General features: G+C 45.3%; 2 protein-coding genes and 1 non-coding gene across 3 annotated transcripts in view; 2 read left to right on the top strand and 1 right to left on the bottom strand.

The window, feature by feature from the left end:
* Positions 1-3,655, bottom strand: part of LOC121046732 — a 16,873-nt gene extending 13,218 nt beyond the window's left edge. Inside the window, exons 1-2 of the mRNA XM_040501287.1 lie at positions 3,463-3,655; positions 2,337-2,597 (exon numbers count right to left, since the gene is read on the bottom strand). Of these exons, the coding sequence (XP_040357221.1) occupies positions 2,337-2,597; positions 3,463-3,655 (454 nt within the window). The remainder of the gene's footprint in view (positions 1-2,336; positions 2,598-3,462) is intronic.
* A 12,016-nt stretch (positions 3,656-15,671) lies between these two features.
* Positions 15,672-15,740, top strand: Trnaa-ugc. The gene has a single exon. It is a non-coding gene; the product is annotated as a tRNA-Ala (tRNA).
* Positions 15,741-35,868: 20,128 nt separating this feature from the next.
* Positions 35,869-51,656, top strand: LOC121834746. Its single transcript, XM_042288502.1, has 3 exons — positions 35,869-36,035; positions 36,131-36,445; positions 51,593-51,656. The coding sequence occupies exons 1-3, from the start codon at positions 35,869-35,871 to the stop codon at positions 51,654-51,656; spliced, it is 546 nt and encodes a 181-aa protein (XP_042144436.1).
* The last annotated feature ends 20,433 nt before the right edge of the window (positions 51,657-72,089 follow it).

Here is a 72,089-nt window from a genome sequence, read left to right as displayed (position 1 = left end):
GTTGCCGCAGACTGTCGCCGCGAAGCGGCGTAAAGCGCAGCGCGACGGATGGGTTAACGCGCGCCCCCGTTATTCGCTAAAACGACCATTCGCTCAAATGTCGCCGTTCGCTAAAATATCATTCGCTCTTGTGATATGGACCCCTCAGCACATGCACTACCCTAATGCTTGCTCCTAACGAGCAGAGCACGAGCTACCCCTGTGGCGCACAATTGACCCAAGCATTTGACATCTACAAACAGCTTGTGCCATAGCTCAGTTGGGTAAGGTGGCGGATTGCAACCGTGCCAACCCAAGTTTCATTCCCGTTGGGTGCCAACTTCTTTTTCCTTAAACAAGCCTTGAAAAGCAACAGATATGCCCAAACTTAATTTTTTAATTTGTTTTTAACGACAAAGTATAGGCGTCGCGGCAAAATATTCAGTCTGTATTTTAAAAGCCATGTTTAGAAATCATGTTCCTTCAGGTGCCTGGAACGACCATACGACACTGTTGGCCAGCCTGAGCAACAAAATGTCACAAACATATCTGTGCAAGGTTGAAGGTATACTATATTTTCTGTTTAAATAATAGAATGGAAGTGATAGAAATCGTTAGTTATGTGTTGGTGCCCTTGAACCAGTTCCACGATTCTATGTCACATGATAGCGATAACGTTGAGGTCATTGCTATTCCGAACACATCCAGGTTTCGTTTATGCGTTCAGATTGCAGGCGTTCCACAAAATCCGGCGGCGCCCGGGTATAGTGGACACGCCCCCCGTCACAAACCCGGCCGCGCCTGAATATAGTAGAGTTTCCTTTTTCTAATTGTGCGGGAAGCGAGCCAGGTGGGGACATCTGCGTCCACCTCCAATAAGCAAGTCGTAGCTGCACCAGCTGTTCGTGGACGCTTGGGATGACTTTCAACATCACTGAAATGCACTTTTTTTTGTCGCAGCTGCGATATGTGACCCGCACAAACTGGAAGACGCCTCTGGGCTTCGGGCCGTGATTTGTGTTCTGCGAGGAAGCGGGCAGCGCGAGCGAAAACTTGGACGATAGAGGATGCTGAAAATTCATTGTCCAGCAAGGAAAGAGTGACGGTAGCAAGCCAGGTAAAGGCAAGGGAAGCCTTAGGAAGAAGTGTGTTCGTGAGTGTATGGTCCACCTCATCGGGCTGCCCACTAGAATACCGTGGTATCCACCGGAACCACCCTTCATCCCCTTCAGACAATGCATCACAGGAGGTTGTCATCTCCTGGGACTCGCTTGTTCCTTAGCATAGTAATTAGATTGAATTTAATTTAGTCTTTCGAGAGCTCAATCTGAATTGTTTAGTAACTGTTTTTCTCCATGGATTAAGAGTGTGAGTTCTTTTGCCGCCCGCACACCGGCCAGGTGAAGAGCTAAGGTTTGTCAGTTTCACGTTTTCAGGGCCTCGGTCTGACTAATTTCACATTTTAGAATCATTAATTTTATTAAACGCCCATTGTTCTCCACAAGCAGTTCTTCAACAAGGCGTGGACCTCACATGTGGTCAGCCGTCATAGCCTTTGTTTTGTATTTTTGTCAACCACCAACCTTTGTAAGTCACGATAACGAACCTCTTTATGTGACAAAACTGATATCTGCGACTGGACTGTGTTTTATCCGAACACGTGACAAGGCGGCACATCAGTAACCTACGAAAACGTAAAGAACTTGTAAGTACTACCTTGCAATGCCCTCATTCTGTCATTTTAGTTATTTTCTTGCTAAGCAATAGTGGTGAAAAGCAGCTTATTAACAGAAACAACGAAAACTTAGCGGGCAGCATTGAACAAGTTCAGCTCGTCGCGGCAAAACGAACTCAACTACCCCACCTAACCCTCACGTATTTTTTTCTGCGTTTTCATTCCTGTGTGTTTTGTGCGTGCGTTGCTGGTTTGCCATTCTCTCCACTCCCGCCTTTACGCCTCTGTGTTGTGGGGTATGTCTCCCATGCTGGTTCGCGCGCGCTGCGCGCGTGTTCAGCACGTGCCATGCCGACGGTATTTTCTTTTTCTGCAACAGGGAATTACGAAGTACGACGTGCTCTTTCGGGAGAGTTGTCCACGTGCAATATGAAGCTGAAAAAGTCTACTAATACTGCGCTTGAGCAAACGACGCTGAAACTCGGGGAGGTCAGATCTGGGGAAAGTATCAGACGTCGAATATTTCTAATTAACTTGTACCCTTGACGTCAGCATGGAGCCTGTGTTGTCCGAGGTACGCCGGACGGATATTTTCATTAAAAAATTAAAACTTCTAAATTGTAGTCATTGTCCTTTAAAGTCATATATGATAACTGCAATGATATCACATGTCTGTCCTAACCTGCACGGTCAATGGAGGATGAAGTCAGCTCCTCTCTCAGGAGAAGGTGCACACCTTCCACAAGCTTTGCGAGGTGGCTCCAGTACCGCGGATGAAGGATCCCAAGTGTGCATGGGAGGCAGTAAAAAAGTAGCCAGTGCCTCCACTCGGATGCTTTCCAGTTGCCACGAGTACCCAGGGACCTTGGCAGCCTTGTGAAAGAATGGGGAGGCTTGATGGCAAGCAGACGCTTGTCCACTGCAGCAGCTAGGCAGGGGCTGCCTGCAATATTAAAAGCAAAAAAAGGTTCTACTATTTCACTTTTAACATGTTGGAAGGTGGGTCATGGTGACGGTACTCTGTTGAATTTTGACAGGCACCAGATCATGCCTGTACATTTTCTGAACTCAAGGTGCATGATCTGTTAGATGACTTATTTTGTGCTTTCGTCATGTGCATTGCCACTGCGACATGAGTCTAGGATATAATCTAGCGTGGCAATTAGAGAACCGTATCATAAGCTGGGATTCCATAATGGACTGAACGGGCCTCCTCCAGCTGATTGTCCCTACCTTTGTTTTTTTCCGGTACTGATGGCCACGCAGACATTAACTAGATAGTGTTCGTTTGTTGGATTGTGTTCTTGGAAGAGAGGGTTAGCGAATTCCAAAGAAGTAGTATCCCTGAGCCTCCTTACCTCCTCAAATATTTTCTAGCCCAATATTTCTGCTCAGTTTGGCAGGCTGCATAGTCTCCTTACAGTCAAGTCAATATCACTCTTCTCCGTATGGGCACCACAATGCGCTTTAGAAGTTTGATAACTATGTAATATATTAATATTTCTTACAGCTCAGTGCAATAAAAAGTTATAGGTAGATATTTGAAGATATCATAACAATAATTTGTTGCATCCGTCACACCAAAAGTGTTTTACAAACATTTTAAAATTTAGCATTTCAAAATACCCAAATCCAGCCACCTTGTAGGCACTAGGTTTCCAAAAACTCTAACGGTGAATGCGTATAACTTATATACAAGCAATCATTTCCGACACCGCTATGCGTTCATGGATACCGGTGACAGTGAAATTATTCACAATCTTCATACAAAAAGCTTACTAAAGCTTAAATTGTGCCCCTAATCCTACCTATGTAGTACCGCTCGCTGGAGTTTGCAGACGACAGTAACAGCTCCGTGATCTGGCGAGTCACGCCCAGGAGTACGGCGTGCATATACTCCACCGTGAACCCCCACACCAGGTCAAAGTGTGGGAGGTTCACGGCTGGTGAGGGACCCTTGTAGCCGTTGATGACCATGGACATCTCCAGGGCCAGCTTCATGTCCCGCAGGACACCTGCAGACGTTCTCTCAGGTGCGTCGTCGAAGGAGAGGAATCTGAGGCTCCCTGAAAAATAAGGTTGAGGAGACTATAAAAATTTGTAGTAGCGCATGTATGCATTTAAAGATCGCAGGTAGGTACATACCATCTATGTAATCTCCCTTGATTAGGCACCATGGGCACCCATAGTACCCATTGAACAACACAATGTTTTGCACCGAGGAGCGTGCAGGGGCATCGACGCAGCAGCAGAGGACATAAGCCCTAGATGAATGCCGTGTGCCTTCATGCTGCCAGAGAACAGGCTCCATGGTGGTCACCCCTTCAACGAACTTTCCGAGGAATAGGGTCATGTTGGGGTACCCCCTCCCAAACCAAAGTCCAGCGAGGGCAGAAACCTTGAACCGTTGAGGCACTGGCAACTCGTTGACGGTGAACTGGATGGGCCACACAGATGCGCCGGATGATGTGAACACAGGGCTCCCATCAGTGTTCACCGTCAACGTGAGGTCGCTGCCCTGCAGGGTCCCTGATGACTGGAGCTTGACATAGGCTTCGGCTTCTGTGATGTCACTAATGACACTGGCGTCACCCTGCCGGTCTCTGGCAACTCCACTCAGCTTCTCATGAAGTGCTGGCTTGTTCATCTGGATAATGTGATTCAGCTGCTTGCCGATGTCCAGAACAACAAAAAAATCACCGTCCTTCTTCACATTCTTCAGCTTGTTTGATGTCTCACAGGTGGGACAGATGCCGTCATCTTCTGCAACTTCCAAAAGGTCGTTGCATGAGCGGCAATAGAAATGGTATGCAGCTGCAGACTCTGTTTCGGCTGCCCAGAGCTTTCGAAAAAGATATTTGCTCTGTGGGAGCACAGCTGGCTCTGGATGGAAAAACGCATTCACCATTAAAAGCAGGTTGTCCAGGCCCTTCCAGCTTAGGCCTTCACTGGCTACCAACGCCATTATCATGGCAACAGCTGCTGCCTTGGTAGTGGTCGAATGCGGCAGTGTTTCAGTCCCGAAAGCTCGTAAGCCGGCTGCGAGCGCGTCCTCCTCACTCACAGGCGGGGGTCGCTCGGTGGTCTCTTCACTGGCAGGTGGAGATTCTGCTGTCGACTGGGGGGCTGTCTCCTCTCCGTCACTCCCCGAAGAGTCTGCGTCCTCTGCACTAATCGTGGACTGTGTGTCACTGCTCTGGAGATCAAGGTTGCAGTCGATCTCGTCACTATCACTAGGGACATCATATCCGGGGGAAGCGTCTGTTGCTGGATGGTTCCCACTTGTCGCAGACTTCTTCTTGCACCTAGTCCTGGTAGACTTTGGCAACTTGAAGGGTGTCCCCTTCTCCATGTAGATAAGACGTCGACGCCGAGTAGGTTGGTTACTAGCCATGATGAGACGTCACTCACAGAGTCGACGAAGATATCAAGCATTGAGTTGCAGCTGAGCTTGAGAATGATCACGTGTTCCAGCCAACAAAGCAATAAAATAAGAGTATAATGAGAGAGAAACGAAGGTGAACGCCTAGAAGCACGATGACGCGAACGACGACGTCAGAGACGAATATTAAAAGTTCAGACGAAGTACACTAAAGCAAAGAAGGAAGGCAGCAAGGAGCGCAAAACAAACCAGTCCGAGCCTCGACCGATGACGAGACATACAAACAACGACGGCGAAATCTACGCACACAGCGCAAAAATGGTCCACGTAAATAGCGAGGGTTATCTAATAAAAAAGTAAACGGCAAAAACACGAAAGTACCAACCAACAGGAACAAAGGTGAGCCGCCGACGGCGAAGCACAAAACACCGGGAAAGCCCACGTAAATAGCAAATGTTAGGTAATAAAAAAACTAAAAAAAAAAAAAAAAAAAAAAAAAAAAAACGCGAAAGCACCAACCAGGGTACAAACTTCTGCCGCCGAGAGTCGAAGCGGTCGCCGAGCCGAATAAAAAAGAAACACGAAACAGCGAGAAACTAGCTAACCAGAGCGATCAGAGACGAAGACCACAGGAGGGATCGGACCCCTTCAAATCCCAGCGTCCCAGCGTGGTCCAGCAGTTCAAGAATTTCGAAGGACTCTTTTTACGTAAGATAGCGCACCGCAATGTTCCAGTTCTTTTTTCGCGACAAGAACCTCAGCCGTTTAAGTTCTACCCAGTCGAATCCACAGGTCGAATCCACTCCGCTCCACTCCTCCTCTCTTTTTCTCCCATTCCCGCCTTCCGCTTGGTCTCGCCCGCTTCTCCCGAGTCTTCACCATCTTCACTTCGCCTAAAGCGGGCTTTGCTTTCCGTATCCAGTTTTGTTTAATTCCGAGGTTCCAAGTCGCGATGTACTACACGTACGTCCGCTTTACTGCCGATAAGGAGGCAGCAGTCTTGCCAGTGTCTCTGGTAAAAGACTACAACCCAAAATCTGACACCGACATCCCGAGGGGGACAGTACAGGCATACTGGCGGTCTACAGCCGGTGAAGAAGAAGGTTATTACGAAGCAAAGGTGGTCCTTCTGGCAAGTAAGTAGATGATGGCCTTTGCTGTTTTTTCCCCGAGTTCGCTTTGCGCTATTCTTTTGTTTCATCGGCAGGTTGTGTGTCTTACCTTAGCACGGGCTAACCGCAGAGGCTGTGCTTAGCGCGAGACTGTAGCCTTGACTGGCGCTATACTCCATTTCACCTAGAGTGCCTCAAAGGCTTTCTGTTTAGGGTGATGCCATCGTTTGTAGTACCCGATGTCGACAGCACGCGCTCACTGGGAAAATTAAAAGAAATAGCCAGAAACAAAATGTCGTCGTAACAGTCAGCGCCACGAGCGCGTGCAGGGACACGCTCCTTCACGTGTTTCAGAAGAAAATAAAAATAAAAATAAGCGTTCGAAACAAAATGGCCAGATGTCATCACCCCAAGTAAAGCGCGCATGAAGGCACCCTAGTTTCACCTTATGTTGTACCGCAGCGAAGGCTAGAAACGCGAGCTCATAACGTTAGCAGCTGCCTTTGATGCACGAGAGCTTGTGCCGCCGAGATGTGCTTTACAGCAAGGAACTCGCGCCCGTATCCTTTCTTGCGGTACATCATAAGGTGAAATGGAGAATTGCGCTGTGCGAGTGCTCGTGCAGCCGCCAAGGCGCCATCCAGAGCGATTAGCTCCCGCTTTCGGTACGTGCAGCCAACAAATAGTCCATGATAACGTGAGACGAAGTACCGCGTACGGGTTCAAGGGCTGGGGAAGGGGGGAGGAAGAAAAGAAGCGCCCTTTCTCGTTGACAGCAGAATATTCGAAACGCCAAATCCTTGAAACGATCTTGGCAACGGTGTGTGTGTGGTCTGTTATTCAGTATTTCCTTAAAACAGTCCGAGTAAACTTGCATCAGCAGTGCACACTAGGTTTTAACGTAGAATGTGTTGTACGGCAGGCTCTTAGCTCTTCCCGTAACACACTTGGGCGTAATGGAGGTGCATCCCACGAAAACCAGAGTAAAAAGTGGTGGAGAAAATGTAGGTGCTCCAGTGCTTCCGATTCACAACCCTTCGTTTCTAAATCGGGATTTTTAGACGCTGACCTTGATGTTTATAGCACAGCGAGTTTGAAATCGTGGTAAAGCGTGAAGGAGGCAATCGGAAAGAGGTCAAGCGCATGGCTTCGGAGTAAGTGAGTGGGTGCCAGGCAGAACGCTCAAAGCTATGGAATGGTGTACTTCTGGCCTACTCGGGCAGCAGCGTTTTGTTACTTTATATTATGAACTGGAGCCACATTAATATTCATTCTTTGCGTGTGACTGTGTGTGACAGAGGTGCTGTGCACATTGCAACTGATTATCGTATTTATTCGACTTTAAGTGGACCTTTTCTTTTTCGGAAATGTAAAAAATTAAAGAATTTCGACCTACATTCGCGACCAAATTTTGCGACCCTACCGAGGGCCTGGAGCTATCGAATCACCGAGCCGGCGTTGCCGTAGAACCGCGCCGCTTCTTGTTTCAAAAAGCTTTTGTTGCACGAAAACAACCTAAACCGTAGCAGCCCGCAGCCGCCCTCGCGCACATCCCTCGGGCGTCAAGTTTCGCAATCGCGCCTGTAGCGGTCCCCTCGCTGGGCAAGGGGGAAGGGGAGGGGGAGGGACACGATGCGCGATGCACCTTGCTCTCCATCCCTCTCCCTTGCAAAAACGCACAAAAAAATATTAAAAGAAAAAAAAAAATACGGAGGTTACTCTTTGTTGCTTGCGGTCGTTTGGTTCGCGTGTTTGCTCACGGCGTTGCTCCCGTTTTTTGTATTTGTTCTTTCGTCGCTTCGCCAGTCTCCACCTTCTTTCGTTTTTTTACAACGGTGTCAGTGAGGTATTGTTGCGAATTCGCGAGGATGTCTACCAAGCTGACGAAGCTTCGGACGTCGATGACATCTCCGGAAGTTTTGACGATGATTAAGTTTTTTTGGCATCGCCCTGTTATTTAGCTGAGAGTGCTGTAAAAAAATATTTCTTTCTTTTTATTTTTTGCCTTAACTTTCCCCTGTTCCTAATAATAATAATAAAAGAAATCCACCTATATTCCAATATTTTTGTTATTCTCGGGGGGTTCAAAATAAGGGTCGTCCTATTTTCGTGGTCGACCTATTTTCGGGTAAATTCGAATTGAAATGACTTCAGGGAAACTAAACTCGGACTGCATGTGACATTCTGTGCAGTACTAGCTTGATGATATAAAATTACCATGGCAAGGGCTACGCTTGTGGCTGGTATGCCATCAGTATGCCTGACCAGATTGCATCCGTGCAACCCATCTAGTGTGTTACTGAAGAAACACCTTTTGATCTTTTTCTCGTCAGAATCAAAGGCGGCATTCCTCGAGGACATGACACAGAGGAAACGAATGATTATTCCTCAGATTTTTGACGAACCACTCAAAGTAAGTGAATCTGTTACAGGTGATGAGAAAAAAGCGCAACAAGACAGCGGACACAGAAGGAGACACCGACACAGCGCTGTGTCTCCTATGTCCGTGGTCTTGTTGCGCTTTTTAATCATTATGAATCACCAACTTGCCCAACTTTCTACCCTCGTCTGTTAAAGGTCTTCTTACATATATTTAGCTTTTACTCGCAAGACGGAGAGTGAAGTAGGTTTGGGAGTTGTCTACCCCTGTAACCGCTCGAGGCATAGGCCACATTCAGGCTATCCAGGCCATGTCTCAAGCGATGAGCAATCAGTGATGATGCTACTCACTTTTCGTGGTTCAGGAGGCTTGGAAAACAGTCTATATCACAATATATTAGTCGGAGCTTGCAGGCGGTGCCACCTACGCAATATCTAGTTTACAGAAATAATTATGTTTCCGTTCTAACCAAAACTGCAACATCTCAAATTAGAAGGTTCATGTCTTCTGTACCATTACTGTTAGAGCGATAAACAGCGCGGAATTAAAAACGCTATATTTAGGGGATGTTCCAGGTTTTTCTCAACCCACCGTTCGTGTCAGGTTTTGTTGCTCCCATTATAAAAAGTGAATGGTGGCAGCATGACGTTTGTTTTTGTCGGCGTGATTGTGTCCAGGATCTTTACTTTGGGTTTATTCCGGAGGTCATTCAACAATTTTAGTCAAGAAAAACGGTTGAAAGTACAGGCAACAGTGCTACGCAAGACCTACGGACGAGCAAGATGCGATCTGCTACAAAATCTGCCAGTATTAGGGATGTGCGAATACTGCTTCTAATCTTATAGCGCAGTGCCATTTTTAGTCTCAGCAGAGCAAAGAGGCACGGTTATCTCAGTTTTCCTTTGCATTGGGAAGGCTTTGAATGGTGCTGTACTATTCGATTCGAACCTCCATTTACATAGCCCTAGTAGTACGCGATAGGCATGCCACTTCGCCCAAAACGCCAAAATTGATAGAAACAGTTTTTGGGCACTAAGGGGATATCGGCGGAAATCGCCGCAGTAATGACGTTAAAGTGCTTTAAAAGTGTTCCGCATGACGACAAAAAGCTGCATGAGTGTGTCGGTTATAAATTATAGCCGAATCAACCGCCGTCTTTCCCCGTCTATCGTGAGTTATGCCATCCGAGTAATAAAAACCTAAATGTTGATATTGCCTAAACAAGTGTGCCTCCTATACTTTTGCTCCTATTATGGAGCTCTCGTGAACAGAGCACCAACGCATGTCGGCGGGCCGTGGCAATGTTCCGTGCGATCTGTGTACCAGATGACGTGACCGTTGTGTCACGTGGATGTGTGCACGCTACTGATGTCGAGGGCACAATGTTGCTTGTTTTTGCCGAAGTTTTAGTTTTGTGAATATGGTTATCCCAAGATTACACGAAAATTAAGTTACCGTTTTGGGAAAAGATTATGCAGGGTCGTCTATGTGTGCTTTACAAAGTAAAATCATCCATTAATCCGAAATTTGGGAAATTTAGCAGAGTTGCCCTTAAAGGTGCACTAAAGAGGTTTCTGAGATCGGCTGTTCTTGGTGATAACCATACATGGGTAAATTACTTCCAAAATGTAATTTAATTACAATTACAATTACTTTGCTTCAAAAGTAGTTGAACTACAATTACTTCTACGTGAAAAGTAATTAGTTACAATTACAAGTTACTTTTCAAAAGTAATGCAATAACTTTACAACTACTTCTTTCTGAGAGTGACCCGACTTGAGCCATATAACTGTAAACGAGCTGTGTAGAATGCAATGTATTTGCTTATTCCTTACTCCTATGTTCACGTATTGTACTTTCTTTTATGAATTTTGTCAAATTTATGATAGAACTTGACAGATGGGGCAATGAAGTGCTCGGTTCTTATATTTTTAATAAATAATAATACGTTAGTTTATATGCTGTAAGATGTCAGATCGCCAAAGAAAAACTTTGGTTGACAGACTTGTTAGCCATGCAAATTAAATTGTGGCAATTACTCATATAGGAATATTTTACAAGTGTTAATATAAAGGTAAAATCCACACGCGCTAATCCGGCCCCATTCACATAAAACATCATGGTATTGTGAATTATTTACATTGAGTTGAAATTCTAATAGCTCAGAAATATATAAGTACCAAATCGGGGCTCCCGAATCATAGGTGACAATATTCACAGGTGCGAGGTCAGTCACCAAAGTGCTTAGGCAAATAATATCCGTAGTAAAACCTTCAGGCAATACATTTGAAAATAACACAGATATAGTGGAAGAGGGGCGTAAGAAAGAAGTGGCAAAAAAGAAAGAAAAGTAACATCATAGACAAATAAGTTCCCAACCTCGGCTGAAAGCTCAAGCTCAATTTTTTTCTTTGAATATTTTGGCATGTTTACGCTTTTGTTTTCTTCGTGCACTGCAGACGGCGCTACACAGTGCCGCTGAGGTAGGCTCCAAAGAGGATTATCTCTCTGCCCGCAGTGTAAACAAAACAATGTTGTCCGTGTGTGTGTGAGTATTCTCTCCGTGTGTGTGAGTTTGTGTGAGTGAGCGTTTCACCAAGAGTTAGGCTGCTTTGCGAGCGCTGAGGCTTTCAGAGAGGTTCCGTTGGCGCCGCAAAGTTTTGCAAAAGTAATTGTAATTGTGCCTGAAATTTTGTAATTACTGACGCTAGAAAGTAATTACACTACACTTACAATTCCTTTTAGCCAAAAGTAATTAAGTACAATTACAAATTACCAAGAAAAGTAGTTAAATTACAGTAAATCAATTACAGTAACTGAATTACTACCCAAGTATGGTGATAGCTCCTTTTACAGGCTCTTAAGCATCCCAAGAATCCAAAAATTACGCTCATGCGACGTATCTTTTACTACTAAAAGTGTGCGTCGTCTGCTACTGCTTACGGTTGGGTAACGAGCCCGCCGGCATCTGGGCTCCGCTCGGGAAAGGGTGTGTTCGGATCGTAAATCACATTTTTAGTAGGGAAATAAGCGTCGCATGAGCATAATTTTTTAACTTCTAAGATGCTTACAGCTTGTAGAAGGAGTTATCACCAAGAACAGACGATCTCAGAAACCTCTTTAGTGCTCCTTTAAGCAGTAGTCCTCGGGTCCACCGAATTGCTCGATGTAGCTAGCCTGCACCCTCACTCTTGCTTCAATTTCTTCCATAGGTCAACTATCCCATTTATGTGCTCGTTCTGGTCGAGCTGGCATGAGTTGAAAGAAATAAGGCTCAACAGTGTTGTGCCCACCTACAATTTTTGCTGGTTTAGCTGGCATGAATTAGAAGAATTAAGGCTCAACAGAGCTGTGCCCACCTACCATTTTTGCTGGTTGAGCTTGCATGAATTGGAAGAAATAAAGATGAACAGTGCTGTGCTCTACCTATCATTTTTGGTACAGAATGCCAAGAGTCTATTCTTCCCTTCGCTCTAAATTATGGCTAAGTGAACATATGTGCTGATTTCTGTAACCAACTTATTTCAGTGCACATGCAAATAATAAATACTACCTTATATGTCCAAGGCATCTACGTCGGCTCCTGCTTCGTCGAGTAAGGATCGCAAGCGTTGCAGGGATGTTGCAAAGAGGAAGCAGCTCAAAGAAATCATAAGTAAGAAAAGGCCTGCGGCGTCTGGCGATGACGATGACCCTGCAGTTGTCCCCAAGGCCGACCTTGACAAGGCCCAAGACGTTATACACTCCCTTCGTAAAAGACTCCGTAAGGCGGAGGAACCAAAGAGATGTGCAACATGTGCTGACGAAGCCATCACGAAGGCGGAGCTGGAACAAGCTCGATCAACGATTGAGCACCTGCGTGGAAGACTTGGAGAAGTCGAACATACCAACTTCCGGCTGACGGAGGCCCTCCTGAATAAGATTGGCAAGTTATCCTGCCATCTTTACTTCTTGCATGTTTCACAGTTATGCTTTGGGATTATGCACGTTGCTTGCTAACGATGACAGCGGTCCTATCTAGAGATGCCGCGAAATTTTCTCGAACCTAAGGTTTCGAAGTTCGAGCCAGGGGTTCGAAAGGTTCGAGAAGTTTCGCTTTGACAAACTTTTTGCGTCTATAAATTGTATTATTTTGAATTTCCAAACTTCATATGTTTGAAAATTCGATTATTTCGAACTTAATGCATTAAGAAATTCGCTATAAACAAACCTTCGAACTTACTGAATGAAAAAATTCGACGATTTTCGAACTTTCGAACTTGTTTCTTGCATAGTTTGAAAAGTATCATAGTTCCGAACCTGCCACCTTGAAGGTTCGACGAACTGCGAATCTCATCTGGATTCAAAAATTTGCGCCAAAGCTTTTATTTGTTGTTCTTAGGCGGAGCCACCACACGACTTCTTGCCTATTTTGCCCGTTGTTGGCGAGCCTCAACTGAAGTCGACTGCCCCGGCCCCTGCTTCGTCGTTTTTAGCTTCGGAAAGTGAGCAGAGCGTGCGAAGCAACCGCTGAGAGAAGCTTCGCCTTCAGCGCCAGCTCCCTGCCTTCCGCGGTGCTTTGGTTGCGTGTGCACGCTCGTGTCTGCAAGGGCAGAAGAATCGAGGCGGAGTGGTGACTGGAGTTTGTTTGGGGCGCCCTTCTCCCGAATGAACGGTGTGCGAGCCAGAAAGTGGAGAAGGTTTCGACTCTCGAGTCTAGTCCGCTGTCCATCACCACTCCATCGGAGGAAAACGCGCCGACAGCAGTACAGACCGCTCGAGTCAACGTTTTGAGATTAGGAGTTTTTTAGAATCTAAAAACGTTGGCTCGAGGTTAGAACCAAACTTCGTAACCAGTGTTTGGGTATGTGCATTTAGGTCCACCGTACGCTGTCCAGTGTACATACAACGCCTTGTTTATGTTTGCAGCAGTAGCTTAAAGATAAACAAGGTCTGGATGCTTTCGGGGAGCCTGTTAAACCGCATTCTGGGAGGCCTCGAGTTTCGTCGTTGAGTGCTGCTTGTGCTCTCGCTGCGTCAGGTTCTGTGGTGATTCTATTCCTGCTTGTGGCGCTGTATTTTCTCCTTCCCGCAATTCATGGACCTCCAGAGATATAGCCTGCCTTAAAATTTGAGACGTCGTCATGTTTCTTCCACCCAGTCTCAGGTGGTCTAAAAAATGGTAAACTTACACCAGCTCGCCTGCGCCCTAACTGTTTTTCATTAAAATGAGTGTTGTCTTTCCCACCAGCCAGAAGTTGTGGCCAGTATCGAGTAGTACCGAAGTAGCGAACACTAAATGAACTTTACGGCACGTGTAAGATTCGTAGTAAAATATCCGGAGCTCAGCTCGCGATATTTACAGGAACCGTGATCTTCATGAGGTTCGAACACTTCGAACTTCGCGAACTTAGGCTCCCCAAAAATTTGATCTTTTCGAGGTATCCGATCCTGAAGCTCCAAGAAATTAGAAGTTATTGAATATTGCGAACCTGAATCCTACAGGAATTGAAACCGTCAAATTTTGCGAACCTCAATAAAAAAAAAAAAAAGAAAAAAGTCGCAACCGTCGATTTTGAATTTTTAAAAACCTTGATGACTTCGACCTTTACGAATTCGAATCCGGGCAGCTTCGGAAGTTGCGAATCGAACCCCTAGGATGTTCATAAAGTTCAAAAACCGTTGAATTCGAACTTCGGGTGGTTCGCGACTTCCCCATTCCTATCCCCTGCTCTGCCCCTGCTCTGCTCGGTGGTCAATTTTGATTGACACATGGTCTATGTCCTTTCTCCAGAGAATTACAGTGAGGGCAATCACCAGGACACTTCACCACCCCAAGGAAGGGTATCTGTGATGCCTATCCCTGCCTCAGTGCCTGTTCTTGTGCCGGCGCCTGCCCCTGTCTCAGTGCCCGTCCCCCCGTCGGTGCCTCACCATGTGGTGACGCCTGCCCCTGTGTCGGTGCCTGCCCCAGTCTCCGTGCTTGCACCTGTCTTGGTACCTGCCCCTCTCCTGGTGCCTGCCCCTGTCTCGGTGCCTGCCCCTCAGTCAGCGCCTGCCCCTCTGTCAGTGCCTGATCATCTGGTGATGCCCCAGAGCATGGAAACTGGCATTCCAGAGTCCAGATGTAAGGCAAAACAGTTGATTTTGATTGTCAGTAATTATCCCCAAGTTTCTTGGTGTTACATGAAGATTGTAGAAATAGTCTCAAAAGTTTGCGGTTTTTAAAAATAACTAGAAAAAAGGTACAAGGTTTCAAATTCGCATAGAGAACTAGAATGTTTCTTATGTGCTACGCATGTCAGAATCATAAAGTGAACACAGTTTTGTTTTAATTTTTAAATGTTGAGTTTTTACAAATTTGCCAGATGTGTCAAATAATGGTGCCACGATTTTCCCAAATTTGCAGATTAATAAGGCCAGAAATGCTTGTCGTTAGTGCAACACACCTTGTAGTCCCGAATATATAGGGAAGGCCTGGGCATCTCTTTTGTACTGTAGAAAAGGACCGCTCATTTCTATTGCATCCTGGCCGTAAATATTGCTCTAACTAAATTATTTTTTCGTGAAAAATGCATCTTTGGGCCTGTGCTATCTACCACTGCTGGTTTTGAAAAGCTGTTTTGGCTGGAGTGGTTCTTTAAAGCCATTAAAAATACAATGTTCTCAACAGCACACTTTTCCCACACAGAAGAAGCATGACGTCGTCATTGTGACGGGTGCGCCTGCATTGTCTTTGCGATTACAGCAAACCTCTGTGAAATTTTAGAATATTCTGCCTAGTCGCACATCGAAACTTGAAAGTTTTTTAGTGTTCATTCTTGCCAACGCTGAAAATGCAGGTTTGCTCAGGTTGTAATTATAATGCAATTAAATGCAAAGGTGCAAGCGAGCTGGACAAGAATGATGAAAATAATCCCTGGAGAAGGGGAACAAGAGGGACAAAGGAGAAACATAAATCTCCAAACACAGCTAGGGGACTGGTGAGTGTCCCTCTTGTTCACCTTCTCCAGAGATTATTTTCATCATTCTTGTCCAGCTCGCTTGCACCTTTGCATTTAATTGCATTATAATTACAACCTTAACTTGCAAGCTTCACCCTTGTTGGTGTTAGACTGGTGGCAAGTGATGAAACCCGTTTGCTCTACTGACGTCTAACCCCTGGTTAGCTCAGTTGGTAGAGCGCTCTACCTGCAATGGAGAGGTCCCGGGTTCGATACCCGGAAAAGGCGGATTTTTTCGGTCGCTCACCAGTCCCCTAGCTGTGTTTGGAGATTTATGTTTGTCCTTTGTCCCTCTTGTTTCCCTTCTCCAGGGATTATTTTCATCTTTCATCATTGCTCAGGTCACGTTGGCACTGAGAGTAGGATAACTTCGACAGCTTTGTATGAGAAGTGCTACTCGCACCACACCTTTATTGAAAAAGCTTGCAATCAATCTACAGCCAGCCCCGATTTTCGTTGTGTCATCTCCTGATCCACAATTACTTCCCAAATACCATACACACCTCAGGAAAAATAATTAAATTAGATGGCTAGGAACCTCATTTACACTTACTTTTCTTTTTTTCATTGTGGAGTGTTAGAAACACTGTCCCAGCTTCTGAACCTTTCATGCCTTTCCTGATAGGCGTGCCATGTGGTATGTTGAGGAAGTCGAAGTTGGTAGTAAAACATTTGAAGCAGTGTAAGCGCACCACCCACGCCTTGTCGGATCCCCGAGACTCCGCGACCCCCAGACGTTGCCCCGCGAAACCCTCGGTGGAGGTCGCGATCCTTACTTTGCACACCTATGCTATAGGACATTGCTTTCTTAAGAGCTCTATTTGCTTCTGCACTGCTGTATAGACACATTGCCGAGAGCAGAAGTTTCCCGGTTGTCATTCAAGCAGATAGGTGTCCCTCAAGTTAAAAAAAAGTTTAAGAAACTTTGCCATAACAAACCTGAGATGCTTTTCTATAGAATGGGCGCCTTATATGTCAAGGCTGTAATATGTGATGTCATCTAAAATTGATGGTCGCTAACCCGCAAGAATCACCTAAATATTGACTAGATAGACTACTTTTGATGTGTTACTAGCTTTGTGATAATTGTTCTGGGAAGCAGTACAATGCAACCATGGCAGATATGATCATGATCATTTTATTTCCCGTGGGCGAAGGCAAATTGGAGTGAACAAAATGAGATAGGGAGCTCGGGATGCTTTTGAGTGGACTCGTTTCACCCGGTAGCAACGTTAACAATGATATTAAAATTGATGCATAACAATACACATAACAGAAGTTTAGTTATTATGCATTGTTGCACTCCCATCTTAGCTACTGTTTACTGACCTGGGCAATAGCAACTCCTTGGCAAGGTTCTAGCATTACAAAAGAAGGTGGTGCGATGCATTGGTAATAGACCTATTGCTATATTACCCTAGCATCAAGGGGAATGCAGGGATTGGTGTTCGACGCGCCGCACGTGCTGGCCTCAGCAGTACTAACTTTTCCAAAGCAAATACCTAAAACAAATGGCATCTTGCACGCGCGTTCGTCAACGCTTTATTTTGGTTATTTACTTCGAATTTTTTATACGGGAAGGCGAGCACGTGTGGCGCGTGGAACACCAATCCCTGCGTTCTCCTTGGTGCTTGAATATTATAGCAAATGGTTTATTTAGATTGTTGCACTCATATTGCATATTCCTTTTCTGAACCACAAGATTCTTACGATCCAACCACATTAGAACGTCAGAGTGGCCGTCGAAATTTAGAATACAAAAACAGCGAGTCTGTGTTTTTAGAAAATTATCAGCAGAAAACAAAAACATGTAACTCACGCCACAAAAGTATATTCAAGAAAATATTTGCACAAATTACGGGTCGGAGTAATTGAGTTACATAATTTTTAAATTTTTATATAGATTCCCCGAAACGGTAGAGATTATTCTCCATACTTTTAAGAACAAAGTAAGACTACATTTTAAGTCCTCAAGAATACTATGCCTCTCATCCTCAGTTTTTTTTTTCTTTGCCCCTTGTTCTGTAGGAATTATGGAACATATATTATCGCACCGTATGGTCAGATATTTTTTTGTTTGACAGTATGACAATGTTTCAAGTGCCCAATTTGTTGCATGTTTGTAAATATGTATATTGCTGCTGTAGCACCGTAACGTGAATTGAAATCTGGGATAGAGCTTACCAGAAATTTGTAGCTTCAATTCTGCAAACATTTGAAAGGCTTACCTATGCAATCTGTTAAAATTAATTTAGAATTTAGAGCTTTCTTTTTTTTTCTTATATTCTAAAACAAACCGATGCAATCAATACTGACTAGTGCAATTGCAGTCTAAACAATGATCACGTAATATGAAAACTTTAATTTACTAGGAGTTGGATTACAAAAACAGGTTTTTGTTTATTCAGTAGAAAATTTCACTATTGTAAATCACTGGAATTTAACGTTTCCTTTAGGATTTACATATTTAATTGCTTCAGCAACTTTTTTTTCTGAATTTGTTGTTTTCCGGTGATTCTACACCTACAACAACAGGGTTTCGTTTATCCAGTAGAAAAGTTTGCTATTGTAAATCACTGGAATTTAATGTTTCCTTTAGGATTTACATAGCTCATTGCTTCAGCATCTTTTATTTTGCATTTGTTGTTTTCAGGTGATTCTACACCAGTGGAAGGAAGATCAGGGGGGTCATCTACTCCTCAATTTGTGGGGAACCAATCCCCGCTTGCCTTGGAGGATGGAGGTGAACACGAAGCTCTATCTGCTGGTCCACACGGTATGTAACCTAACAAGATAAATTAGCCTAACATTAAATACTACTAGCCATTCATAAAAAGGTGTCGCGTGCCTACTCAAACATAGGTTTAGTATGTATTATTTGTCGATATGTATATACTGGAGTTGCCAAGAACAAAAAAATTATCATTCGAATATAAGTTGGCCAATATTTTCTAGGGGAGAACTCGAAAAAAAATTGGACAAAGCAAACTTTGTTAATCACATGCTCTGCTATTTATTGCATGGGGCCAGAAGCTTAGTCATCATCAATAGTTCTTCTAAGTATGTTACAGTCATCGGTTGCTTATCTGGCAGTCCACATTACGTCGTCCTCTGTGCTGCATTCTGCACCGTGGCTCGCTTTAAATGCTGAACGGCTGATTCCATCTACCACTATCAGAATAAAAAGGAAAGGGAATTAATGCTAAATATTGAACGTAGAAGATGTGCATGGCGAGGTAAGTAACATAACACCGACTTTGATTTTTTATGCCTTTTGAGTTGTTAGCAAGAAATGGTACAATCAATAGGCTCAATACCTCAGTAAGCTCTGTTCATTTTTTTTTTGTTATAAGCTTTGCGTACACTTAACCCTGCTTAGGTTTTTTTTTTATTTTTCAGCTGTTTAGGAGCACCATAAATGTAATTAAATAAAGGCCATTCGGACAGAAAATAGCCAGGAGTTGGGGCCCGAAGGAACACTGTTCTCACAATTCTTGAGGCATGTACGGCAGCTTGGGGGAAAAGCCAAAACATCTTTACTTTCCGCATCACATACGTCACCCCAGATGGAAATTATTCTCGTAGCCTAGGAAGTTTGGGGACGATTCTTTCTTTTTTTATCATCAAGTTGATATAGCTTCTGGACATGTGTGCCTTTCCTGAGAAGCATGTCGTGTAGTGGGTTGAAGAAGGCTTGCTCGTCAGAGTTGGTAGTAACACGTGAAGCATCATTAAAAAGTGCCATGTCCACCTCATCGGTTCCTTATGGCCCTCCTGCCACCCCTGATGTGGCCTTGTGACTTATAAATTGTGCAGCTTTGGTCTATAAATGACTGATTTCATAAAATTACCCAGGTTCCTTAATATACTGACATAATTTGTGATTTGCTGTTATAGGTGCTGCCGGGACTGCTGAACGTGGAGAGCCTGGGGACATCTCCTACCCTCCACTTTTTGCTGTCATGGATGGTCAAGTATGTATAGGAACGGGATATTGTCTAACCTTTAATTTATATAACAGTTTTGGAACAAAATATATTTAATGAAGTTATAATAAGTTACTACTTAGGTCTTGTGGGCCTCTCACTTCCTGCTGTAGGTGCTGAGTTACAGGTGTTATGTAGGCCATAAGCAGTAAACAGTGCAAAATAGGGGAGGGGGGGGTGTCATTGTTCACGGGGGGATTGCTTAACTGGTGTACAGAATTCTTATAGTCGGTCCCGTTTAACCCCCTAGAGATAGATACACTTATTTGTTTCCCGCCTGTTACATTCAAAAATTGCCGTTGGACAACGCCGACACCAGCTTTTGGGCCACGCGCGGCGAATTTGTGATGTTTTGCTGGCAACATGAGCCTCACTCGATTTTAATTGAATTTTTCATAAGTATCAAATTTAATTTAGATCCAAATCGAATCGCAGCAATGGCACGGTTGCCACAATGATTTGCTTGGAGTCTGTTTAGGATAGCTGAGCTTGTGTTTCTAAGTCTTTTTAACACGCTGGCCCTTAGCACGTGGTTTAGTTCTGAAATGCTAATGGCTTTCGTTCCTGTTGGACGTGCCAAATGAACCGGGCTCAGTGTTGTGCCTGTTGTTTAGACTTATGGAGAGGTCCGAGAGGCACGAGCCGAGAAACTTGGTCGCTGCTCGAAAGCTCGACATGAATGAGTCCATTTTTCAGAAATCGTGTTGGAAACAATTTTTAGCAAAATAGAGGTATTGTTTTTTTCTTCTGTTAGCCTCGTGCCACATTTGTGGTTTCATTTGTTCCCACTGAGCAATATGAATTTGACCCTCGTGTTACAATTGTCGTTGCGCAAATGTGATAGGTTTACTGCCAATTTTAAACAACAGTACCAATAAAGAATGCCTAGCTATATCTTAACTAACATATTATTTCTCTAAGACTGCATAACTTGGTCTGAACTACATCACTGTGCTAATGTTGCATCCTGTCACCCCCAAAAGTCTTATCGGTTGTTTTTCCTGATCATAAACCTTTCTGTTGTCCCTTCAAAAACGTATCACCGAAGTTCTACTGTATTATGTGCTATTCCTGTCAGTCCCCTATTTGATTTTGTCTCGTAGTAATTAGGGTTGTGAGCTCTGCAATTATTAGGAAGGTGCTATGCTCATGTACTTTTGCATAAATAGAAACTCGTGGTGATGACCAGGGGTGGTGCATCTCTTGGGATATACAGTAAACGTACCAACATACATATAACGAGAAGCTGAGGCCATAACACTTGACAAAAGGTCACAGGGAATTCTATTACTTTCATACTAAAACAGTCGCCTTCTTTTAAATTTTTGTATCATAACAAACGTCTACAATGAGCTCCCAAAATATGAAAAACTAGACTATAGTTCGTAGGTAAAATGTTTGACTGAATGTGTTTTAAATTTGTCTAAAATGGTCTGCACTATGCAGGTTCATCTTGGACAAGGTATAACGATAAGAGAGGACACCCTGAACCATGCCCTGAGCCATGCTTCCACTCCTGGACGCTTCGTAAGAATGGTGGCTCGTGGAATCTGGGAGCCTGCAGCGCTTTTTGATCGTAGCGTTACTGGTCAGGCATGTAGGCGCCTACTCAAGGATGGGGCTGTGGGGAAAGAACCCCTCACCCCAGCGAAGGTGGATGCAGTCACCGGTGAGTGCACCAATTACTTAGAAGCATTGTTTAGATCTAAAATAGTTAAAATAGAAAAAAAAATCCATGACTGAGTCATGGATTTTTTTTTTTAATTCAGGATTTTAAAAAACAACAATGCTGATTCTCTGGCTTGCAGTGGCGTACGGCTGCTACGCTGAAAGGCAGGCAGCCAAGGAGAAAGAGGGTAAGAAGGAAGGCGAAAACAAGAAAGAAAAAAGGAGGACTCACAAGAAGAATGGAGAAGAGCTGACTGTGAAGGATGTTGTTAAAGTGTTGCTGGGCGACTTTTTGGTGGATAAAAACAGGGAAGACGACAGGGCAAAAAAAAATCAAAAGAAAGCCACTCCTGAATGCTCGTACTCCCATGAGGAAGCCTAAAATATTTTTGCAGCATTTTCTTGATTATTGTATGGGTTGTGCAATATGTAGGCGTGTGTGAATACTGCTGACAATCGAATAGCACTTGTGTCATTCATCACCTTCATGGTACAAGGTAATGTCACGGTTGCAGGCTCTCTCTGCGGTGTTAAAGCTAAGTGTGACACTGCGCTATTCGATTTGAAGCAGTGTTCGCACATCCCTAGCAATATGTTTTTTTCTTTCTACATTACTATGGTTAACTTTTTCTTTTCATCGCAATTTACAATATGTTTTGCATCTTTTGCAATAAGCTTGCATTATGTTGTGATGTTTGCCGTATTGTCTTGACATTTTTACACGGTATTTTTTTATCTGTGCAGTGCAGTTCTGCATGATTATTTGCAGCCTTTAAAAGTATTTTCTGTTTATTAAACCACCCTAAATTGTATGAGGTTTAAAGTATTTTTGCAATAAAATTATAAAAAAAAATTGTCATACTTCACTATACTCTGTTTCCCCTTCTGATGCAGTGCAGCAGATGCTACGAGCTATTCCTACCAAACAAGCACGGCGAGCGTGTCACATAATTGGCCACACCCCGCGCAGCTGTGCCCTACTGGAAAGTCGGGTGACATGCTTTCAGCAGTGGATTTGCTGGGATGGCTTGTAGCATCAGCTGCAGTACATCGGAAGGTGAAACAGAGTAGGTATGTTACTCTATTGAACTATTTCTATTATTTTCCGGTTTTTCCTGATACGGTTTAATGTACGGTTAGACCCACTCCGGTGAAGCTCTACGGATTGGCCAGATACGGTTCAGCTTCCGCTTCGACCAATTACGGTTGGGTTTCCGGACTGGGTATTTCCGGTTCATTTTACGGTTTCTAGAGATCCGGTTTGCTTAGGGGCCCATATGACGGATTGAAATTCCGGATTCATTCCGGTTTATTTTTAAACCGTTTTTTTGGTAGGGCTAACTCCCTGTAACACCGAATTAGAGCGCAGCTCTTGAGGAGGAGGAGGGAAGGGTACTGGGGGGAGTGAAGTGACCTGGGGGGGGGGGTCACGTGACCTTGGGGGGTCGCGTGCCCTTGGGGGGCCACGTGACGACGCCGATGATGTCATCAGTGACGTCACTGATGACGTCATCAGTGACGATGCGATGCGGACTCCGATGACGTCATCAGCGATGATGACGAAGACGATGCGGATGTCGGTGACGTCATCAGTGAGGTCACTGATGACGTCATCCGTTATGATGACGATGCGGATGCCGGTGACGTCATCAGTGACGTCACTGATGACGTCATCAGTGATGATGACGATGCGGATGCCGGTGAGGTCATCAGTGACGTCACTGATGACGTCATCAGTGACGATGACGACATCGGGGAGGTCACGTGACCTCGGCGGGGGGTCACGTGACCCTGAGGGGTGGTCACGTGACCTCGGAGGGTGTCACGTGACTTCGAGGGGGAGTCACGTGACCTCTGGGGGTCACGTGACCTTGGGGTGACCTTGGTGGTCACGTTACCTTGGGATGACCTTGGGGGTTGCGTGACCTTGGGTTGACCTTGGTTACGGCGACGCCGACATCGCTCAAGCCGGGAACACGCCCCTAAGAGCTGCGCTTTAAACGTCCGCCGCAATCGCCGTTTCGCGTGCTGCGTCCATGGGTGCAACGACAACAGAGCCCGGCACAAAGGCGTGGGATGTCACAGCCCTCCGAAGAACCGACAGCTGAGAGAAATATCTGCCTCCAAGGTTCACCGTGCAGGCAATAAGGGGCGCTAAGTGAGACTTCCAGCTTCAAATCTAATTTTGATTGTTCGCGATGGCACGACCGTTCGATCGCTCCGTCCCTATGCTGGAGCGGCGTAGCAAGATCGAGAAAAATCGAGCACTCGTGATGAAGGCCAAGATCTATGCTTCATGCTCGTTCGAGAACGTTCTCGAGCTTCGAAATTTTGCTGTTGACTTGGGATTGCGGCATAACTCACTGGCTACTGGTGGGTGGGGGGTGGCGTGATATTTTATATAGTGTGAGGAAGGACAGCGGCACTAGTAGTGCTAAATGCCACGCTTGGGCACCCGTCCGTGAACCCTTGAGCTCATCGAGGCATATATGACATACTGGCTTCGAATTGTGCATTGATTAGTAGTTGTGTTTACTTTTTTCCCCTGTCCCCGAATAATTCGAAAACTGCCGGCAACTGTATATGACAGCAGTAATCTTCTTCGAATTAACCGTTGCATATGTTTAAGATTTCTCTCACTAAATACCAAGGACTTTGACGGGATGCACACGTTGGTCCGAATTATTTGCCAGTTTGAAATAACGACATTCTACTCATCAGTTCAGCCTACACAAGAGACCAAGTTCACTTTTCTGAATGCATTATATTAAATAAACATGTTTTTTGTTCTAGTAATATGTATGCACTTCAGCATAGTTGATGCCTCAGGCAGACGTGTTCCAACCCTATGTTTATCCATAGGCCTCTTCGATGAATCAGGAGTTCAATCACACTTTCCTCCCTCCTTCTTCGTGCTCTCCATAAAATCCACTTGGCTTTACCTAAGAAATAAATAGAACTACTTTTAGTGATGTCTTCGAAGAAATATGTTCATTGAGTAAAATATTCCTTCTTTGAAAACACAGTTATTAGGCGCCCGTTTCCTGCCTCAGCGGCGTCGCCGTCGGCGTAACCGCGCGCGTTGCATTATGGGAATAATGCAAGCGGGCGTGGCCGCGCGTTGCGCTTTGAGAATAATGCGAGCGGGCGTAACCGCGCGTTGCTTCATGGGAAAATGTTTCCGCCAAATTTAGCGGGAAAATTTCCCTGTTAAATTTAGCCGGAAAAATTTTCGCTCAATATCTTTGCAAAATTTTGCGGAAATTTTCCGCAAAATGGGAGGGGAGCAGGAGAGGAGGAGGGGACGGTACGGAGGGGAGAGGGCATAACCTCCTCTCCGTACTCTCCCCTCCTCCTCCTCAAGAGCTACGCTCTAATTCAGCATAACAGAGAATCGTAAACATTTTCATTTTTCTAACTGCTCTATGTTCAGTGCACTGACTTGCTTGCATATTTCGAACTTGTTTATACAGCCTTTTATCGCTAGCCGAGCGCGCTCAGCTCAGTGAGATAAACATGTGTACACACAAAAAACACGAAAAAGGCTTTTTTTGGGGGGTGGGGTCACTTGTAAGGCTAACAAACATCGTCTAAACACATTGCCTTCTGTGAGCTTTAGTAATCTAGGGAACTACCTCAGTAATATGCCCGAAAGTTAAATTATTAAGAAAAAATAATACTCAACTTGACAGCAACAAGTTGAGCCGAATGGCGACAATGTCACTTCATGCTGCTGACGCAAGTTTGTCAACTAACCATCCTGAGTTCTATATTTCAAGAGCTCATGTTATCAAGCTTCATTAGTCTCGGTAAACGATCCATGAGTTACACAAAATTGCGTGACGGTGATGGGTACCTTTTGAAGCGCGTTTATAACAAACCACTGTCACACGCGCGCAGGCCCCTTCGCATAGATCTCAGCTTCAACATATCGGCCCCAAACATGGGCAAAAAACTCCGTACATTATTCTTAGAATATTGCCTCCTTACTACTCAGCTTACTAACTTACTAACCACTAAAGACAACAAACGGCTTTAAACCCAAAGATGTCAGATGCTCAATGTTCTAAAAACCGGAGCTTGGGAAACAAAAATAGAAGTTTGACAACATGCTCGTACTTACAGAGAGTAAACAAATAGTGCAGTACCCCTGCTTGCTACAGACGTGCCAAAGGCGTTTTCGGGTGTCCTTTACACAATGTTTCTGGAGCATTGTAGCTTCAATGTTGCTGCGCCAAAGCAAAAAAAAAAAAAAAGAATCACCTACTCTAACAAACTATACTAAGAAGCGTTTTCTGGGTAGACTTTGCCGCGAGGTGAGAGCGTTCGCAGGCTCGGCAGATCTACGAACACCCCACCGCTGCAAATCCTCGGATATCTAAATGGATCGATGGATGGATGGATGGATGTTAGTGGCTGTAACCATTTTTAACGGACGGTAGCTTGCGCCACCTAGCCTGTGCCTAAAAGGACAAAAGATAATGTTATTGCGCCGCCCAAGTTTGCTCGCTCCGGTCCACGCATGCAACGAAAGGGTGGGTGGGATCGGTCCTTCGCCGGCCGGCTTTTATTTCGATGAAGCGACACTTTGTTTTTGTCGTTATGAGCGAAACACCTGCTGGCACGTGCAACTAACACACGATCATACATAGCTTATACGTGAAGTCTTCCTGAATTCTAATCCATTCTACCTTTGGCACGTCCTCCAAGTGCAAGCTCTTTGGCGGCATACCGGGCAAGCACGTACCGGCTCGTTATTCCTACGAAGCTTCACGGGGTAGCACCAGTAGCACGCACGATCTCGTCCAATCGAGCGCACTAACATGCATACCAACACAAAAAACACGAGGACATTAAGTTGCTTGGTAATCGCAACACACGACGCCCTGCAAGAGTTGCGGATTCACATCGCAGAATCAACAATCTCAGTGAGCCCATTGATCCTTCATTCCGATTCACCAATAAAACCCTCGCGCAACAATCGGCTATAAAAAAGAAAAAAAAAAAAAGAAAAACGAAATAAAACTCCGTTTTTTTTTTTTTTTTTTTTGTTGGAAGGAGTACGTCTCGAATTTGCGTTTTCGTGTGTTATTTCGACACATGTTAAACATATTTGTTTTCTATTTTAACCTTTCTCACTAAATAGAAAATATTTTTAAAAGAATAACGATGCCTTCTTGCAATGACACACTTTATTTGGCCCGTATCAAAGAAATTCTGACGACTCCTGCCAACGCTGGCTGCAATCCCAAAGTCGTTCTCCTGAAACCTCAGCAATGTGCACCCAACTGCGCGTTTCGAACACACCTTGGCGTTACCAGACGTTGCGCTGTTGTTACAAGATGGAATTAAAATTTGATGTGCTAATATTTCGCAGCTACTACTCGGTCCCTGAGCACCCCGAACCACCAATGTGGTAATGACATAAAAAAACACGTAGAAGCTTGAATATCGTTAGAAGTGTCTTAAGTTTTGACAGCAGAAGCGTGCTAGCATGGAAGTTGGGGGACTCAGCTTGCCGGAACGTGCATAGCTCTACAGCTTCCCAGCACTTAACATCCGTGCCAAAAATGTCCAGCCACTAGGTTGTGGACGCAAGCGCGGTGTCCGATATTTCGGAAAAGCTACTGCGCATGCCCAAAACGCTTTTCACAATCCGTTTGACGCAAATGATAACACACGGAAGGCACTTTTCGAGCGGTCTACACGCATTCGTTTTGGCTTAACGCCCCTTCGGTATTCTGTATGAAGTAGCCCGAGTCACAGACCAAGGGTGACTCTGTGAGAACGTTCGAGTGTTATGGTTTGATGAGCTCGAGTTGTTCGAAAAATGGAAAGGAACTTTTTAACATTCTCGATACAAGGATGCCACGATAGAGCCTCAAAAGTCCTGGAGCGCTTGTAGCCAGAATGAACAACAAGATTGGATAATTCAATGACTAGAAATATCCAATAGACCATGTAAGATGCGAGCTGAAAGGTCCATCAGAAGGAAATATGCCCTTGAGCGTGAATGTTGAACGAGTTTGAATTTCGAACGAGACGGAAGGTCCAACCAAGTCCGCGAGGGGTCAACAGGTCGGAAAATCCAACCGGACGGAAACCCATCCAGGCCCAAATGTTCCACATGCCTGAATATTCTACGAGTCTGAATGACCAATTTTGAATCTTTTGTTGTAAAGGATCTTTCTACCTGTTAAAACCTGTTAACGAATTTATTTCCACGGGATTTATATTTCTAGAATTTTTCGAAATGTTGCTTTCGGGATGCCACTGTTTTGTTGCCAGGGGGAGAAGTTTCAAGTGAACTTTAATTCGTAAGATAAAAATAAATAAATAGTGTAGTACTTTTCAAAATTTAGTTGTTTATAGTATTCGGAAACTCAGTATATGAACAATGATTGCAGTGAACACAGTACGAGAGATTTAGCACATGCATGAAATAAGAGCATTCTTCCTAGTGATGTAAAATTACATTAAGGATCATCAAAATTTACAATTCAGTTTGTGCCCAGGATAGTTGTATTTTAACATTGTAGTAGTAGCTCAGAGTGTTGAATTTTGGAGAAAAAAATTGAAAACCCGACGCTCGCTTGTGTACGTTTGTTTGAAATAAAAGTGACCCAAGGATAGTCTGTTATTCGAATCCTAGTGTGCTCATATTTTAACGAAACCTATCTTTTTCGGGAACGCATAAAATTAATACTAGGGCTTCAAACTGCTCTTACATGCCCTCTCAAATAATTTCATAATTATTGCAAATTTCAAAATAGTTGCTAACCCTCATAGTCTGGATTAAATTTCTGTCATTTTGCGGTCATCTCTTTTGTGCAATTGTTAACGGAATCATGAAAATTTTGGGAATTTATTTTTAGAGATGTACCGAAGCCCTAGGTAGGTAAAAATTTCAAGTTGTTTAGTATTTTTCATTTATCCCGTAGTTTTCCGCACGACAGTTTCAGGGGTAAAAATAAAGATAAGGTTTAAATTATTTTTATTAACAAAACACGTCATTACTTCCGCTATATAGCTTCGTCAAAAAGGAGCGGCAGGATTGAATTCCTGGTGCGGCGCTCTAAAATCAGTGCCGTCCACGTATTGGAAGTATACAGATTTAATATAGACATGCTTATTTTGCTATTATATATTAAAAAAAAATAATGGGCCCAGGGCTCTATGGAGCTTAAATTATATTTTAAAATGTGTCACATGGATTGATCATTATATTTAACTTTTGTAATCGGGTTTAAAAACAAGCGCATCTCCACGTGGGGAATGATGTTGATCGGGGCAAAGCTCTGGTGGTGCTCGTCTGCGTAGACGCTGAGCCGCAGCATGCCGAGCCTTTCGTTCGTTTTAATCCATGTCAGAAAGAAAGTGTGTGGTATGGAACGTGGTTATATACGCATTTGAGCATTTGACCGCAGCGTGACATAGATGAAAACAAACGAAAGGCTCGGCATGCTGCGGCTCAGCGTCTACGTAGACAAGCACCACCAGAGCTTCGCCTCAATCAGCATCATTCAGCACGTGAAGATGCGGTTGTCTTTTTTTTTTTTGCCCTACACGAGCACGGGAGCGCGTTCTCGCGTGCTCGTGAGCACGTGAGCTCACGAGCAGGAGCACGTGCATCCTACGGCGGACGGACATACGGACATGGCTAGCCCCTAAAGGGGTATCCACACCAAGGAGAACTCCACGGACGGATGTCGTGACGTCAACAACCCGGGAAACTCCGTCTTCGGCTCCGCCACGTGCACCTGCGGAGCTTTCAAGCTGACAGCACGAAGCCTCCGCGCCTCCTCCACGGAGGAGAACGGGAGAACGGCGCCGCGAGGCGTCAAAAAAGAATGACGTATGTCTCCCGTGATGCGCGCTCCGCGGAGGAAAGGAGCGGATTTCTCCTTCGTGTGGATACCCCTTAAGGAGCTTCGCCCCTAAAATTATTTTCCGGAACATTTTAAATGGACTCTTGAAGCCCTATATTGAATAATTAGGATTACATAAAATGAGTGATCTATGGTATCAGGGTTTACGCAGAGATCGATAAAAAGCGCGAGAAACATTTCAGTCTTATCCTGAGACCAATAAATGATGTATAAACATTTCTACAAAAACCCCGAGACTGGGACAAATGATGTATAAAATATTTTCTACTTACAACGTTAACCTTATTTGTCGCCAATCACAGTAATGAATTTATTAGGCAATACGTGTCTCTGAAAAAAAAGGTATTTGGTTTCGGTAATTTTTTTTTATTATATCTGCAATTGCTTGTGCGAAGAACTTTATGGGGAAATTTAGTTTAAACTTTAGACGCACGTCCGCTTGAATATTTTGAACACCAGTCAAAGCTGTGCACGTGCGCTTTTCACTTCCGAGAATCCACAAAAAGTTGTCCGCGGGTTTAGTATAGAAATCAGTCTAAAATTCCGATGTTATTCATAAATATGTTTTACTATATATGCGTGATTGTCGACCATTTCATCCCGTCTAAGCTTCGTTAACTTTCGAGTTGAATCCAGGGTTGGGAGTAGACCGTTTTTTTTATTTATTTAAATGAATAAAGCGAATTCAAGCAATGTCCTACACGCAACAGCTTTCGCTGAATACCAGACAGTGCAAAAAATTCTAAACGCTCTGTTCAGTAGAGGCACGTATCTGGCCAGACATTCACGGAGTTCGGCACTCAGTGTGTTCAGGTGAATGCCATCCAGTCCGGTCCTGAGCTGCTCCGTGCCCAGCCAAGCCCGAGGTAGTTGGAGATTGCCGTGGACCACACGATGCCCAAGAAATGTTCTGGCTTGGACGTCCACGGTCTCAGCCAAGCTCCAACATACATTTTTGGGTTCATTTCAGCTCCAGAAACGTCCCTAAACTGCCTTAAAGTTTCTACCGCCCGCATTATATCTTTCTGAGCATGGCCAATAAGGGTGATGTCATCCGTGTAAGCTAGCAGCCGTGCTGACATTTTTTCACCCAGGCTTGCACCCTTTTTGATGCGGTAATTCAACATTGCCTTACACATCGGTTCTAGATAGATAGCAAAAAGTATGGGCGACATTGGGCATCCTTGGCGTACCGACGACTTCACGGAAACGGATCATGACTTGCGTTCCTTGATTGGGATCCGTGTGCTTATGTCCCTGTAACATATTTTAATAAAATTGAGCACAAATTCTCCGGTTCCGCAGTGCTTTAATAAAAAAAAGGAGTAACACACTTTATCAAACGCTATTTTCAAATATATTAAAAAATTCGAACATCAACCAAGCCCTTCTGTAGGAACCCAACGTTTCAAGACCAATTCGGCCTCTTCTTCAGGGGCGACTACGGCTATGGCCGTTGAGGAGCAGTGTCCTTTTCTTTTTCTTCTACGGCGTGTGTTTGGTCTTCTACGTAGAAGAAAAAGAAAAGGACACTGCTCCTCAACGGCCATAGCCGTAGTCGCCCCTGAAGAAGAGGCCGAATTGGCCTTGAAACGTTGGGTCCCTACAGAAGGGCTTGGTTGGTGTTCGAATTTTTTTTAATATTAATTACTCCCAACCAGACAGATCTCTGTCAAATGTTTACTTTTAAATATTTTCAAATATATTTGTAGGACAGCCGTGGGACATCCTATCGCTTCTGCCGTTTCCGCTATAATATTCTTTATATGCAGATTAGTGAATATCGACCTATCTTAAAAACCATACATTTGATGATTTCGAACTATCAGATGGAATGCAACTTCCAGGCGTTTATTGTAATTTTTGCTAGGGTCTTATAATCCGTTGTCAGAAGGCTTATTGGTCGAATGTATTGGCTACTTCGGATTGACCCCTCGCTTTTCCGTTTTGGAATTAGTATCGTTGTCGCCTGTCGCATTGAAGGTGGGAGAAGTTTTCGGTTGTATATATCCGCATACACTTTCGTTAAAACCGGGACTAGTTCCGATGAAAATATTTTGTAGAAAGCTGCGCCAAGTCCATCAGCCCCGGGCGACTTCTTTGGTGCCAGTTCCGCCATTGCACCTTGTACCTATACCTCGCTGATGGGCCCATTAAAGCACTAATTCAGTTTCTCCGGTACCTTGGGTATAACTCAGACTTGGACGTAGTTCAACTACTCTACTCAAACTACTGTAGTTTAACTACTTTTCCGAGTAACTTGGTAACTTCCAATTACAACTTTATTTGGGTAATTAGTAGTTTAATTTAACTACGTTTTTCTGGTAACTTCTACTCAAATTACTAACTACTTTCAAAACCGTTTTTTTTTTTTTTTTTTTTTTTTTTTTTTTTTGTAGCAAAAGTTTGAGCGCAGAAATAAATAAGACGTCGGCAGATAAAGTAGCATTCCCGAACAAGGGGCCCCCTCCCATTCCGTTTCACGCGCTTATACTCGGCAGCCGTAGAAACTGCATCACAGGTGTCCTTGGGCCAAGGTGGCGCCGAGCAGCCAAAACATAACACCGGCGCGCCCGAACGCAGACAGAGATGCTTAACAAGCCTTGGTAAGGTATTGACCTAATCCGGTAATGCGCCCAGGCGCCGCCACTCCAGCTGCACCGTGCGAGCAAAGACGGGGATGGAGGGGGGTGAAAGACAAGGACACTCCGAGAGTTGTTTTCATGTCTGCCTTTAGTGAGTTCTGACTCAAACGGTTTGGGGGCCACGGGGGGCGCCACTGAAATGACCTCGCAGCTTAACACCCGTTCACATGGTCGCCTCGTCAGTGCATACTCCCTTGCAAAGCCGGACTTCCCGCACGCAAACGCAGACACGGATAATCCGTACATAGGAGCACGTTCCCACTTCCAGCTGCCACAGTACGGGCGACCTGCTTGTTTACAAAATCCTTCGCGTCCTTCCGACCTTCCGCGCCAGGGAGACCTCCTCTTTGTTGAACGATTGAACGAACGGCGTGTCAGGCGCGTCAGGATACCGTAGGCGCCGGCGAAGATTGTGAGTCACCCTTGGGAGATTCTTTTGTTGGACCCAGCGTCAGCGGCGAAATATGCTTCGTTTCATCTTCTGTTAAACCAAAACTTTTTTTTTCTTCAGTAATGTAGCACTGCAACGAGAGGTGCAGTCTTCCGGATTGTCTCATCGTCGTGGCTCGAGGCTTGATCCCTTGAAAGTCAGGTGCACTCACTCAGCGTACGCTTCGAAAGTCGTGAAAATAAAGAGGGACCAATCATGACACTCTCAACTTGCCGAAGAAAAAAAGAAAAAAAAAGGAGGAGAGTTTGTTGTAAAAGACCCTCTAGCCGAGGCAAACCTCACATGTTTCGTCATGAACACCGAAGATGCGGACACTCGTTTACCCTGGCCGAATTTCAGGCCCTTCTTTGTGTTTGTTTCTGAGACAGAAACCTCTGTTCAAGCGAAATGCAAACTATGTCTTCCGAAAACCAAGGTCCTGGCTGCATGCAAGAAGTCAAATTCCAACCTCAGGAAACATATGAAGGTGAGCTATATTTCTTTATTTTCATCATTCTTGTCCAGCTCGCTTGCACCTTTGCATTTAATTGCATTCTATTATATTTCTACTTCGTTTTGAGCTATGTGTGAAAATCTGATTTTACGGCAACAGACGAACGCTGTGACTAGTGCTTGTGATTGGAGCTACAATAGAATACGAAGTTAATTTCACGCCTACACCTTTTGACCGCTGCTTAAATTATATTACCTTTGAGCTTGAAACCTGCAAGTAGCTCTTACGGTCGGGCTATGATCGTAGTTACAATTCGCCAGATAATGAAAATTTTGTGCTGCCTAACTTCTTTAGCTAATGAACATAAACGTAAAGTTATATTTTGTCTGACTATTGGGAGTGCTTCACTTGACACAATGTCATAAATTGCAGTCGCTGCACCCTACCCAACTCTCGAAGCTGGACAGCGGCATTCGCAAACGAACGGCATGCCATGACTCTGGATCGAGGCCTGAAGCAGAAAGGGAGGCCAAGCAGCTGAAACTGGATGCCTTTCGTTCCGGAGTTTTAACCCAGAAATCCTACGAGGAGGTCGTCGAAAACTTTGTAATCGGGGCGATGCAGCCTTTTTCCGTCGTCGAACACGAAGACTTCCTCAACATGGTGACACGGCTTGCGCCGACGAAGACTCCACTGACGAGACGTGCGCTCATGGAACGCATTGCTGCCCGCTCTGACAAGACCAAGCAGCGGTTACTGGACGAGTTGGGGAGAGCTGAGCACATCGCAATCACGGCCGATTGCTGGAAAAGTTTCAACCGGTAGGTGCTGTTTTATACTATTTGAGCGCGAAAAGATATGATTTAAAAAAAGGCTGCCCTTGTATTATTAAATTTAAAAAAAATAGAAACAGAAGAAGAAAGACATTTCTAGAATCGGGCGAACAGTTTACATTGCTTTTTCTCGGTGGAGCTTCTATATCCAAAGGAGAAGGGATAAAACGCAACGTTTAAAATGAACACAATAAAAGTTTAGCAGCGCTCAGCGTATTAAACAGTTTAATACACCTCAGTGCACACGTGGATGATCGGTGACCGAGTGTGTTAACAAACTGCAGCTCGAAGCACGTGGATCGAAATTTCGCGCGGCATATGTGATTAATAGAGCTTCACTGGAAATAGAAAACAACGATGGGTTGCAAGGCCGTGCAGGCCTTGCAACCCAACGGTGACCTACGGGCCGTGCAGGCCCGTAGGTCACCGTTGGCGGGCGGCATATCTCGGGGATCCTGAGTTTATAACCTCCCCTCTGCCCGTTACGATGACGAACTAGATGAGCTTCGCACCGGCATGTGTTCTTTTAATCACTACAGGGTAGTCCAAATGAAAGACCGCAGGCTAGTAGCCGTGCTTCACTGACGTAGCGCTGTCTTAACTTTCATACAACAAATTTGACTTTTTTTGGCGCCTATCAGGAAGTATTGTGACCTGATGAAGCATCCCACTGAACGGTGCGGTTGGCACTCAAAATATGATTTTATTCTTTTCAACTTTGAACGAACGCAAGGGCAAGAGAAGGAAATATATTGTCACTAAATTTCATCCCGCCGGCTGTTCGCTGTAATTATATATCAATCAATCAATCAATCAATCAATTTTATTTACATCATCATCAAATAGTGATGTGGGCTGCAGAGGCAAAAAGTACGCCGGGTGGAACGAAGTATAAACTCGTCGCGTAGTAGAAGAGGCTCCCGAACGTGTTTTCGTCCATCGAAACGTCACAATATGTGTTAGTTCTTACAAAAAAAAGAAAAAAGAACGCACGAAGTATACATCCGCAGGTGTCAGTATTTTATACTTTTTCTGGTTTTTCTTTCCACTGATGTTTAGTGCGTTCCTTGGGGTCACCGCCTTGTGGCTCGATTCGTTGACACTGGAGAGAAAGACGGCGGCACTGTGTTGCAGAAGAGAAAGAGGCAGCATGACGTATGAAAAGATTGCTGAGGAGCTAGAGGAAGTTTTTCTAGATTACAAGGTGCACAGCAAAGTGGTCAAGGTGATCACGGATAATGGCTCGAATTTCCTCAAGGCATTCCGGTACAGTACTTTTTAATTGTATAGTGCACTATGTGCTATACTGATTACGGACTGAATGCTTGTATCTTTTTACAGAGATTATGGTCAACATGACGAAGAGAGTGAGGAGTTAGACATAGTGGATTTGGCGTCAGTTCTGGAGAATGGTCAGCCGTTTCGTTTGCCTCCACATCAAAGGTGCGCTGCGCACACGCTGAACCTTGTAGCAAGTGTCGACGCCCAAAGACCAGACCACGACAAGGAATATCGAACCTTAAGCCAGTCGGGCTTCGGCAAGTGCCAGAGCCTCTGGGCCAAGCAAAATCAATCAACGTTGGCGGCAGATGAAATTCATGACCTCTGCGGAAGGTGAGTGTTCACCAAATTGCCCTGGGAGCAAATCCTAGGATGTTTGTTTTTTTGTTTTTTCTGAGAGTCACAGTTTTTATAGACAGATGTGAAATCTACACTGTTGAGTTCTGGGCTGGTAAATTATGCGGCCAGGGGGACATAATATGGTCGAATTGTTACTATAAGTAAAATAATATTCGAAAATATGGTAATTTAACTTTATATTAGTAAAAGAGATAAAAAAAAAAACTCAAATAGGTAACTTAAAAAAGAAAAGAACACGTCCGAATGTGTGGGGAGCAGAGCGGTGCGCTAAAACTAGCACTCGTTGAATTTGGATCCATTTTCGGAGCGCGGAAAGAGCACCATATTTTTCTTCAGTTCACCAATTGAGTTTTTCATCACGCTCAGCAAGTTTCTGAATATGTTTATTTTCCATATCTCCCCCCCCCCCCCCTAATATGTCTCACAAGCAGTATAATTCACCTACACAGACAACATTAGTGTAACTTTCATGGCTTCATAAGAAAAATGTGAATCGTCTAAAAAAAACACCTGTATATTCGAATGAGCGTTTTTCTTATTTAACGCTGCTGAATCAATTAAATGACGCAGGTATCTTGTTGTGCCTAACGCCACGCGTTGGAATTCACGGTACGACGCGATGCGATGCCTGTAAGGTATATTGGAGGAGAAGCCGCAAAAACTGGAGGAGTTGTGCCTGCGCCTGAAACTTCCGATCCTTCGTCGCCCAATAGAAGCAGATTTCATAAGCGAGTTCTGCGAGGTATGTTTATTGTCAGTACTTTTTTGAAATGTACTGTAACAAATGTGATATGTCGTTCTGACTAGGTGATGAAGCCGATTGCCAACGCGCTGGACATACTGCAAGCGGATGACAAGATGTATCTTGGGTACCTGCTGCCCACAATAACAGCAACAAGACGCAGACTAGCGGCGCTATCCGGCCTCCAGTATTGTAGGCCGCTAAAAAGCGCAATTACCGACGGCATTGAAAAAAGGTAAACCGGTGATACTTCTATAGTGGCGCTAGAAGTTATGTGATCTTCATCATTTTGGCCCGACGAGCATGTTAAATATTTTGTCCTCTTTACAGGTTCGCAGGTGCCATGAACGACACCGCTCTGGTGATAAGCGCTGTCCTCATCCCGCGCTTTAAGCTGCAGTGGGTACCGGAAGCTGACCGTGACAGAGTGATCCAGCTGCTGAAGACTGAGGTCTCTCGCCTGCCACGGCGGGAACACCACGTAACTTCAGACCCCCCAGCGACAGGAGAGCCTGAAGATTTCTTCAGCTTCAACGAGGAGGGCCACTGCAGGCGGGATTCAGAAGCCCAGGACGTCATGCTTTACTTGCAGTCAGACGATAGAGATGTGAAGGACGTCCTGAAGTACCCGAGCCTGCACAGCCTGTTTCTGAAATTCAACGCTGCCGTTCCATCCAGTGCGTCGGTGGAACGTCTTTTCAGCTTGGCTGGGGACGTCTTTAGGAGAAAAAGGGGAAAACTCTCCAATAAGAACTTCGAAGTTCAATTGCTTCTGCGAGCGAATAAACTATTTTGGTGAAAACGGAAACCATAAAACGACTGCATTTATTTTAGGCTGGCAGGGTTTTTCAGGGATCAAAACTGCTGTTCATTGTGCAACCACAAAAATATAAAAAGTAACTTCGAAAGTAACTTCAAAGTAACTCGCTACTTTTTGCAGTAGTTAGTAGTTTACTAAATTACAATTACAAATGCGTAATTTCTACTCTACTCCAATTACTTTTGGCGTCGATACTCAGTAACTTAACTTAACTACCTTTTTTGAGTAATTTGTACATGTAACTGTCAGCACTTCCTTCATTGCTCGTCTGTTCAGGGTTTTTTGTCCACCAAACATCTTACTAAAAAAGGCGCCTAACTCTACTTCTATTTCTTCGGGTTTCGAGAGTATGTTTTCTTCGCTCTTAAGCTCATTGATGTTGTTGCGACACGCGCCCTCGCGTTCGCTGGTTTTAAATATCTTCGAGGGGTCTTCTGACCGTTCGAGCGTGCGTAAGCTTGACCTCACCGTTGCCCTCGATATCCTTCCTCTAGTTGTTCCAGCAGTTGGGCCTTGCATTCTTGAATGTCAGCCGTAAACAAGCCAGGCGTTATATTCTCTTATTGTATTAAAGTTTGCAATGTCGTTATCAGATTTCATTTAGCGGCTTTCCTGTCCATGTTCTTTTTTTTTTTTTTTTGCTGGCAGAAGGCGGTTGCGCACATCTTTACTTCTTCTTTTAGCCCAGCTCACAGTGCTCGGCGTTCACTTCGCGACGGTTCGCTTTATCTGTGACAAAGCCTTCTTAACTCTTGTCGCAGCTCCTCCTCCTCAAGTGCGCTTTTGTTTAGTTTCCACGTTTTCCGGAATAAATCGCGGTTTTCCTTTTAGAGCGCAGTTCTTAGGCGCCCGTTTCCAGCTTGAGCGGCGTCGGCATCGGCGTCGCCGTCCGCGTAACTGCGCGGTGCATTATGGGTAAATTGCCCGCTAAATCTAGCGGAAAAATTTCCCCGCTAACTCTAGTGGAACAATTCCCCCACTAAATCTAGCGGAAAAATTTCCCGGCTTAATCTGGCGGAACAATTTCCCCGCTAAATTTAGCAGAAAGGTTTCCCCGCTAAATCTAGCGGAAAAATTTCTCTGGGGGGTCACGTGACCCCCCCCCCCGTGGTCATCCCTTCTTTTCAGGTCACGTGACCTCGGGGGGGGGGGGGCGGGGAGTCCCGTGACCCCCCGCCCCCCGAGGTCACGTGACCCCCCCCGCCCCCCGAGAACACGTGACCTTCAGTACCCCTCCCTCCTCCTCCTGAAGAGCTGCGCTCTAATTCGGCATTACAGGGAGTTGTAAACGGCTTTCACTTTTTTTTAGAGCGCACCTCTTAGGCGCCCGTTTCCGGCTTGAGCGGCGTCGGCGTAACCGCGAGGTCACGTGACTCTCCACGGTCACCCCAAGGTCAGGTGACCCCTACGTCACTTGACCGCAGAGGTCACGTGACTCCCCGAGGTCACGTGACACCCAAGTCACGTGACCCCCCCCCCCGGAGGTCATGTGACCCCCTCCCCCGCAGTCACGTGACCCCCCCCCCCCCCCCGAGGTCACGTGCCCCCCCCCCCCCCCCGAGGTCACGTGACTCCCTCCCCCCGATGTCAGGTGACCCCCCGGAGCATATTCAAGAATGAGGGGAGGAGGAGGAGAAGGAAGAGGAAGAGGAGGGGTCTACCCTCGCATCAGTACCCTTCCCTCCTTCTCAAAAGCTGCGCTCCAATTCGGCGTTACAGGGAGTTGTAAACGGCTTTCACTTTTTTTTTTCTGCCTTCCCTATCTGATCCACAACGACAGCGTGATCTGAAAAAGCTACAGGTACAACGTTATCGGTTACCGTATTTGCCGCAAAGCAACTTAAGCATAAATGTGATCGAGTCGCCAGTGACATTCCCCTTGCCAATGAGTGTATACGGGAGATGGTGCTTGTACACATTGAGTTATGTCTTGTAAATCGAAATCTTAGAGTAGCTGCTTAAGATATGCTATGCTAGAGTCTAGACGAGGTCCTGTGGACGAATACTTAGCCCGAGTCACGCAGTTGAAATTACCCCTCCCCCCCCCCCCCTTAGTGTGTATGCTAATATGCTAATATATTGTCGGATCGTATTAAAAAAAATTCTTTCTGCCGATTGGTTGGGCGCATGCGCTGTGACTATCCGAATTGCTTCATTATTGTATAGCACGTCTACATCGCAAAATTCTTCCACTCCGGTCCGTGTCCCATTCATGAAATAGTGTGATACCGGTTTTCTTTTTAATTAGTACGGCTGTCCCCGCAGTGTGTGAAATTGCGTTCAAATAACGGAATTCAAAGTGGCTTTTCGAAAATCGGAGTGCCTGATTAACCTGCTGAGTGGTTAATTTCCTTTCTTGCAGCAGTGCGACGGGAACTCTTTCTGCTAAGAGGATGTTCAGTAATCAATGTTGTCTCCTTTGAGCAACTAAGCTACCGCAATTGAAAGTTACTATTTTTAAACAGAACACTACAGGTTAAGGCGATCACTTCTCTGGCTATACTCATAGCAAGAAGGTTATTCATGAGACAAAAAGGAATACGCCACAAAGCATCGCACTGCATGCAAGACCCTACGGAAAGTCCTTTTGCCGACGAAATTCAGGCGAGATCCGGGCATTTGGGTCGTATCGAAATTCCGCTGGCTGACGGGTTTCCATTTAAGGCGCTGGTCCGGTAGCCCTTGTCCGTGTTCGTCCGTGCTAGCCCAGTCTTCAGAGTTCAGTGATTCTGGGAAAGCCAGGCCAGTGTCTGTCGGCGCAGCTTACATCGGCTTGACATCAGTGCTCTGGCCTTGGTCGGTGGGGCGGTCCTCCTGGCGGTTCGAAGGAGTCTTCGAAGATGCGCTTTCTTTACTGCTGTTCGTGGTGTCTTCCTTTGCAGGAGAGGTAAACACCGGGTGGGCTGAGGGAGTGACACGCGAAGGGGGTCTGATGTCCAATGCAGCTGCCGCTTCCAAGGGGCACGACACGTCAGTGTTGCTACTGGCCCGCAAGCTGCCACCTGCCGCGACATCAGTTTCCTCCTCATTCATGATGTCTCCGAATTCATCCTTTCCTTTAGGGTTGCTCCTGACGCAGCCGTGCTTTTTGGTCATCAAAGCGCCGACACAGTTCGCAGCGGGGCACTTTCCACTCACTCACGTCGCACGTCTCCTGTCCTTCGGCAACACAAGCCCATCGGTGCGCGCCCCGGAGCGGTGACTAGAACTAAGCCATGCGGCATGTGCAGTTGGTGTGGCAGCCTTTCTAAAGTCGCGCTGTCCTTGAGCTTCAGACGAACCGCGCTAGTAGTGGACTCCACGCCTTGGAAACTGTCTTCATGCCACTTTTCTCGAACAACACCTTAAACGGTCCCGTAAGGGTCAAGAGCCCTCCGGATTCCGTCATCAGGGACGTCACACGGCATCCATTGCAGTTTTAAATGTACCTCAGCCTTGTTGGGATTCAGCACGAGGCACCTCTTACCCTTGAACAGCAGTTCATTTGCGTCCTAGATCTGCTCGGACGCCAGTGAGCGGAAGGTAGCACCCAAACATGGTTCATTTTGCAGAAACCAAATGCCTTGAGGTCTTGCAAGACCCCGACACTCTGAAGCCCTGGTTTGAAGTCGCCAATCTTGTAGGGCCTCCCGAGACATCGTTGTGCAGTAAAATGCTGTTGTGGATGATGATACCTGTTGGCAGGGTTGGCAGTACAATACGATAATCCTGAGGAACATCAGATGTTTCAAAAGCACGGCCGGATAAGGCCGTTATCACAGCTCCCACGGAGCCAGCCATTCGTGCGTCCGTACTCGGTAAGTGCCGGAAACAGAATGCTCCGCACCACGGCGGCTCCACGGTTCTGGCTGACTAAAGGTGTGCCTAGTACGGGGGTCATTGCACACGTCACATCGCAGCCATCTGGCTGTCTAAAGGTGTGGCAGCAAAATGGTCCGAGCATTTCCTGTTTGCGGCCACGTATGCGCAAACACACACACCGAATCAGCAGAAATAACTTTAATGCATGTGAAATACATTAATCGAAAACATTTCACCAAAGGAACTATAATGCTTCGGCATTTCCACACGTAAGCAGTCTTAAGTGTCTCAGCTGAATTCTCGTTTTGTGGTTGCCACATGTTGCTTAAATAGGGGCTGGTTCACCCGTTAAAACTGACTGGCTGTGAGTCCAAGCTGCGGCACTCACGTTGGTTTTTCTTGACCAAACAAAACTTGACGCGAAATATTAATGCACAATATTTCAGCTGAACTGATTTTGCCGTGTAAAATAATTAAAAAAAAAAAACATTTTCTGTGGAGAGCAGGCTTCCACGTCTCACGCGTTTACAACCGCCTCGCGCTGTCTGAACTCCTGTCCAATTCAGTCACGGTTTATTCTCAAAAAACTCAGGCTGTGTTCCCCTTGCCTAAAAGTTTGGTCCAAGTTCCCGCAAGCACACTCCATTGACGGAGAAACTAGCATTCTAGTCTCTAAGAATATGGATTCAGCTTCGAAGTCCTAAGCCGTTTTGGTTGTGCTCCCTGGCCAGTTTCTTGCCTGCTGTCGAAAGTTAGTCTTAAACTGACAGCGGGATTGATGCTAAATTTTTTCTTTCAATGAACTGCTGCCATCGCACCCCTCATGTTTTTGCCTTACGCATCCGCCAGTGTGAAGTCAAGTGGCAGAAGCTACATAGCATGATTGGTCCAGCCAGTTTTTAGCTTTCAAAGCACTGTCAAGTATGAACAGGGTCGAAGTCTCGTTAGAGGTTTTTCTGTTTCTAGGCTGGGTGCGTGCAGGGAGAAACAATGACAACCAAAGGCCTGTTCCGTGTGACAACGACAAAAAAACCAGAAAACGCTGACTGCTTTTGGGGGGGATAAGGCGCAGGTGGCATATGGATAGAAGGAAGAGGGGGGAGGGAGGGAGTTGACACATGTACTCTCCGGCAATATGAAAGACCCACTGAGAGCGCGTGGCCGAGGCGGTGGATGGCGGGGGCGCTGCGAGCGCTCCGGGCAATTACAGTCTGTTTCGAGGAAAGGACGCTCACTCGGGCTCAGCTAAAGCGAAACGCGCTTATCAGGTTGTGCTGTTCCCGAGTGAGCGTCCTCCCCTCGAAGCAGAATGGAATTGCCCGGAGCGCTCGCAGGGCCCCGCTAGCCACCGCCTCGGCCACGCGCTCCCAGTGGGTCTTTCGTATTGCCGGAGACTGCACCACGGTCACGGTGTCCACGGTCCTACTCCCCGCGAACCCCACGAGACGGCTTTATGGGCCATTTGTGTTCTGCTTTTTTGTGCGCTCGACGCAGTCCGTTCGTTTTCGAAGAAATAAGTACCTGTTGCCTGCACATTGACAGTCGAATCTTCCCAGCCTGGTTGACCGTATGAACTAGTCCCGAAACAAGCTCTGGCTTGGCTGTCGTGCTTTCAGTGAATTCCTTTTCTTACGTCGCCAGCAACCTCCCATCTAGCGAACCCCTTCCCCACCTTGTGTCACCGTGCTAAAAGCGCGAAGGCCATTGCATCGTCCTTCTTACACTGGATCCCCCCTTTCGACGGGACGGAAGAATTGTAACGAGTAATCTCTGTAATTTCGTTATACTGAAAAAAAGGGATTATGTTAAAACTACATTATGAAAAATGTAACGCAGAAATAACTAAATTACGAGAAAATTAATTAATTACAAGTAATCCCGTTACTTGTAACGGATTACTTGCAAGCCTAGTCTGCAGCTGGAGTTCTGTCGATTCCCGATGTGTACTCTGCCTGCACTCGGTACCTAGACCGTATACGTCAAGATATCATATTCAGCGCACCTCTTTAAGTGCCTGCCTCATTTGCACACAAAAGAGCTCGTATTGCACAAAATTATCATTAACATACCATGTCATTCACAAACTCTGGGACGCCTGCCCATAATGAACGATATAGAAAAAAGAAATCCTTGAGGAGTCTGCCCCGCAGATAATTCGCACCACGTAATATTTTTACTTTTAAACATGGGGGATGATAGTCAAGAGAATTCGGAATGAGCAATATATAAAAACCGAATAAGTTTGGGTAATATAAGCTTTAAACAAGATTTCTGGGTGCAGAAATGCTAATACGGAAATACAGACTTTTCAAAAGTACTTTAGACGATATCATATGCTTCGTAGAGCAATGTGATATACGCTAATGTAAACAAAAATTCAAATTATGTTGGAAATACCAAATGCTTAATTACACAATAAAAATATTTGTAATATAGTAGGTAATATCCAGAAAATTTCTGGTGAAATAAATTAACAATTTTGTTAAATTTAGACATATACACATTCATTGTCAAAGAAATAGCAATCCGGGGTCTAAAAAAAATTTTTCTGCATTAACACAGATTAAAAAATAAGAATTTCTGTAAAAGCAGAAAGCGTACGATATTTCTAGAAAATATAGCTGTTCGGTAGATAAAGAAATTAAAGATATCCGCCCTGTAAAAAAACCAACACAACTGGTATAATTATAACGAGACCGTGTGATAATTAATCAAAGTAATCAAAGCGCAAGTTCGAAGTAGACTGTTAAATTTTGCACAAACTTACGGTAGAATGAATTATTCAATGTGCAGGAGGGAAGAGCAGGTGTATCAACCCGATAAATAACTTGTTACCAACCGCGAATGTAAAAAAGGCAATTTTCAGTGGAGATGTATTTTTACTTGAGAAATGCAACTACCGTGTTTTCCGGGCTATAATGCGCATATGGTGTATTCGGAACTTTAAGCAATGGTGGTACCGCGTTGTGAAAATCATGCTCCCTAGCTCCTGGATGATTGACTTCAAAATAAATGTGCCTGCTAACACCTTCCTGAAGTGGAAAAATAAAGTAAGGCTCTAATAGAGCTCCTATATAGCAAATCTATAATTCATCACGCGTCGCAGACCCAGCCTCGCACTATTATTCTACGACAATCATACAGATAACAGCCATTTTGATGGGAACTGGCGCGCCCCCTATAGGTCATGAAAGTTGCGAATAGTCCGCAGACGCGAATTTAGGCCGAAAAAATGTTTTTGCTTAGATAGTCTGCACCCGATGCATAGCCCGCATGCCGTGCATTGTCGGCAGGAAAATCTTTTCATACACGGCACACCTTGACAAATGTCTGCTTTCTTAGCTCACGAAGAAGTTTGTAATATACATAAATCATTAATAACGTACTCTTTCATCTACAAAAAAAGTTACTTCTCATCAAAATGAACGGTCTTGAAAAACGAAATTCCTTTATAGTCCGCACGCTTAGATAGACCGCACAGCCTAAAATTTCAAGTTTTAAACACGTATAGTCCACGGACTATAGCCCAAAAAAATAAAGTGTACGTGTAGAAGAGGGCTTTTCGGCTCACAAGTTTTGGTTTTCGACATAAAAGATTCTCATATCTTCGCGCGACCAGCCTCGACGGTGCTCGATTTTTGTACGCAAGGGCTACTATAGTGAACCAATCTGCCCATGGATGACAAGAAGTATATTGCAAATAGTTAAAACAAAAGACCATTTTTATAGGAAAATGAAACACAGAAATAATGCATATTACCATAACCAATTTAAAGTGTACCGAAATATGGTAACTGCGCACATACGGTGACGGAAAAAAAAATACTATTGTTGTGAGATCACGGAATGTGGAAATTTTATAAAGAAGGTGTGGTCAATTATTAATTCTGTCATTAAACCTACTGTACAAAGTCCAAGGCTACCGGATCTTGTGATTACTGGCTTTCAAAATCAATATGACGTTGCGAATAAATTTACTGAATACTTTTGCACTGTAGGTAAGCCAGCCTTCTACCTCAGTTACGAACTCTTTCAGTTTTTATGATATAACAAGCGAGGAGATCATATCAATGGTAAAAGGAATACCGGGGGATAAGACGCTTGGGAATGATGGTATATCTTGTGGGCACCCTGGCGGCTCCCAAGCCAAGTTGCCCGACTGCGAGGCTCAAGCCGAACTTTTCCCGCGTGGAGGCGACGTCACGCCAGCCACGCGCACATCGGATGCGCCGCCTTGATAAGGCAGATCAGACGCGGCGCACGGAGAGTCGCTGCCTGGACTCCGGCAGCGCCGGTAGCAATGTTAATCGTCTTGTCCATGTCCAATTAAATGTAGTTTCTTGTTGTTGAAACCGTTGGCTCCGTGTTATTCCTCCGGGTCGGGTATGCAGCAAGGCAAACCGACCACAATGGCGCCCAACCGTGGTATGCTACCCACTCGCAGGAATTTCACGGGGCTTGGTTTCTTCTTTCGGTAAGCTTTTTTCCCATACCGCGTGTTTCCTATCGTCGTTCCGTGCTTCCGTCACGTCCGCGTTTGTCGTATTGGCGTGTTTTTGACTGTTTTTGTGACCGCGGCAATCGTTTTGCGCTTGTGTTGGGTTTTTGGGGGCGTTTCTTTTTTTGTACTCGCAGGCATGCTCAAACTGGAGCAGGAAGCCGCGATGGCCGCCGCGGCACAAATGAACCTGCTCACGAAGGTCACGGAGATGTGCGACTCCGTGATGAAGCGCCTGGCCCACACGCCTGGCCAGCAGGAGACCCCACCACGAGAGCCCCGACTACACTTGACTGTTCCGGTCTACATGGGGTATGACGACGTCAAGTCCGTGGCAGACTTCCTGAGCGAGCTGCAGACGTACCACCTTGCCTCCGGTGCCTCGGAAGCCTTCATCGTGGAGCGGATTGTCCCGCTGGCGTTGCAAGCCAGCGCCAGGTGGTGGTTGGGGTCACAGGCCCCCTTCACCAGCCTGGCGGACTTCCAGACACGGCTTCGCGAAGAGTTCCTGCCTGCAGGCTACGCGACGCAGATTCTCCGAGAGCTCGAGGCAAGGACGCAGCACCCGGATGAAAGTCTGGTCCGGTACGTTCGGGTCATGCAAGAGCTCTTCAAGAGGGCGGACCCGAAGTCACCGGAGTCAGACAAAGTAGCTCGGGTCAGAAGACAGTGTCACCCAAGGTACCACGTCGACCTGATCAACCGCACCTTTGAGGCCCTTGAAGAGCTAGCCCGGGGCGCCCGCCTCATCGAGGAAGCTCTTCATGCCGAGCGGAACTACGTGCCGCCGCCACCAGCCAAGTACGGGCTCGAACCGGCATGCGCATGGCGGGGCCCCGAGGCCTCTACGCAAGTGGACTGTCTGAACGAAACCTCCCTTCCCCACCACGTCAACCAGGAGAGTTGGCGTGGCATGCATGGTGATATCCCGTGCGGGATAAGCGTATGTTCGCCTAACTCTCCCCGAGAGGTCCCCGGATGTCACAGCGAGGCCCGTGAGGATTTCGGGCGGGGGTCGCCACGACAGGTGGGAGGTCGTTGGCCGCGCCCTATCGTAAGCTGGGGCCCAACGGAGATCACCACTCAAGCGAACCATCTTCATCAGTCTGCTCCTGCAAGTGCTGGCGAAAACTGGCACGGTGCGGTCGCAAACCCGCAGCCCAGCAGCATTGACTCCCGCCGCAACGGAACAAGCCCTCCCCACAACAGCCAGTCGCAAGCCTGGTGGAGGCCCTCCCATAGTGGTTCCTTATCCGATCACTGGAGGCAGTGCTTCGGGCACCTCGGTGCAGGTGGCCTAAGCAGGCAACTGTCGTCAAACAGCTGCTACGAGTGCGAGCAACCCGGCCATCACCGAAAGCAGTGTCCAAGGCTTCTGGACACTACAAACAAGAGGTGGCACGAGACGGCGGCAAAGGGCCGGAACCAAAACAACCAGGGAAACTACTACGGCCGGCGACGCTGAAACCAGACAGCCACTCGCCGACGGCCGGTGCAGTCCCTGGGAGCGGTCAGGCCGCGGCACAGATTCCATCGGTATGTCGAATCCAGCCCGAGCCTAACATCATTGAACCGCGCATGACAATATCACTGCTCGATTTTCCCATTGCCGCACTTTTGGATTCTGGGGCCGCGATCTCGCTCATAGGGGATTTCGTTTTCGAACTCTGCAAAGCAAAAAAGATAAGCCTCCGGGAGTGCAGAACCCGTTTGCAGCTAGCTTCTGGTACAGCGATAACAGCTGGAGGAGCCGTGAGGCTGCAGATTCGGTTTAATGGAAAGAAGCGACGTCAGCGATTTCTTTATATGCCAGGACTTGTGGTACCTGTGATCTTGGGCCGAGATTTCATTACAGGCGAAAGCATGACACTCGACTTTTCTGGTGGTGGATACCGGCTGGGACAACAACCGGAGCTGACTCCGTTTGCCAAAAGGGAGGACTGCATCCCTAACTCGACCACTGCAGCCCACTTCACCACGGTGCCAGACGTCTTGCCTGCCGGCGTTCGAGAATCGTTGCGAAAGTGCCCCGCAAGCAGCCAGCAGAAGCAGGAGCTGCAAGCCGTCCTGGAGTCTTTCTCACCGATGTTCACGGAAACACCTGGAAAGACTGGCATTCTGCTGCACCTTATTGAAACCGGTGACGCGCCGCCTCGGAGGTGCAACCCTCGACCGATCAGCGTCCACAAAAGGGCACTCCTTGATGCGGCGCTCGAGGAAATGATCGACATCGGTTCAGTACGTGAGTCGAAGAGCCCCTGGGCATTCCCCGTTGTTCTCGCCCCGAAAAAAGACGGAACAGCCAGACTCTGTGTGGATTACAGGCGGCTTAACGATGTGTCTGTACGAGACAGCTACCCTTTCCCCAGCATTTCCTCCGTGATGTACGCGCTCGGTAACGCGACCGTGTTTACAACGCTGGATTGCAGTCGCGGGTTCCTTCAGATCGAGATTCACCCATCAGACGTTCCAAAAACGGCTTTCATCTGCCACAGAGGGTTGTTCGAGTTCACCCGACTGCCGTTTGGCTTGTCTAACTCACCAGCCAGTTTTCAACGCCTGATGGATGTTGTACTTGGGAACTCGAAGTACGAATTTGCCATGGCATACATGGATGACGTGGTTGTTTTCTCGAGAACTATCGAAGAGCATGTCGAGCACCTTCGCATTGTACTTGAGCGAATGCGTAATGCTGGGCTCACGATTCATCCCGGAAAGGTTCAGTTAGCCGCGCCCAAGATTAACCTCCTTGGATTCGTTGTGGATAACGGCACGCTCCGCCCCAACGAAGATAAGTTGCGCGCGCTAACGGAATACCCAAGCCCACATGACGTAAAGAGCCTAGAAAGATACCTCGGAATGATTGCGTTCTACAGGGATTTCATTCCACACTGTTCCGAGATATCGCAACCGCTCAATCACCTTCTAAAAAAAGGCGTCAAGTGGTGTTGGGCCGAACAACAATGCGCATTCGCAGCCCTTTCAAGAGCCGTGACTGACAACGCTTGTTTACAGCTCCCAGACTTGAACAAGCCGTTCGTTCTGCAGACAGATGCAAGCGACTGTGGCCTGGGTGCTGTCTTGCTGCAGGAGTATGGCGGTGTGCTTCGGCCAGTTGCTTTCACGAGCCACACGCTAACTCCAGCCGAGCGCAACTACAGTGTCGCAGAACGTGAATGTCTCGCCATTATTCATGCTTTGAAGCGCTTCGATATGTACCTAGATGGCGCAACGTTCCAGATTCAATCTGATCACTTAGCGCTATTATGGCTAAGGGGGCTTAAGAATCCAGCTGGACGTCTTGCTCGTTGGGCGCTTACGCTACAACAGTACGACTACTCCATTGTGTACCGCCCGGGGTCAACTAACAAAGTTGCTGATGCGCTTTCTCGTGCTCCACTTCCCGAGGAACACTCGCAGGATACCCATGGCTTGGTGACCGTCGCGGCCACGACACGAGGATCCCCATATTCACGGTGGGGTACATTGGTGAGCCGCGAGGAGCTTCGCAAGGCGCAGCTGGATGACGGGCTCTGCCAACGCGTGTCCGCTTGGCTGGCAGCAAGAGGTCCAGTCGACCGCCCAAGTGACGAGGAGTTCGACTCCTACTTAATGAGCGACGACGGCCTCATGCTGCGCTATATCCCCCAGGCCGACGACGATCCGGATGGCTCGGCATTCCGGACCGTGATACCCCGCAAGCTACGTAAGCTTTTCATCCGATACATGCATGACTCTGCCTTGGCAGGGCACAGCAGTGGGAGCAAGACTTACGAAAAGTTATCCCAAATTGCTACCTGGCCAGGCATGAGGCAGGATGTGCTCCGATACGCTCGTAGCTGCTCGGTGTGCCGGAAGGCAAAAACCACGTGGTGGCCAGCCCCCCGGTCTCATGCAACCAATCGCGAGTGAGAGCCCTTGGCAGATTTGTTGCTGTGACGTCATGGGCCCCTTCCCACGTAGTACCCGGGGTAGTCAGTACTTATTCGTGGTAACCGACCACTTCACGAAGTGGGTCGAGTTATTCCCTTTGCGGAAGCTAGATTCGCAAAAAATCTGGGAGTGTCTACTCGAAACATTCGCTAGGTTTGGCTTTCCTGCACAGCTTGTAAGCGATAATGCCTCCTATCTCACGAGTAAGGTGTTTGTGGACGCATGCGCGGTACTGGGAATCAAGCACAAAAGAACTTCCCCGTACCACCCGCAAGCAAACATCACGGAAAGGGTAAATCGAAACCTTAAGATGATGCTAGTGGCCTACACCGAGCGCCACAAGGACTGGGACGCGAAACTGCCCGAGCTGGCATTCGCAACCCGTACAACCACTAATCGGTCAGCGGGTCTCACTCCTGCCCAATTAAATTTCGGCAAGGAGCTCGCATTCCCGCTTTCTAACAGCCTCCTTTCTACAGAGTCTGGAGGAAGGCCTCGCCCCTACGTGAAGTTCGCAGAGGACCTGCGAAAGCGTTTCTCCGATAACCTTCGAGAGGCCAGAGAAAATCTAGACGTCGCCCGGGTACAGCAGGCTGAACAGTACAACCGGGGGCGACGTGACTTGCAGTTTGAGGTGGGAGATATTGTGCTCCGGCGTACTCACCCACTGAGTGACGCCGCTCGAGGCTTCGCAGCCTCCCTCGCCAGCAGGTGGGAAGGTCCGTTTCGCGTGCGTGAGTTTCGCTCCGTGTTATTCCTCCGGGTCGGGTATGCAGCAAGGCAAACCGACCACAATCTATAAAAATGATTAAGGACAACATTAATATTCTTAGTAAACATCTCGAAAAAATATTCAACCATGCGTTTTATAGTGGGACTCCTGAAAATAGCAAGAGTCATACCTATATATACAAGGATGGGGACGTAAATGAACTATCAAAATATCGACCAATTTCAGTACTAAACACTATCAATACCATTTTCGAAAAGCTAATAGCAGCTAGAATGGTTGATTTCTTGACTCGAAATAAAATTATAACAGAAGAACAGCACGGATTCCAAAAAGATAGATCTACTAGTACTGCGGTCTTAAATGTAAGTTAATTTATTAACACAGCTTTAAATAAGAATCCAATAGTAGTTGGCATTTTTTTAGATATAAAAAAGGCCTTTGACACGGTTAATCACGAAAAACTAATTACTAAATTGAAAAAAATATGGTTTCCGCGTTCTTTTTTTTTTAACTTTTTCAAGAGTTATTTATCGTCGCGCTCGCAACAAGTCAACATCGGGGATCAATACTCTACCAATAAGATGGTGCTCACAGGAGTACCACAAGGATCTGTACTGGGGCCGATTCTTTTCTCTCTATATATATAAATGACTTACCTGAAGCAGTTGGAAAATTAAACGTAACAATGTATGCGGACGATACAGTATTTCTGGCATCTGGTAACTCCTGGGGTAAACTGGATGGGAAGATTAATCAAAACCTTAAACAGATGGAGAGTTGGTTTTTGAATAATAAGTTTACTTTAAACTACCAAAAAAACAAATTATATAGTGTTTGCTTCCCCACATAAGGTCACTCCAACAGAGGCGCAAAATATACAAATGGGTAATAAGTCCATTCAAAAGGTAGAACATATTAAATATCTAGGAGTCATTCTTGACTCTTGCTTCAACTGGAAACCGCACATCGAAACATTATGTAAAAACTGGGCTATTCGGTTTACACGTTACTTAAAGCCAGACAATACTTTAATTCTAAAACTTTAAGATTGATTTATTTGAGTATTTTTCATAGTCGCTTACAATATTGTGTAGTATCGTGGGGTTTTACATACCAAAGCTGTATACAACCGATAGTAAGGCTTCAAAAGCGGGCTTTGAGAATACTAGAATATGCAAGTTACAACGCCCATTCAGCTCCCTTATTTCAAGAACAACAAATAATGCCATTTCTTCTTTTAAGTGACTATAGAACTGTAATTCTGGTGCATAATATTGTATTAAATAATATACCACTCCCATCACGTATATTTGTACAATCAGGTAGAGTCACGAGGAATGTTGTTATAGATAACTTCAATACTCCGCCCTATAGCAATACTTATGGTCAACGTCTAATACAGTATGTAGGTACAAAACTTTGGAACTCATTAAGCACAAATAAAAGGAAGTAAAACATTTTCACTGACTGGAAAAAGCATTATTTGGAAATGTTGTAAAACATGCATTTTTATTTTGTGAGGCACATCACGAGTGCCAGGATCGAACCGCATGCCTTATATTGGAACATTTGTATGGATCCAGAACTAGCCTTGCTGGCTAAGAATCCAGATGCGATATGCAGTGATTTCGATGTATACAAAATATGAATAAAGATTATTATTATTAATATTATTTATTAGGTTTTTTTTTCAAAAAGCCCTGTGTCCTGCCTATGGACCATCATGCCCAAAATTGAATACTACATCATTATCACTGATCTATTACTTAATATACCCTCAGGGCCTAAGTCATGAGAGAGAGGAGTGGTTATAAACTATAGCGATTAAAAAACAAAGTGTTGCTATTATTACTACAGTACACTTGCTTGGAGCAAACCCCGATACCAACTGTATTTAAGAAATGACCAGAACGTAATGCCATTCTTATTCGCAGACAAACCCAGTATTCTGCATCTTCTTTTCTTTTGCTGTTTTTATGAACCATAAGCTTTTTGTTTGTTTTTTAGCTGGATTCAAAAAGTTAATATGGTTTACAAACGATATCAAGAACACAAATTGCAATTGTTTTAGTATAATTTCTGAAACAGAAGAACAGCAGAAAAAACAAAGTTGGGGGAAGAGTACTGCCAACCTTTTGCGTGTTTTGTAGGCATATCTTGTGAGAATCTACCGTAAGATTCTGTTTGCATTTCAGTGGAAACGTTTGGCGCCCGAAATAAATTTTCCTCGGTTATAATATTTTGCCTTTCGCGTATTGATAAAAGAACCCCCCCCCCCCCCCCCCCCCCCAAGCGGATCTTCACTCGGTTCGAAACAGGCTTGTACATGTTACTCAAAAAAGTCATCAATTGCCATAGCAATTGCTCTTGGTTAAAGTTATTCGATCATATCACATGATCACATGAAAGGAACAGTAATTTACCGTTGCTTAAAAAGGTAAATTTCCAACCGCGCGTTACAAGACGCTCGCATTCGCTTTCATTGAAAGAATATTCCTGCCATAACGACGTTTTCGCGCAATCATACTTTCCGAGGTCAATTCGTGAATGGAACTGCCTCGGCCCAGAAGTTGTAGGCAGTGATTCTCTGGGGACCTTCCTATCACAACTTGATAAAGCAGACTAAGAATAAAAGATAAGCATCACATTTATCTCCCCGAGCTTACAATAAAGCAAATAAGGTTTTTGAAGTGTTTTGTGTTGATGACGATCGCATGCTTACTTTCTTTCCTTTCCCTTTTTGGCCATTGATAGGCGGTCATGTCACTAAGGGCACGGATGAATATGGCTTTTATACCTGTTTGTTTTTCCTTTTGTTAGTGTGATAGAAATCTATATTTTCAACTACTGAATGGCGTTTTGAAATTTTTTCTCTAAGTGTATCGCAATGACTTGTGCGAAACGGCCTGGTGATCGGGACATAGTTTGCAGCGTGCCTCTGTATTGTCATGTACTTTTTCGTGAATATTGGTGTATTCTGTTGTACCACAGTGGTCCACCCTGCTAAAACCTCAATGAGGTTGCATTATTGAATAAATAAATAAATAAATAAATAAATAAATAAATAAATAAAGAAATAAATAAATAATCGGTTACTTCGGCAACTTAGTGTCATTTCATTTGGAACATCGCAGAACAGGGTTCAAGCAAAGCTTGCAACATTGAGAACACAAAGATTCTTTACAATTTTTCTATCGGTTTGAAAACAAACCATTTGCACCGTCCATTTGTGAATCAGAATAACCAGATCACAAACTATTAATATTCTCAATTACTGTGGAACGCAAACCACTTATCATGGACGACCCGAAGAGCTCAATTGTTTGGCACAGCTTACGTTGCACATTATCTGGTTTTGGTTGCCTTGCGTGCACCACAGTGTAAAGGTGTTCTGCACCTGTTATACGTTCCTCTGAGGAGACAGGGGTAAACTTTCTAAGTGGTTAATAGAAACGCAGATGCTACATTAACCATCAAACCTTAGACTGAAAGGCTTTTGTACAGATCTCAGACTTTAGACAACACAGTTCGAAACGAACAAACACCTACGTATACTGTCCAGACAAAGAGACTGACTTCCTTTCGTACAACTCGGTAACAATAGATTTTTTTCTCACAAACATTTATGTTTTGTCTTATCCTACAATGGACTAAATCCCACTGCTACAGGCCGCCACGTCCAATTAAGAGCCTGTTAGAAACCACGTGATATATTTGCTCCGTCGTACTTATCAGTGCGCCAAGCACGTCACGCAGAGGCGAGTTTTTCGCACCATATCGCAGCAGGTTTAGCTCGTAGTCTGTTGATTAAGTATAGTTGTAAGCCCGGAAACCAAGGAGTAAGGAGGTGAAAAGAGTAACGCTCAGAAATGATTATATCCCTATTGAAAATTCTCATTCGTATGAGAAATTTCTGTGTCCAATAAACACATATGAATCATACAAGATATATAAGAACATATAAGAACCGTATGAGAACCATATAAGAGCTTTATAAGAACTATATAAGCTATATGAGAACATACAAGCACCATATAGGAAACTAGTGGGGAGTTTCTTATAAGTTTCTTATGGTGTTCTTATATATCTTATATAAGTCTTATATAGTTCTCATATAATTCTTATATGGTTCTTATATGTCCTTATTTGTTTTTAGATATCTTGTATGATTCATATGTGTTTATTGGACATAAGAAATTTCTCATACAAATGATTTTTTTTTACTAGGGATTATACTTTAAAAAATAAGAATAATTTATCTCGTGAATAATAACAGCAGTAATCATAATTAGGTAAGCCGTCTTAAGTTTCCTCGTTCAATTTTTTGTTAATTTCCTGGTTCTCGCCACTCTGATAGTGCTGAAAGCAACGTTGGAGCTGGTGGTGTTGAAACGTTACGCATTGTTTTATTTTCTGCACTTTCACTAGCCTCATGGCAGAATACCATGAACTTATATTGCCTGCTGAAGTGAAGCTATATGCAGGAATTAAAAAAAAATGAAATGCTTTTACAATTCTCTGTAATGCCGAACTACGGCGCAGCTCTTGAGGGGGAGGAGGGAAGGGTGTGGAGAAAAGGTTTGGGTAAGGAAGGGAATTTACTGCAAAATTGTGGGACAATTTCCCGGTAAATTAGCCCGCTAAATTGTGCGGATTTTCCCGCTCGATTTGGCGGAAAAGGTTTCCCGCTAAGTTTAGCGGGAACATTTCCTCACTAAATTTAGCGGAAAAAATTGACCGCTAAATTCGGTGGGGAAAGTTCCCCGCTAAATTTAGGAGAAAAAACTGGCGGAATATTGTCCCCACAGAAAAAACTTGCCTGCTAAATTTTGCTGAAAATTTTCCGCCAAACTTCCGCCAACACAACCATTTGATGCTTGTGTTGTGGTAATTACTTCGTGGTTTTCTTTATTAAAACAGATACTGAGTTGTGTGCTGTATCCCTGACGTCAAAGGAGATATGCTGTTTTGCCTTCAATTGTTCGTTGGGAGTTTTTTGCTTACAACGCTAATGACACAAACATTTCGTTGGCCGGTAGAGGTATACAGCTTCGCTGTAAAAGTATCACTTATATTAGTCCTACGGATATAAGCAGTGAAGTTCCCAAGAAGCACCCTATGACTGCTTAGCAGTCGATAATTGAAATGTTTTATCGCAACAAACAGACAAAGAGTCATTTCACTAACCTGCCCTCTAGCGCGCGGAATGAGCATGCTTCCTCGTTTATCTCGCACAACGTAAGAGCCACACGTTTCCTACACTCGATAGACGAATCGGGAGTTCTCCGTGTATTTATGGGATTGAATAAGAGCAAACGCCATGACATCGACCAAATACAAGTAAAGCCCGCTATATTCGTAATCGATGTGGTGGCCCCACTTTTTGTATATACAGGGTGTTTTCTTTTTTTAGCTGCACCAAATTTTCGAAAAGAAAATAACGTGAGATAGAGTAATTTGAGCCCTGGGGAAGTGTTAGTGGCCATGGCGGCGCCTCTAGAAAAAAGGTGAAATTAAGTAATTAGTTTGCTAATTCAGTAAAATATTTCAACTAACATTTAATTTGTCACTTGAGGGCACTTAATGCATTTACAGGATTGAAGATCGGCCACAGTATGGTCTAGCCGTGTCGACCATTTTGGATTAAGAAAATTCCTAGTAGGCGCTTCGGGGTCGAGAAATGTCACTTTGGTAAATGGTGTCAAACCGAAACTAAACATGAAAGAGTGCGGGTAATGTTATCGCTCCGCCCTTCCGGGCATGGGATTCGTCGTTATCACGGCCGGTTCCACTTGCTTAGGCGAGCCGGCCGCGATAATGACGAATCGCCTGCCCGAAAGGGCGGAGCGATAACCTTACCCGCACTCTTTCCTGTTTAGTTTCGGTTTGACACCATTCACCAAAGTGACATTTCTCGGCCCCGTAGCGCCTACTAGGAATTGTTTTATTCATATTTGACGAAACGGATACACCATACTGTGGCCGATCTTCAATCGTCTAAATACGTTATGTGCCCTCAAGTGAAAAATTTAAAAGTTAGTTAAAATATTTTAGTTAATTAGCAAACTAATTACCTAATTTCACCTTTTTTCTAGAGGCCGCCAAGGCCACTAACACTATTCCAGGGCTCAAATTACTCTATCTCACGTTACCTTTTTTTTTTGAAAATTTGGTGCAGCTAAAAAAAATTACACCGTGTATATATATTTCACTTAGCACTTTCGAGTGCCAAATTTCTATACACCAACTCAACTCTCCTACGTCACGCCGCGGTGGTGGCGCGCCGGACGCACTTCCGGTCTAGGGCGGTGGGCAGAAGTCGCCGTGCCAGACATGCATTCCTGTGTTCCTTTGGAAGAAACGAGACAAAAAACCTGCCTTTTTGTAAAAATACTGCGACGGGGGCTGTACCAAGAGAGTGTGGAAAGGTTTGAAGATCAGTTTTCATGTGTTTTTGCCCCCTCCGTTCGTCCAAGAACGTGGATAGTAGCCGTGAAAAGGGCAAACCAGACGCTGTCGAACTACGATTGCGTGTGCGGGCAACACTTTGTGGTCGCCAGATGTATTTGCTTTGTTCCAACATGAACGAGAGAAAACCGCCAAGTTGTCCGAACCACCCGCGGGTTCAGTGCGTCTTCAAATTCACACGGCCGCCTGATCGTTCGAACTCTCGTCTGCTCTTTCAAACTTGTCTGCTTTTTGTCGTCTGCTCGTTCAAACAAAAGCGGCCCGTAGAACAAACTTTGACCCGGTGATTGCAATAAGAAGTAATTGCAGGCCTCAAAAGACTTGAGTAGGCTCGGTGTAAACAGTAGATTCAAGATGTTGATCATTGGTACCGGTGGCCATCACCGACTTGTTACGCTTGGTCTGTTCCCGCTTCCGATTTTCAGTATCGACGTCGATCGTCGACCTACGTTCTACACTTTTGCAGCACGAACGACGTCGCTACCTAAAATAGCTAGAAGAATCTCATCATGGTTTTGGCGTCCATTCTGCGGCGTTCATGCGAATGAATCGCTGCACGTCAAATTATTTACGGAATGTTTAGCGGCGTAACGAGCCTTGATAATTTCGCTCAGGCTATTAAAGTGGCAAGACATTGCGATGAGGACGTAGAATCGATAATTCCAACGCAAAAAAGAGTATGCAGACTCACACAGACGCCGACAACGTGACATTCGAATGGTTTGTTGACGCGGGACGCGGTGCTTCTTGCCCGTACTCCATTACGCATGCGTTCGAACTGTCGTCTGCTGTTTCAAACTTGGCTGCTTTTTGTCGTCAGCTCATTCAAACGACAGCGGCCCGTAAACCAAACGTTGACCCAGTAATTGCGATACGAACTAAGTGCAGGCCTCAAAACACTTTTGAAGTTTGGTTGGGGTAAGTGCTAAGTGTAAACAGATACAAGAAGATGTTGATCATTATTGTTACGAGTGGCCATCACCGATTTGTAATGCCCGATTCTACTTGCGGTTTTCAGTATCGACGTCCACCATCTCAGATACGGTCCACGCTTTTGCAGTCCGAGCAACGTCGCGTCTGAAAACAGCGAGCAGAATCTCATCGTGGGAGTCAGGCTTTAGCGCCCATTCTGCGGCGTCCACGTGGAATGAATCGCCGCGCGTCACATTATTTACGCAAAGTTTTGCCTCGTTAGTTTTGCTGAAGCTGCTCAAGTAGTCAGACATTGTTATCAGGACGTAGAATACACAATTCCAACGCGAAAAAGAGCACGGGGACTCCCACCGACGCCGACAACAACGCAATTCAATGGTTTGTTTATGGGCGACGGCGGGCTTTTTGCCCACCATCCACCGCGCATGCGCGGCGCCGGTGGCATCCGCTAGGGGCGCTCCGGTTTGTTTGTAAACATGAGTTGGTGTATATAGCATGAAACTCGCGAAGCTTTCAGTTCTGCACAAGTGTGGAGACAAACATTTAGTTACAAATTATAGAGCCATCTCTGCTTACCCAATATTTTCAGAAGTGCTGGGTAAATTATATTCCATCGTTTAGGCAAATTATTTACCTAGCATTCAGTGCTAACTGACGTTCAGTTCGGATTTCACAAGGAAAAGTCAACAGAATGCGCTTTGAAATCGCAAAAAGAAATGATATGACATATTATAGATAGTGAACAGCTGGTGAACAGCTGGGCTTTGCAAAGTGTTCGCCTGTCTCAACGATTCAACGCTCTTTAGTAAACTTCCATGTTATGGTACACGTGGCATGCCTTTGATACTTATTCGCTCATATTTAGAACATGGTAACCAATTCGTCTCACCGAATGATCATGTTTCTCGTTTGCAAGTCTTGAAGTTTGGTGTGCCCCAGGGCAACATATACTCGGTCCTCTGTTGTTCAATGTACATGTAAACGATGTAGTCAATATTTGCAACCAATCACGTTTTCCCATGTATGCAGACGATTCGAGTGTATTTCTGCCTGCTTCGAACAGGGACGAATTCACAACCAAGGCGAACTTAGTTTTAAAAAGTTTATTTCGAGGTCATCAAATTATAGTCTTAAAATCAACACTGCGATATATAAAGCAATTTTTTCTCGACCTGTAAATAAGCACGTTACAAGAGTTATAATCAAAAGATCGGTACCGACCATATTGAAATAGTGAAACAGCACAAAGCGCTAGGTGTATTTTTTTTCCTTCGGAACATGTGCAATTGGATAATACATAGAATACATAGTTACAAAAACCGGCAACCTTATTCAACATTAAAAATAAAAAAAATAAAAAAGATGACACTCCGAAGTAGGACATTTTAATTTTTTATGCAATTCAAGCAAATAGAATGTTATCGAGGGCACCTATATTTAATCATTGCTACACAATACTCATGCCTGTTGGCGCTGCTCTCGCTGCGCCACGCCTAGCTGAGATGTCAACAAGGAATAGTGTTTATATTATTTTAAAACATGCGAAAAATCATTAACTCTATTACCAAAACAATCGTAGCCCCTCCGCAACAGAAGTAGTAAACCCTGCGAAACTGTGTGGCATCATAGGTCGCCAGGGAGACTTGCATATCCCTAATACGAGAACAGTTCCAATAGCGGAGGCTCATTCTGTTGGGCAGCAAACCAGTCTCGAACATTCTCGCCACCAGCTGGCCGTAAGAATTTCTCAGCGGCAAGTCCTTTCGCACCGGGGTGCTAGCGTACACCCCGTGGATTGTGTCTTTCCCAGAAGTCAGCCTGTTGTCGTGTTTTGCTATAAAGCATTGGTGCTTCTCATGCGAGATGAACACGTGACTGCCTCCAAGAACCTTCTCCATGCAATCCTCGGTTGTGTCGCTCAAGGTGGAAGCTTTGTTGGACGATAGTCTGCGAGTGGCCGCCATGGCACCGATGATTCCCTGCTTGTCGTCTGACTGCCGCAGAAGGCGATCGTAGTAGGAGCCCTTTAACACACACGGTAGCACTTTCCCAGATGCGAGCCTGGAATAGAGCTTCTCTATGGTGTCGTCTGCTTCCCAGACATATCCGGAACTCAGGCTGGACGTCAACAGGCTCTGGAAGTAGACGGCAAGCGAGAATCCGCCAGCCATCCAGCAGAAAAGCATGATGCGTCCAGCCAGAACGCGTTGGAATCGTTCCGGTACGGGGTACGAGAAGAGCATCGCCGTTGAGACTAGAACGAACACCACGTCTTGGATGCCTTTGACGAGCCCCCTTCCCGAGCAGTAGTTGATGAGACAGAAGCCTAGTGCGCAGGTAACCATTGATAGGAACAGAATTGTGAAGAAGGCCATCGGTGCTTCTCGGATAAACGCACCTGCACGGAGTGAAGGCTTACGAACCGTGTAGAAGAGAACCCTTCCGTGGTCGAAGAAGCGTGGAAAATGGAGCAGTCGCCAGCGGTTTGCGTCGGGCACAATATTGTTGAGCAGAATGTCTATCCTACGCTTCACCATATCTGCAATGAAATGCTCCTGTTTCACCATTACTGTTCTGAAATGGACACCGAGGAATATCAAACCATCTAATATAATTTTAGGTTCCCCGACAATGCCCTTAGGGAACAGACAACCAAGCACGAAGCTCTGGTTCCTAAGTAGCTGCCAGGTTTGGGTGGCCGGAAAGCTGTGCTCCGGCACGGCTGAATTCATCAGGCTGTTGTCGCCGCTGTTTGTGCAGTTCCATACTAAGCCCTGTTTAATGTCGAGGAGGCTTTCTGCATTCATCATTGGGTTATGAACAAATTGTCTGGGGTATCCAGGAGCCCGAACGCATGATAAACGATTTGCCTCAGTAAGAATAAACCAAGTGGAAGAAATGTCGTCGGAAGAGACTAACCACGATAGGCTATCGTTCCATAAGGACTCAGAAATAAAGGTCACCGTCTTCTTGTTGTCGGCAGTGCTGCATCGGAGGTGCTCGACGTACAACGACCAGGAACCGCACCAGTACCTTGCTCTGAAGATGGTGCCAATACTGCGTCGGAAGAGAAAGCTGTTCATGTTTCCAGTTGCGCAGAGAACGTCAGTGTCTGTGTCACTCTGGAGCAGAAGATGCACATCGTTTTTTGTGGAATTCAACAGTGCAGCGGGCATAAAGACAACGAACAAGGCTATGAGAAGACGTGCAAGCATCTTCAACACGCGTCTTTGGCAGCGGAGAACTAAACCAAAGAGCAGGGTGAATACGTCTCACAAATCTCCAAGCCAAGTGAGAGCCTTGAGGGTTCTTCCAGATTTTTATTTAGGGTTTTGATTTCCGAGGGTTGTCAACTCTCCCCATGAAAGCATATAATGCCACGATTGAAGAGGGCGGAATTTCGACCCTTTGAGAATGAGAAAGCGCGATCGATGCTTAATGCATCTTCTGGCACCGCGGCTTGCTTTATTGATAAATGTCCTCCATGGAGAGAGCACACGTACTGGTGATGTCCTCAGACAGAATATGTTAATATTTATTGTATGGAGATAAAAAAAAGGGAAACGTTCAGGGAAGGTAAAATGGAGAGGCGTTACGGGAAATGAGACACGTGGTATAGAGATAATAAATACCTGGGATTTTTTTCCCCCAGAAGTTTCCTGAATTGGACGCTTGCCCGCGTGACTGAAAGGCAGACGCCTATATTTACCAATCTCTCGCGCTTCTTGATCGCCGGTCAATTTTATGAACGGCACGCCGTATGTTTCCCTCCACCACCATCAACATTTAGCCCCGTGTAGTGTTTTAACTTTGGACAAAATATTGTTTCGCGTGTATTAAAGCTAAGTGTTATAAACTCAACTTAACAAAAACACAGAGCACCTATCGGTGAACTACAGTCGAGTGATAAATGGCCTTCTCCTGGAGCAGATTTGTGTCGCTTTTCTTTCCTGGCCAGGTCCGAGTCCCGGTGTTGGAGTGGATTCCGTTGCCGATCGAAAATGGGGCACCACGACGAAAAGTGCGGCTAGGCCCGTTCCGAGACAAACGCCTAGTTTTGGTTCTCGACGGCATGATGTATGAGAAGTCACACTTCTCATACATCAAGCAAAAATAAAACAAAAAAACACGGCGTCTGCTGCAGACATAATGAAAAAATTACATGTAGACGTTGCTCAAGCATGTTGGAACCATTTTTGCTTCACGCGTGTATGCTTCCATTATGTCTGCAGGTAGTAGTTTTGCGTGACCAATGTCATGCAAGCAAGGAATTCACCACAGACAGTGTAGGCGGACCGCCTTATTTATAATATATTAGCCGGGTGACGGCAGCCTAAGATATCCGCGCGAGCGATTATAAAATTAACTCCTTGCTGAAGGGCGACTGAAAATTAGAGGGCGACGCAGATAGCAGTAACACATGATCGCCTGTTTGTTTGTTTTTTTTTTTCTTACGAGCGAAAAGTTCTCAGCAACCTTCCAGTGATGTCTCGTTAATATGAATTTCGTTAATATGAATACCCCTCTGTACAGACACCATTTTAGGGGACGAACTGTGCAGATACGTATATTTTTGTCTCGTTAATGTAGACAGCTCATATTGTGGACTTTTTTTTTTTGAGGGTGAGGCGGACAATGAAGGTGTCTATATTACGGAGAGGTAACTGTACTAGCAAGTTATGGTGCCTGGAGCGCGTCTTCGAGTGGGGTGTTTAGAGTCCTATCCCTTCCCTACACAAGCAGCGTTCTCGAAATAAGGTATATTCACAGAAGGTTCCGTGTCATGCTGTTGGATGCTGTCTTCCCGACAGTTGATTGCACAAGTTCTACTAAGAAGGGACAAGCGTACACAAGTGGCGCTTTGTTGTCACGGCATCCTAACTTGTGACTGCTGCCAAGCTTATTAAAGGACCTTTTATTCCGTTAAGCAATTACCCTTCGATTTATGCTCTCCAACACATCAACAGGAGTATTATATTGTAGCGCCATGGCCACGGCATCACCTTTTCCGTATTAAATTTTTCTCCTCATACTTTCAAGGACTGGAATAAACAGCCGCTGAAATAACAAACTTTCGTTCTTCAAAGGGGTACTGAGAGGCCAAAATAATTTTTTTTATTATCAGGAACAATTCGAAACGATGCCTGGACATTACCCTAAATTTCAAACTTAGGAACTCAGTATTGTGAAGTAAGAAAACATTTTCCCTAAGTTGAATTTGAAGTTCCCACGCGATCCGCGCGAGTTCTGTGACGTCAAAGATTGAGTCGTCCTGCAACTCGGGTTTGTCTCACGCCTCCCAGCCGTCCCGACCCGAAGTGTCGTTTTCGCCCGCGTCCCCTGTTAAAAGGTAAAAATTTCAGGATGTTGAGTACTTTTCATTTATCCTGTAGTTTTCCGTACGACAGTTTTAGGGGTAAAAATAAAGATAAGGTTTAAATTATTTTTATTAACAAAACAGGTCATTACTTCCGCTATATAGCTTCGTCAAAAAGGAGCGGCAGGATTGAATTCCTCGTGCGGCGGTCGAAAATCAGCGCCGTCCACGTATTGGAAGTATCCAGATTTTATATAGACATGTTTATTTTGCTATTATGTATGTAAAGAAATAATGGGCCCAGGGCCCCATGGAGCTTAAATTATTTTTTTTTTAAATGTGTCACATGGATTGATCATTATATTTAACTTTTGTAATCGGGTTTAAAAACAAGCGCATCTCCACGTGGTGAATGATGTTGATTGGGGCGAAGCTCTGGTGGTGCTTGTCTGCGTAGACGCTGAGCCGCAGCATGCCGAGCATTTCGTTCGTTTTCATCCATGCCACGCTGTGGTCGAATGCTAAAAAAACTCAGTATTTGTAAAGTAAGAAATATTTTTCCCAAAGTTGAATTTGAAGCTCCCGTGCGATCCCCGCCAGAGCTGTGACGTCAAAAATTGAGTCGTCCTGCAACTCGGGTTTCTCTCACGCCTCTGAGTCATCCTGTCCCGAAGTGTCGTTTTCGCCCGCGTCCCCCGTTCAACCGCTCTTCTCTGTGTGTGCCACCTATCGCCGTGAGCAGACGACGCTTCACTTTCGAGTATGGGGTTCTTTTAAAGGCCGACGGACGTACCGACTCGAGATTCTGCAAGGCAGAAGATCCTCCTCACCATGGGGGAGGAGGAAACAGGCAGCGGTAGACAGTCTAGAAGGGGGGAAAGGAGGAAGTAAGGGAGAAGTGGAAAGCGCGAACTGGTCGTCGGTCTTTGAGGCACTTTCAGCGACCTCAAATTCTTTCAAACGGTGTGAGGTCGAAGAGAACACGCCGTGGACTTTTGTGAGCGACGTGAGGGGCCACGCTGAGCCGGTTTTGCGTGAAAGGGTGCCACGACGGAGTCACTACCGAAACTGCGGTACACAGACAACAAACCCAGTAGCTTTGACCACTTGACGATTTCCTTTTCGGAGTCTCAGAGGTCGTCGGACCCCCATAAAAGATAACTAGGGTACTCCATTTAGTAGTCTGGTTAATAGAGTACTACATGATATATAATTAATAGATAAATAGAGTACTACATGTGCCGAAAGGCGCCATGTTTTTCGAGGAAGCTCTAGGATAAAAAGCCAGGAGGCGACATCTCTGCGGACTCCGATTTTCGGTATCTCAAGAAGAAGGACCGAAGTGCGTTCGCATTTGCGTTAAAAACATGTTTTACGAATGCCCTTATTAAATATTATAAAAAAGTGTCGCTTACAAAGCTTTTAAATTTTATACTTGATTAAGTCCCAAATAAAAGGAAGCCAGGAGGTGAGAAGAGAGAGAGAAAGGCGTCAAAGATAAGTAAACGGGCGCCAACGTGCGATTTGTTTTTTGCATTGTGTTTTTTTTTGTGTCTATGATTAAAAATTTTATCGCTTTAGACAACAAAACCGCTGGGGTGTCAGTGCCACTTTAAATTGATCCCCGAACTCTGAAGAAAATACTTTGATATAGAGTGAATAGTAGCTTTGTTTTGCTTGTGTTTTTTTTTCTTTTTCACTGTTTTTTTTTTACATTTATGACACGCTATTATATTACAATTTCATTTTTTTATTGGCCACGCATTTGCTTGTATAGTGTTGTTTATGTGCCATTCCTACTGCGATCCTGAACAAAAACATGCAGTTTAATCTAACGAATAAATGAATGAATGAATTATTTATTAACATTCTGATTAATGAATAAAAATAAAAATTGATACACTCAGTTAATCAGTAATCATTTGTTGTTTTTTTTATTCTTGACCAAACTGGCTATATGCTAAGGCTCCCCCCAATGATTTTCAGACAAGCTTGAAATTTGCGCTGAAACAGTTAAAAACATAGGAACACAGAGGAAAAACTTTTTTTCCCGATATTTCAATTATTTCTGGAGTTATAAGCGAATTGACTGTACAAAAAACAAGCAAAATATTCCCGCTCCGTGACATGTTCGGGAAAATTCGACGACTGGAGGGATGGAGCGCAGCGGCTGGCCAATGCGAAGGGCAAGTTCGTCTGCTTCTTACACGGGGTATGTGATGATGTGAAAACGCCGACCTCTTATCGGCTGACTGAGAAAAGAAAATAATGGGTAGACCTCAAGGCGTCCAGCGTTGAGGTCTACCCACTATTTTTTCAATCAAAGCCAGTCAGAACTCGGCGTCGTACTGACGCCACCGGAACTCCCGTGCTAGAAGCAGACCACTTCCTCTCCGCATTGCCTGCGGGTTAGGTTCATGGCTGCCGCGCCGAGGACGTGTTGGCATCGTCGTCAAAGCCCCTTGCATGGTCCTATACTTCGCTTCAGCTTACATGCTGCAGACGCAGACATCGCTATGAGCTAATTGGACCAATCATGTAGCGTGAAAAGCGCAAGTAACTGGGCCTGCTTCGTTCCTGGTTGGTGGAGCGATGATAGAACGCCTACAGAAACATAACGAACGCCATGATAGTGAGTGCCTTTCAACTTGTCCGATTGGTACCATTAGCTGGTGGCGCCGGCTGCGTCTGGATTGAAGGTGGAAGGAAGTATAGATTCAGGCTCCGAACGCGATCGTGCCGATGTCCTCCACTATACGCCGCGCCCAGCTGGCCCCGTCACGCTGAGAAGGGCCCGACCGAACCACAAGCAGGTCGTAGACTAAACGTATTAAGTCCAGCGCGGTCCAACGTGCTTTGCTTCGCTTTTTGTTTCCGCTTCCGCTGATCGGTACAAATGCGATCGGGGTAATCGAAGCAGCAATTGGAGGCAGGAGTTTGCTTCACCATGATAGGTTACGAAAAAACAACTTATGGGGGATAACGAGTTCAAATTTATTTTTCCACGAATGTAAAAAAAAAATTTTAGGAGTCGAACGTCCATAATGCGAAGAGCAGGTCGTCTGCTTCTTGCGTACGAGTTGCGGTGACGTCAAGACGACGCCGAGTTTTTATTGTTTCGATTGGAATAATAGTGGGTAGACCTGAAGGTTGCTAGCATTGAGGTCTACCCGCTGTCCCTCCATAAGAGCCAGTCAGAGCTCGGCGCTCTGACGACACCACAACCCCTGCAAAAAAAGCAGACGAACTTGCGCCCCGCATAGGGTGATCTCATCGGCCAAATTCGCGACGCCGTCGCTGCCGCACTGCATTATGACAACCTTAGTCTTTCTCGATCTTTCTGCTCGGCGCGCTCGGCAGCGCTACGCCATGTCGCCATGCATTGATACCAACTCGAAAGACGCCGCGGCGTTTTGCGTCTGAACTTATTTATCTTTCCTCCGTCCGCCGCTATGGGCGTTTCACGTGCTGCGTTCATGGGTGCAACGACAACAGCACCCGGCACAAAGGCGTGGGATATCACAGCTTCCCGAAGAACCGCGCCGCGGCAGCTGAGAGAGAAAATGGGTCTCCAAGATTCGCTGTGTAGGCTATAAGGGGCGGTAAGTGAGACTTCCAGCTATAAATCTAATTTTGCTTGTTCGTTGAAGCACGACCGCTCGATCGCTCCGTCCCTTCGCTGGAGCGGCGTAGCAAGATCGAGCGGACGAGAAAAATCGTGCACGCGTGGTGAACGCTAAGATCAACGTCTCGTGCTCGTTCGCGAACGTTCCCGAGCTTCGAAATTTTGCGGTTGACTTAGGTTGGGGTATAACTCGCTGGCTATACTCGTGGGCGTGGGGTAGCGTGATATCGTATTTCTATTGCGTGAGAGAACAAGCGGTATTATTAGGGCTAAATGCCACGCTTGGGCACCCGTCCGTGAACCCGCGACCTGCACGAATGGCTAACCGCAATGCTGTTAGTTCTCTGATTGCACTCTGGATATGTTTGTAGGTTCTCGAAGTTTGTGCCCACGAGTGATAACAAAGTGCGCGGCGCACATTTCGAGGGCGGAAAGAAAACGTGCATCACGCGTGTATCTACAGTCGGCCCACACAAGGCTCTGGGCAAAAACCCTAAGATGCGACGGCTCGTACGCCATCTTACTCCTGTGCATTCATTCGCTGTAGCACTTGAGTAAAGCAACAACGCGCTCGAAAATCATGATAGGGTTATTAAATTTATCAACCTTTAATCCGATATAAAGAGGATATGCCTATTAATTTACTGCTGTGTGTCGATGTCCTGCTTAAAATACAGAAAGGGCAACTATATTTACTCATTTACTCAGCATGAATGTTGGCAGCACATATCTTGTGTATTGCAATTCATATGTTAAAAGGGACTGTACTGGCTCCTATAAGATAAACAAATGTTATGTTAGTTCAATGATGGAGCCAATGTGTGTAAATCAGGGACGTCCGATACCCTTTCGCTTAAACATGTCGCAAACCTCCTCAAGCTATATAATGCGAACGTTATTAATGCAACACTTTTTAAACTGTTGTAAATTAGAGTTTGAGAAAAACGTAAACGGATTGTGGTGCAGGAAACGTAGTTCGCAATTATCGTTCCAAAACTAGCGAACTATGTTTTCTCCTGGCAAGCTTGTTGCTAGGGGGTGATGCGTCGAGGCGTCGGCTCGTCTGCTTCCCGGGGCGTGTGCAGGCGTGCGTTTGCGGGACACGCGCATCGGGGTCAAATCATACGAAATGGCTCCCATGTCCGCTGTCCGTTTCAGGATTTCAAGCTCCAGAGACGTCAGGTCTTAAAGGTCCATAGCGGGACGGTGCGGTGCGGCGAACGACGACTGCCGAGCACAAAGTCCGGGCTCTTTGACGACGGTCCGCGCGTGTTCGAGAGATTCCTCCGCGGGTCGGCGGTCGGCCCCGTTGGTGACGCGCAGTGACGCCGGAATCCTTCGCTTGCTATTGGCTGACGCGTAAAGAGATGCCCCTCCCGTTTTCCGGGGTCATCTCAGAAAGGGGGGCGTGCCGGGGACTTTGATAGCAATTTTAATAGGGAAATCCGCCGCGCATGACCGTAATTTTATGATTTTTAGGAATCTTAGGGCCCGTAGATTGATTTACCGTCATAAATAGACCATCGCAGAACGCTCCGGAGGGCCCCTTTAAGGGGACCGGGCAGGTCCCATACCTCCAACGTATTTTGCGGCATGTTTATGATCATATTTCTTAGCAAGTTTTAGGTGTAGAACTTTGGTAGTTATACAATTTTGTTCGTAATTCCCATCTGTTTTTACTGAACTAAAATACTATTGCGGGCCCTAAATTCAAAGTGCTACCATTTTCTTTAAAATTATAAATTTTAGCTCTTTATGCATGATATTTCATGTAATAAAACCACACTCATGAAAACTTACAATTCTAGTTCATTAGACTTCCCAATGTCTGCACCTCACACTGGACGAAACTAATTGTTATAACAATTATAGTTTTTGAGATAACGGGGCAAACGTATTAAAAAAATTGTATTTCGGGGATAATGAACTTCAAAGTTGGAAAATACTTCTACAAGAAAGTTATCTCCAAACATTATAGAGTCACTGTTTCAATAGCCACCTTGCAAATATAGTCATCTTCATAGTCTCTTTTTCTTTTTTCCGCCTGTCGTTTTGCTTTTCCATCCTTTCTTATCTCCCGTGAAACTTTGTCTGCCCTGGAGAGAAGCCCTGGAGAGAAGACAAACGGCTTGAGAACGTTCACTTGGAGCTGGCTCCATAATTAAGTTTAAGGACGGCATATCAGGCTGAGCGTCTCTAATTCCAGAACACATTTTCCGGTGCACGCTCGCAGAACACATCATTGAAGGATTCATTCGGTTTTTGGGTTCACCCATGGAGGCCTTTTTCGAGTGGTTTGGTTTTGAAGGCTTCTGATAAACCGGTTTCACGGCCTCAAGAACATTCGCTGCATGGGAGGGCTTCCATGTGGACAAAGGGTTCACCATTCACCTCATTTCTGTTCAAGGCGCACCAGCTAGGTTTCAGCCTGCTTTGGACAAAGTCCATGACTTTGTTTGCTGTCAGTGAACGAGACGTGAAAGTAGGTTGCCCAGACAGCCTTGCGCGAATTCTCCAAGCTTCCAACATTCTTTTTGATAGCCAAGCCATAGTGTTTCTGAAGCTTGTCTATCATCGCATCTCTCAGTCGCCCTCTACGTGAGAGGCTTTTTCCATCTGACAGCTTCTTTTTTTCTTTTTTTTTGCTGTCTTTTTTTTAATTTGTGTAATTTTGTAACCGTTCTTTTTGAACATGTCCAATGGACTCTTGCCTAAGGATTTCAATCGAATCCGCACATGACTTTGCTGTGATAATGAACGAAGTCCGCAGGTGAAGAGAAAAGTAGAAAGCGGGCGTGGTCGCCATCGACCATCTTTTGTGAATCACCAACTTTAAGGTATAACATGTCGCGCCAATACAAATGATGCACTGACTCTTGTACAGAAAAAAAAAAACTTTTAATGCAAGAAAAAAATTTTTTTTAAACGTTTCAGTGTATGATGTAAAATTGCCTATTTTTCACTATATCAAAGCACTTGTTTGTAAAGTGTATGCGTTTGCTCATTAATTGCGCCTGGCTATTCCTGTTATTGGTACTTGCTGATTTCTGTATTATCAAATCTCCTTTGTAGTGTTTCTTTCTTCTTACAACTTGTATCAATATGCGAAGTGGAAATGTGCCTCCTTTATTCACTTTGGTTATTCCCTTTTTGGTTATGTTTTTCTTTGCATTTTTTATGTTCTACCCCCAAAAATGTGGCCCAGTCTTACAACACTTTCTATAAAAAAGTAGTACTATCTGCAACTAAATAAAACATACTACAAACGCAATGCTCATTTCGCTCCGAGTGAACTTTTGAAGTTCCCGCCTCAGATTCCACAGTCTCCCCCACCAGGGGTGAAGCCCGCATGGGGAAAGGGCAACTGCTACGACGCCGAGATGAGGCAGGGACTGCAAAAGCTCCTCCCCAATTTGGCCCCGCCCCCTGCAGTTCCGCCTTCCCCAAAAACTGACCAATGGGTGGCCCCGTTCGCGTCCCTTCCCCCTAGAGCCTTTGCCCCGTTCGATCCCAATCTGCGTGCTCTAACGAAACGGTAATTCGCCAAAGTGCGCGAGCGCGAAAAAAAAAAGCCCTGAGTCACGCAACTGAAAAGGGAGGAGGGGAAATGGGGGGGGGGGGGGGAGCAGGAAAGACGATTCCGAGTCAAGAGGTCCAACGCGTCAAGAGGTCCAATATTGGGCCTCTTGACCCGTTGGACCTCTTGACGCGTTGGACCTCTTGACTCGCCGTGGATCTCTTGGCTCGTTGGACCCCTTGACGCGTTGGACCTCTTGACCCATATTGGATCTCTTGACTCGTGCCTCGGTGTGTCAAGAGATCCAACGCGTCAAGAGGTCCAATATTGGATATCTTGACTCGTTTCATCTCTTGGTGTGAAATATGTACAGGCAAGAGGTGTGAGATAAGTACAGACAAAAAATTAAAAAAAAACTGCAAGGGCACTAAGCTTTTTCTTATGATGTGAGAATGCGTGAGCACTAGCTTTGACCGAGTTGTGTTGCCGCAACGGATAGCGCGCTAGTTTCACGATGAAAACGGCCTAGGTTCAAAACCATGCTTAGGCTCGAAACTGGGATGGTTTCGTGCTGACATGACCAGATAGGTCGCGAGAACAGTGAGATCTCGTGACCAGAGATATCACGTGACATAGTTTTTTTCTTCTTTTTGTTTGTGTTGGACAAGTCACGGATTTTGACGACGGATTTTGCCGACGGCTTTTTCGCTCACTGAGCCAGGTAATGCTCACGCATTAAAAGAGATGCTAACAAAATAAGGCGGAGAAGAAAAATGCAGGAAAAAGAGCAAAACGTTAAGCTGTGAAGACTTCCACACGGCCGGGGGGATCTCAGGAACACGGCTTTGATGCATCGTTTCAGGCCGGTGATGTAACCAGTGTTCGTGCGTATGACCCGTTATTTGCTTGGTTTCTGAAGCGACAGATACGCGCGCGCTGGGCTGTGGGGATCGCATGCTGGGCACTGGGTTTGTAAACACCGATAATCATTGTTTTTATAAACTCTCAAGCTTAGAGCAACATTGGTTTGTTGGGGACCTGCAGCCCTGCAGGGCTGTGGGCCTTTGCTTTTCTACCCCTGACCACAAAGTCGTAAATCTGCATCTCCCGTGTTGCTCTACCCTGCAAATATCGAACACGTCACCGGAAAGGTCTAAACATTCCACGATTTGAGATGCCTTTTTTGTTTAGGTACCGACTACTTCGACATCCGGGTTCAAAATAATTGCAAAACTACTTTGAGCACATCTTTCGTCACATACAAAAGATATGTCCATAGTTATTTGCTATTTCGACGTCTACCCTCACACTGAAGCACACTTACGGCGTTCGACGTCAAGTTAACTGAATTTTCTTTTTCTTTTTTTTAAGTTTCTGTGACATCATTTTTAAAAGACCTAGTAATTGTTTAAATTTGTTCGCGTCCCGTCAAAATAGCTTCCTTGGTATTTTGAAGTCCTTGCTCTTCAAAAAATTTGAAGAGACAGTTTTCCCTAGCGCAGCATGGCATGTGAAGTTAGTCATTTTTCCATTCGCCATGGCCTAGCATTTGACACACTAGATCTATTAGTTTCAGAGATCGAAGTGTGTTCCGACAAGAAAACAGTTCTTCAATCAATTTCAATCTCTATGACCCAATTTTCTAAAAATGATTGAGCAGCTATCCCATCATCATACAATTCCACCCGTCTAACACATCGTGTAATTTCAACTAAAAATAAATTATATCGACAGACAAGTGTTAGGTAATTCGTGTCAAGAATGCTTAATTATGAGATGTTTCGCTTTGTGGTTTATTTCACAGAATTCCCAAAAATAAAGAGCAGCAAAGGAGTTACATATTGCTAGCATAAGTGTTTGTGGCTGCTCCGTGCTTTTGAGTAAGCCAACGGCCCAGATTAACCCATTAGCTTGCTGCGGTCATAACGTTTCAAGGAAACAATGCTCGCATTCATTCGCAATACTCTATTTGACTCCAAGTGACGTAATTTGGGCTCGTTTAAAGACGCCCTCCGATGATATTTGAGCTTCTTCCCATGTTGTGTTATTTACTTCTTTAGTGATTCGGTGAACTCAGTAAATAAAAGCTAAAGCATAAAAGAGTAGCGTATCATATTTTTAATAGAACATACGAGAACCCGGGACTGGACAAAGTTACCCAAGCAAGTATTTGCGATCACAAATACTGGGATGCATGAAAGGGAAGGCTAAACGCGAGATGGAGGGGGGGGGGGGGGGGGGCTGAGGTACATTTGTATTTTATATCTCGAGCATTCGAGAGACACTTTCGTAGAAATGGCATAAATGTGTCCTAGAACCGAGAGATAGGAACATAGATACTAAGTTCTACAAATGTAAAATATGTCGCCAGGCACTATTCATTACTTAAAGGGGGGGGGGGGGGGGGGTGCAACGATTCTAAGGTTAAAAGAATTTGCATCTCGTCATTTTTACGTTCTTTATCGTGGCCCGGAGGATAGAGAAAACATCTTCATTAAAAAAATGTCGCAATTTCGCTGCGTAATCGCAAAGCAAAAGTCGAGTTTTTCCCCCACCTGCAGCCGCAAGTGGCAGCCGAGGGAACTACGGTGAAAAGATTACGTGACCTCGCTCGGCTCTAAGCTGCAGTATAACGTCCGCTAGT

The sequence above is a fragment of the Ixodes scapularis genome, unplaced genomic scaffold, assembly GCF_016920785.2.
Source record: "Ixodes scapularis isolate PalLabHiFi unplaced genomic scaffold, ASM1692078v2 PGA_scaffold10__122_contigs__length_95168666, whole genome shotgun sequence".
In the NCBI taxonomy this organism is placed as follows: Eukaryota; Metazoa; Arthropoda; class Arachnida; order Ixodida; family Ixodidae; genus Ixodes; species Ixodes scapularis.
The sequence above is the reverse complement of the archived record's forward strand: the minus strand, read 5'-3'. Positions and strand labels throughout refer to the sequence as shown.

What these genes read in the sequence shown, in the direction of transcription:
- LOC121834746 (XM_042288502.1), top strand. Translation starts at nt 35,869, where the DNA reads ATGAAGCCGATTGCCAACGCGCTGGACATACTGCAAGCGGATGACAAG. An exon ending in ACCGACGGCATTGAAAAAAG is followed by an intron (nt 36,036 to 36,130) that starts GTAAACCGGTGA and finishes TCCTCTTTACAG; the next exon opens with GTTCGCAGGTGCCATGAACG. An exon ending in TACCCGAGCCTGCACAGCCT is followed by an intron (nt 36,446 to 51,592) that starts GTTTCTGAAATT and finishes TTTGTTTTTTAG; the next exon opens with CTGGATTCAAAAAGTTAATA.